The sequence below is a fragment of the Alternaria atra genome, assembly GCF_907166805.1.
Source record: "Alternaria atra isolate CS162 genome assembly, contig: 13, whole genome shotgun sequence".
Taxonomy (NCBI): Eukaryota; Fungi; Ascomycota; class Dothideomycetes; order Pleosporales; family Pleosporaceae; genus Alternaria; species Alternaria atra.
The window spans coordinates 1-60,537 of NW_025091310.1; the positions used below are offsets into that span (position 1 = coordinate 1).

The 60,537-nt window shown below is 50.6% G+C and overlaps 11 protein-coding genes across 11 annotated transcripts; 4 read left to right on the forward strand and 7 right to left on the reverse strand.

The window, feature by feature from the left end:
• Window positions 1–4,737: 4,737 nt before the first annotated feature.
• On the forward strand, window positions 4,738–5,830 carry ALTATR162_LOCUS34 (uncharacterized protein; the record flags this gene model as incomplete). Its single annotated transcript, XM_043307627.1, has 2 exons — window positions 4,738–5,221; window positions 5,286–5,830. 2 exons carry the CDS (start codon window positions 4,738–4,740, stop codon window positions 5,828–5,830), a joined length of 1,029 nt encoding a protein of 342 aa, XP_043163562.1.
• Window positions 5,831–6,009: 179 nt separating this feature from the next.
• ALTATR162_LOCUS35 (uncharacterized protein) lies at window positions 6,010–6,538 on the reverse strand (the record flags this gene model as incomplete). Its single annotated transcript, XM_043307628.1, has 2 exons — window positions 6,010–6,469; window positions 6,528–6,538. The coding sequence occupies 2 exons, from the start codon at window positions 6,536–6,538 to the stop codon at window positions 6,010–6,012; spliced, it is 471 nt and encodes a 156-aa protein (XP_043163563.1).
• Window positions 6,539–7,221: 683 nt separating this feature from the next.
• ALTATR162_LOCUS36 (uncharacterized protein) lies at window positions 7,222–10,749 on the reverse strand (the record flags this gene model as incomplete). Its single annotated transcript, XM_043307629.1, has 5 exons — window positions 7,222–7,238; window positions 7,295–7,577; window positions 7,636–7,643; window positions 9,193–10,012; window positions 10,069–10,749. The coding sequence occupies 5 exons, from the start codon at window positions 10,747–10,749 to the stop codon at window positions 7,222–7,224; spliced, it is 1,809 nt and encodes a 602-aa protein (XP_043163564.1).
• Window positions 10,750–14,712: 3,963 nt separating this feature from the next.
• ALTATR162_LOCUS37 (uncharacterized protein) lies at window positions 14,713–16,183 on the reverse strand (the record flags this gene model as incomplete). The annotated part of the gene is made up of 4 exons (XM_043307630.1): window positions 14,713–15,035; window positions 15,092–15,650; window positions 15,715–16,035; window positions 16,094–16,183. The coding sequence occupies 4 exons, from the start codon at window positions 16,181–16,183 to the stop codon at window positions 14,713–14,715; spliced, it is 1,293 nt and encodes a 430-aa protein (XP_043163565.1).
• A 970-nt stretch (window positions 16,184–17,153) lies between these two features.
• On the forward strand, window positions 17,154–18,895 carry ALTATR162_LOCUS38 (uncharacterized protein; the record flags this gene model as incomplete). The annotated part of the gene is made up of 4 exons (XM_043307631.1): window positions 17,154–17,491; window positions 17,547–17,890; window positions 17,937–18,447; window positions 18,499–18,895. 4 exons carry the CDS (start codon window positions 17,154–17,156, stop codon window positions 18,893–18,895), a joined length of 1,590 nt encoding a protein of 529 aa, XP_043163566.1.
• A 1,141-nt stretch (window positions 18,896–20,036) lies between these two features.
• ALTATR162_LOCUS39 (uncharacterized protein) lies at window positions 20,037–21,736 on the reverse strand (the record flags this gene model as incomplete). Its single annotated transcript, XM_043307632.1, has 2 exons — window positions 20,037–20,987; window positions 21,074–21,736. The coding sequence occupies 2 exons, from the start codon at window positions 21,734–21,736 to the stop codon at window positions 20,037–20,039; spliced, it is 1,614 nt and encodes a 537-aa protein (XP_043163567.1).
• A 4,607-nt stretch (window positions 21,737–26,343) lies between these two features.
• Window positions 26,344–27,358, forward strand: ALTATR162_LOCUS40 (uncharacterized protein; the record flags this gene model as incomplete). The annotated part of the gene is made up of 2 exons (XM_043307633.1): window positions 26,344–26,892; window positions 27,017–27,358. 2 exons carry the CDS (start codon window positions 26,344–26,346, stop codon window positions 27,356–27,358), a joined length of 891 nt encoding a protein of 296 aa, XP_043163568.1.
• Window positions 27,359–32,474: 5,116 nt separating this feature from the next.
• ALTATR162_LOCUS41 (uncharacterized protein) lies at window positions 32,475–33,221 on the reverse strand (the record flags this gene model as incomplete). The annotated part of the gene is made up of 1 exon (XM_043307634.1): window positions 32,475–33,221. One exon carries the CDS (start codon window positions 33,219–33,221, stop codon window positions 32,475–32,477), a length of 747 nt encoding a protein of 248 aa, XP_043163569.1.
• Window positions 33,222–37,785: 4,564 nt separating this feature from the next.
• ALTATR162_LOCUS42 (uncharacterized protein) lies at window positions 37,786–38,436 on the reverse strand (the record flags this gene model as incomplete). Its single annotated transcript, XM_043307635.1, has 1 exon — window positions 37,786–38,436. The coding sequence occupies one exon, from the start codon at window positions 38,434–38,436 to the stop codon at window positions 37,786–37,788; it is 651 nt and encodes a 216-aa protein (XP_043163570.1).
• An 18,347-nt stretch (window positions 38,437–56,783) lies between these two features.
• ALTATR162_LOCUS43 (uncharacterized protein) lies at window positions 56,784–57,782 on the reverse strand (the record flags this gene model as incomplete). Its single annotated transcript, XM_043307636.1, has 1 exon — window positions 56,784–57,782. The coding sequence occupies one exon, from the start codon at window positions 57,780–57,782 to the stop codon at window positions 56,784–56,786; it is 999 nt and encodes a 332-aa protein (XP_043163571.1).
• Window positions 57,783–59,059: 1,277 nt separating this feature from the next.
• ALTATR162_LOCUS44 (uncharacterized protein) lies at window positions 59,060–59,770 on the forward strand (the record flags this gene model as incomplete). Its single annotated transcript, XM_043307637.1, has 1 exon — window positions 59,060–59,770. The coding sequence occupies one exon, from the start codon at window positions 59,060–59,062 to the stop codon at window positions 59,768–59,770; it is 711 nt and encodes a 236-aa protein (XP_043163572.1).
• Window positions 59,771–60,537: the final 767 nt, after the last annotated feature.

Genomic DNA, 60,537 nt, shown 5'->3' on the forward strand with positions numbered 1-60,537 from the left:
AGCGTATACTCGACGAGTCTTTACGTGGCATACCGCCCTCGAAGGCACACGTACGAGATATGGCTGATAGACTGCTGCGAGAGCGTGGCGGGAAGCCTACAGGCAAGAACTGGGTGGACAGGTTTATCGCGCGTACACCTGAGCTGCGAACGCGATGGAGCCGTCCGTACGATCACCAGCGAGCTGTCTGCGAGGATCCAGCGGTTATCAGGCCCTGGTTCACGCTCGTTCAATCGATGAAGGCGAAGTATGGTATTGTAGATGAGGATACCTGGAACTTTGATGAGTCTGGCTTCATGATGGGCAAGATATCCTCTCAGCTTGTTGTCACAGGCTTAGAGAAACCTGGGAAACAGAAGAAACTACAGCCTGGCGATCGCGAGTGGGTTACTCTAGTACAAGGCGTCGCCGCAACAGGACGCGTTATCCCACCCTTCCTCATCTTTGCAGGCAAGGTCCTTATTACCTCCTGGTTCGCAGATCTACCTCGCGATTGGATTATTACTGTCTCTCCTACTGGCTGGATCAACAATCATAGTTGCTAACAAGCAAGTATACTTGCAAGTATTTGATAGCTTATTTGCAAATAAGCAAATCAATCAAATCAAATATGAAGCTGTAAAATAACCAAACAAATCAAATACGCAGTGTTATACTTGCTTGATTGATTGTATATATTTGGTCTGGGCGTCTCTCTGGCCATATCATATGTGACCTCAAAGGTGAGGATATTGTAATGGTAATCTCGTGATGGTTTCTTAAAGCCAAGATTTAGGTTAGCAAGCAAAATAAGCGTTTGTTTTGATCTATTAGGCTTATTGTCTAGAGTACCTACGCGTATTTCTTAATCACAACGCCCATTCACAGCTACCTACAGTATCTTTTTACGCGCTTATTGCTATGAGGAGACAGCTGAAAGGCACCAAACGCGCGGCCGCGTCTAGCAATAGCGACGCTGGTCCGTTAAAACGTTGCAGGCACACTGAGAGGGGCACAGAGAGCCAGCCCGTAGTTGTCGACGCGACACAGCCATCATCGACGCGTCAAGCCCTAGATGCTGCTAGCCAGGCCACCAATTTCGAGACACAACTGCGTAATTCGGTACTACAAAACGCGATTACCGTGCCCGTCGAGTCTTCTGAAGCCGCCACGGTGGCCCCAACAACAACAGCAGCATCTAGCGACGACGAGGATACTGGTCTCGATGAGGGATACGCGGATGATTTTGGGGGGATAGAGTGGGAGCGCCTGCCGAAGTACATGCGGCCGCCGCGTACATCGAAGCGCAAGAAAAGCTGGGTATATGGTCACGGCTATCGCGTCGCTTTGAGAAGTAACCCAAGCCGAATCTTCTGGATCTGTAGGCTCTGCCATACTCGCAAAGCGCACGACGTTGCCGGTAAGATTGGTGTAGAGACAACGTTCGCGACAAGCTCAGCAGCAGCTCATCTGCTTTCTCGCCACCGTATATCAAGACCTGGCGCGCCAGTACAGCTAGCTAGCCGTGGGCAGAAGACGATTACTATGATAGCTAACTCTGGTGTAAGAGTTAGCCAAAGCGTAGCGAACGAGCTTGGTAGTTTTGATATACAGGCGTTTCGAATAGCTGCTGTAAGCTGGATTATTGACAACAATATCGCGCTGTCTCAGTTTGAGAGCCCCGCGTTTCGATCGATGATACGATTCTTAAACCCCGAAGCCGAGAAAGCCTTGTGGGCAAACCATGAGAGCGTGTCGCGCTACGTAATGAAGCTGTATACGTTTATGCAGCCTCAGGTTGTCGCGAGGCTGCGCACTGCGGCGAGCAAGATCCATATAAGCTTTGACGGCTGGACGACTAGAGGCGGCAAGCGTGGCTTCTTTGGTATAGTCGCTCACTTTGTATCAGCCAGCGGCATCCTCGAGGACGTTGCTATCGACCTACCGCAGCTTGCAGGTGCTCACACAGGCGATAGGATAGCTGATTGCGTTGAAAAGACGCTGTTAGGGTTTGGGATAACAGCGCCGAAGCTGGGCTACTTTATGCTCGACAACGCGTACAACAACGACGCAGCTATCGCCAGGCTTGGTAGCAAGTACGGGTTTTTGCCAAGCCACCGACGGCTGCGTTGTAGCGCTCACACGATTAATCTCGTCGGCCAGGCTGTTATTTTTGGCGTAAACATGTAAGCATAGGGTGGTCGTAGTATAAGGTCACATGTATGTGTGTATTGTTGTGTGTATGTACAAGTATGTGATCTGAGCTCGAAAGTAGTCGGACGCATTAGTCATGCCTGCAGAGCAGTCATGTGATGTGGTCCTAGGCTTACAAAACAAAGACGCATTTAACAACGACGACTCTAATATACCAGTAGGTCTCGCTAGGCAGCTTAACACCGCAAGTAATACTAACTTCGCTGTTTAGGATGAGGAGCAACTCATGAGTGACTGGCGCAAGGATAGGCCGCTCGGTGCGCTTATCGACGCTATCAATTACATCAAAACGCCGCAGCAATACGAGACGTTCTCCAGCTTTCAAACAATCGCTAACCAGGACCTGCCATCTAGCGAGAAAGTCAAAATACTTGAGCCTGTAAAGCCTGTCGTTACACGCTGGAACTCCTTCTGCTCAGCCTTTGAGCGGGCTGTACAGCTACAAGGAGCGTTTAACTCGTATATTAATTACCATGTTGCTGATTAGCGTCGCCTCGACGATTATGCTAGGGCGCACAATAACAAGATGCCCACCGCGCCGCGATGGATGAGGTCGGGCGGGCTGTCGGCCCACGACTGGCAAGTAATCGCTGATTATGTTCAGGTCCTCCAGCCGCTAAAGATGGCCACAAAGCGACTAGAGGGGCGCGGGAAGGCTGGTCGCTTTGGGGCAATATATGAGGTTATACCTGTCTTTGAATACCTTCTTGAGAGCCTTGAGGAGCGGATTCGAGGCTTTGATTGCGTCGATTTCGAGCAACCTAACGCGCCGGAGGATCACTTCGTAATTAATACGAAGGCTGCCTGGGCAAAGCTTAGCAACTACTACCAGAAGCTCGACGAGTCGCCCGTGTACTACGCCGCGTGCTGCCTACACCCATATTACAAGCGCTATTGCGACAAGGCGTGGCGTGAGAAGCCTGAGTGGCTTACTGCTGCCCATCACGGTTTCCAGCAACTCTGGGGTGAGTACCAGACTCGAAGGAGCCCCGCCAGTTCGCCGGAAAGAGCCTATCACGAGCGCTATCGACGACGCTATCGCCGCTATTATGGATGACAACTCAGACGACGACAGCAATCTTGACGAGTACGAGAAATGGCGCCGAGACGAGCCAAAATGGGCGAAGCAGCAGTACGAGAGCGCGGACAGCAGCGCGATTAAATACTGGGTTGCGCTTCAACCCAAGTATCCTATCCTCGCGCGCTTTGCGCTCGATGTATTAAGTATACCGGCTAGCAGCTGCGAGTGTGAGCGCATGTTCAGCGAGCTTGGGGATCTCCTCGCACCTCGACGCCGTCGTATTGGGTCGCAACTACTCGCCGCGCTTCAATGTATACGAGCTTGAATGAACGCTGGCGTCTGTTTACCTAATCAGTCGGTTTGTGATACACTTAGCAACAGCGACATTGACAGGCTGTATAGCCTCGACGAGTGGCAAGCTTCGAGCGATGACGACGGTAATTAACGGGCAAGTATATCCCATTAGCTGTTGTATACTTAGCTTGTGAAATATAGCTAAAAGCTTTACACGGCGATAGTAGCAACACGGGCAACTACACGGGCAATCACGACAGCTAGGGACTACATGCTGCTCCTTCCTAAAACGGCAACTATATAACCAAATAACCAAATAATCAATCAATCAAATACGCTCGTATGGGCCTATCAAACAAGCAAATCAAATACGACACCTGGAGAGACCCAAATCAAGCAAATAGAGTGCCTTATATTTGCTTGATTTGCTTGTTAGCAACTATGGTGCTCGGGAAAAATCATGATATGACAAGGTGTAAGTTGACGGACTTTTAACGAGGTGCATTAGCTTTCAACGTACCTACTGCTAGCTAAAGCGAGGCAGATGTGTAACGTTTACACTTAATTCTTGTATCGCACGGTAAGTAGAACCTATTTCTAAAACATGTGAGGTGTTACGGCGCTGGCTGATGAGGAACGCCAAGAGCGGTACCAGGTTCTGATTGGTTGCATAGAATCCGGGTGCTCGCTAGCGCACCTGGATTCTGCAACACTGAAATTCCTTCGCATGCGCGTCCCGTCTGAAGCTCCTAGAGCTACCTCTTGTCTTCTTCTTGCCTGTTAAGATTCTTAGATAGAATAGACCTGTACCTATTTATCTACTGCCGAGACACCTAGACGGCCCTGCCTGTACCCCCCGTGACATGTAGTGGAGGCTTGAAGCCATCACTCCACAATCGAAAATCTCGCTCTGAATCGGAATTTCAACAATTGCAACTAAGACTGCCATATTTGTTGAGCTCGTGAGAGAGGACGAGTTGTAAAAGAGGGGTATGCGCTGCTCCTATGGTCGAATGTCTTGACGAGGGATATTTGTCAGGGATGCGATTGGTGTGTTCTACAATTACTGAGCTGGGGCTGAGAGTTGAAATCACGACCCCTCTTTAGAACATCGTCATAGTTCCAAGGGAATGAACTCTTTATACTATTTCTCGTTCTCCTTTCCTTCCCATGGTGTCCGATCTTGACAGCTGCTACAAGAGAAGTTTTAACTATCTCTCTCGATAAAAATGCTCCATCAAATCTTACTATCTTTGGTCCATGGCCGTCTGCTCTCCATCATCGTAGCCCTTCTCATTGTTAACGATACCATCGCCGGGCCTTTCAAAACGCAGGACTGCAGACGCGTTCAACCCCACCAGTCAATCCAGGAAGCAATCGATCAAGCCCAGCCTGGAGATCGTATTGAGGTCGAAGGTGGAACATACTATGAGCAAATCACTATTAAGAAAGCTGGAATTAAACTTGTTGGGAAGAAGGGTGCAACCTTGAAACCTCCCGCTCATTTCGACAAGAATCTTTGCTCTGGTCTTTCTCAGACTCTGGATCTGAAAGAGACTGAGGCGGGCATTTGTATCCATGGCAACGATATTGTTCTGGAAAGATATGTAAAGGAGCATCGTGAGATCAAGTCTGTTGGGGGATTCATCAAGGACGTCTCCGTCACTGGTTTCACAGTCATCGGCTTCAACGGAGTGAATATCGCCGCGGTTGGTGCCTACAACCTTCGAATCTATAAGAATACATTGATTAATGGCGGACAATACGGCTTTCTTAGCGTCGGATCTAAGGGCACTCGTGCAAAAAAATGTGGTCTCTACAACCGCCATCCACTACATTGGCTTGATGGCCGACGATTATTCTGACGCTATACTTTCCGAAAACCACATCACAGGCTACTTTACTGCACTCGTATCTCAGACTCCGGGTGGTATTATACAACGGAATAAAGCTACCAACGTCTGCGTTGGCGCCGCCGCTGACCCTGGCGTTAAGGGTACATCCATCATCGACAATCGATTCAGTCTGCGGAATCCTGGTTGCGACAAGGATTTTAAGATCTACGGCGCTGGTATAGTCGTCTATGGCGCAACCGAAACTATTGTCACGGGAAATGTCATCGAGAAGTTCAACAACGGAGGTGTAGGCGTGGGTATTTTCTTGCTCGAGGGACCTGGTGGCGAAATCGCTACAAAGAATGTGATCAGAAAGAATATATTGCTCTACAACGACGTCGCTATCTATGACAACTCTACTGGGATCAATGATTTGGGGGACAACACTTGCGACACATACTCTGTTCCTCCGACTGCTTGTACCTGAGATTTGCCACGTGCAAACAAGGACACAAATGAGGCGATTATTTAGAAAAATAAATGATGTTAGGATGTAACTAAACCAAACCAAACTTATGGCTGTGAACAATACATATTGATTCTGCGTGTAGTTCAGCGTACACCTAGATAGAACAAAAAACACATCCTCAATCCGCTCTTCTCCACCTATTTCAACAAATCCTCCCGCTTCAACATCCCCCTCTTCAACATCGTCCTCATAGCACCCGTCTGATCCGCAAAAATCTGCGTCCCCGCCAACCTAATCTCACCATCCTGCCTAACATACGTAGACTTGAAGCTCGCTGGGCCCGCGCCATCCCACTCCCTACCCTTGCGGTCCTTCACCTTCTGCCCATCTCCGCTAACAGCTAAATTCCAATACAGCGTCGCGGCGCCAAACATTTCCCAGCCTTCCTCGTTTTCCCAACATAGGAGGAGGAACGGGTCGTGCAGATGCGAGGCGAAGGGCGTGTAGAGCTCTTTGCCGAGCGTTGTCCAGGAGGCGGCGCCGCCGGAGATGGTTTCGCCCGTGGATTTGGTGAAAATGTGCGAGGATGAAACCCAGTTGGAGTAGGGCTCGTTGTCGAGCGCTTTGTGGGCGTCGACGGCGTTAATGTAGTCTTCCCTGTTTTGGTGAAGTTAGTGAGAGGAGGGAGAAAGGGAGCAAAGAGGGTAATGCGTACATCCATTTCATGGCGGGGTGGGAGCGGGTGGATTCATCCCAGGTGCCGTGGTGGATGAAGCTTGGTTTCGTTTAGAAAGACATGAGGGACTTGTTGGCAATGACAATAGTTGATTTGAAAAAATTGTTTTAGGGAGAAAGAATAGTGTTGTCTGACCTGGAGGCGCGAACTGTGGAATTATAGCATCATCTTATAATTTGACCCTATGCCACTCAAAGTCTAATTCCCCCATACTTTTAGTCAATCTTTGTCTCTGCTGAGAACACGAGATATGAGTCTAGTGTGCGCGTTTTGTAGCAACTGGAGAGTGGTTCTCTGATAAGAATATGGTCGAACCATCCTATTGGCAGACCATGGGCTGCTGAGTTCTGGTAGCGGTCGTTGTGTCGTAATTATCCCCAATAGCAAACCGGGAGGCTTGGAGCTGAGGGTCAGATGCGGGAAAAGGTCTCGGTGGCCCCTGTGAAAGGCTGGCCAGCAGGGTTGCAAACAGATAGATCAAATTCAAATCTAACGTTAATTGGCCTCGTACGTATTGGCTGGATTGCCACAGGCGATGTAGCCTGGTGGTATGTTACAAACGACGATTGACCCAGAACGAATAATGGCACCGTCACCAACTCGCACTCCGGCTCCTACGACGCAGCAATCACCGATATAGACGTTCTCGCCGATGTAGACATCTTTAGCGATTTCAAGGCCGTAGCCCGTCTTCGATGGTTTCATATCAGTCGGTGCTTTCAAAGTCGAAATGGTAACACACCTACCAATCTTGGTGTTTCTTCCAATGCTTATCCTGGCTGAATCAAGTAATTGGGAATCAGGCCCGATTATGACATTGTCGCCAATAGAGACGTTGTAGCCGTAGTCGCAGTGAAACGGTATAGCAACGTGTGTATTACTACCAAGCCGACCGCCGACCGGACGGTCTCCGCAACGAGGCTGAGTCCAAGCTGCCTCTATAGCCGCTCTGAAATAGCGCTCACGCACACGCTGCACGACCTCGGGTACGGCATCGACGGTGTTGAAGCGGTATAGTACAGCTGCGCACTGCCTTCGATCGTCAACTAACTGAGTGCTGTAGGGCATGAAAGGCTCTTCATCTTACATCTTCTGCTTCTCAGTTTTCGGGAGACTTGGTGCTTGTTTACGCCAAGATAGCGATGGCTTTGGCGGTGCAGCAGTTGGGATAGCTGACAATAAAACCCGCGGTGACTGTGCTCTCTGTTGGTGAGCCTCGGATGCTACTACAAAGGATTGGCAGTGCCACGATCCACACTTTGCGCTGTCTGATCATGTATGCGTGGGTTGTGATATAACGAAGGTAGGATTTGGATAGGATGCATCACTCGACAGTCTTTGTTAGATACGTCCCTCTCGTAAACAGGTACAGGCGCAAGCGGAGATTGAGGATGATGAGCAGGCGGATATGACTGCTCTCTTAGACACGATACGTGGGACAGATCATGCCTGCCCGTTCCCCCGCTTGATGCAGGGGATGGAAACCTGCGTTGTTCGACAGTAACGCCACCATCAACAGTGTCTGCACTTTGAACGGGAGCGTGGGTGTCTTCGTGGATGCTCTGGCTGCTACCGAGGCCGGGCTCGCCATTAAGTATATATGCAAGATCGTAGCGGCGTGGTCTGCTTTCAGACTGATGTGCATCCATGTGCATTCGCGTTGGATCTGATAATGAAGGTAGAGACGTTGAAATTTCATTCTTTCGTAACATCATCTTGTCCATGTAGCCTTGGCAGATGATGCCGATACGTGTACAGTTGTTGCATTCAGGCTTTGCTTCATCACACTTCTTCTCACGCCTTCTGCATGTTCCACACTCAGTCTTGGCCCGCTTCATGAGTGGTTTCTTTCGCCTCGGTTCGACCAAGACAGCACACTGCATTGGCTTTGTTGCAACTGCTCGCTCTGCGCTGCTCCAATCTGTCCTACGCATGGGGATGTGTAGCTCAGAAAATAGTGTTGTGTTACTGTGACTTGGGCTCATTGCGCAAGCATCGCGATGCTGTAATAACTGGATGTCACCCTGAGGTGATTCGTGGGACCGAGTAGTCCATCGCCCGCTATACCTGCGATAATCTACTGGGGGCTGTATGTGCTGCGGTGCAAGCTCCATGCTGTGCAACCTTTTCTGGTAGATGGGTGAACCACTGCAGCTCGCAGCTGCGGAAGGCTCTAGTAGAGGTCGTAGAGCCACAGCTAGTTCATCTGAAAACTGATCTGCTCTTTCAAGGGTCGATCGCGGTCCCCTACTAGGGCTTGTTGGAGATATGTCTACACCGTCGATTACAGGTGAGATAGGGTGGTTGACAGTGCGGCAGCTGTTCTTATATCGCCTGGACGCAGAATCCTGATCCGCTTCCCCACAATTTGGTGGCTTTGAAGTGGACGAATCACGGGTAATAGGAGCAGTCTGCTCTCCATCAATAGTGTGCATGCTGTTTGCAATACGAACTTGCACTTCCCGATCAGGTACAACCTCAAGATCTCTGACACTCCGATTCAAAGCCGGCGGGGCCGGAAGACCTCCAGTTTCAGTCTCCGGGAGGCTGTTTTGCTCCGAAGTATGGCGTGCACACACTGCTAGAGCCGCTGCAGGCAAAGGGCACGTTTTGGCATCTCTACCCCTAGCCGGAGCATTCACACCCTGCTTGGCAAACGCCTGCCCGGCTGTGATCTTAGTATCTAGCCTCAACCCTAGCTGTGAGGATAACGCCGAGGGTGCAACCAGTGTACGGTCTATTGCTAAAACAGGTAGAGTATCTGCGCGCGATTTGAGGTTCTGCAGGTTGGACTCGCTCTGTTCTGAAGATGATGATATTGACCGCTCGGACCGTGCTAAAAGCCTTGTGGGCTCATCGCTTACGTCGGGCTCGGCCGGTGCATGTTGTATCACAGCCTTCTCATGAGTCCAGCAATCTTTGGAAAGTCGTCCTGGTGATCGTTCTGAACTCACCAGTGCCTGGCTTTGCTCCTCGACCGTCCCGCCTAGCAGTAGAACAAGTGTGGCTTTTTCGAGAACGGGTTCCCTCCACGTCTTTGTATAAGACACCACTTCGGCTTCTGCTTGAAGCTCCGGCTCTTTGTGAACAACTTCATTGGCGGGTGCGGACGGCATGGCCCCCAGGATCTCCAGCTCGCCCTGCATTTCTTGCTGTTGTTGTGTCTCCAAGGGCTTCCTGGTTGTGAGCAATGCAGACGTAGGTAAACCTTTCTCTTCAAGCGTACAAGCATGGGCTCTTGGTAGCTCCCGCCTAGCCAGCTCCAATGGCTCTAGCCCTTCCTGACTTGGGTTCTCCGGGAGCTCACTTTCCTTGCATCCTGCGTCCTGGAGCTTCCCTACAGGATCAGGGTGCGACGATAGTTGCATAATGCCAACACTACCGACCTTCTCGATGCAAGCCGAAGACTGAGCATGTAGACCGTGTCGCAAACCCAGCGCGGCCGGATCCGTAGCGCTCAAATCCTGTGGACACATGGTCAGCAAGCCATGCTAGCGTTATGGGAGAAAGGTCAAATCACTTCATCTGTATGGCCAGAACCTCTCGCGATAGCTGGGTTCCGCTGGTTCGAGCCCGATGTTTCTTCCAGTGTAGTCGTAGTACTGAGTGTCAAATTGACGTTGTTCTGCCTAGCAAGTATAACACCGCACGTATACGAGTTCCTATCCTCTAACGCACACGCACTTTGCTGTGACTCTAGGGAGAGCGAACTGGAACTACGCTGTGACTGATGCATTTGCTGCGGAAAAGCTGTCGGGACGCTTTGACATTGAGGTACCCTCTTCGTCGGAGGTTGCCCAGACGTCACTAGTCCCGGCGATCCGCTCAAGGGCTGCATTCGATTATCGGCTTCTTCAAACGATTGGGCTTGACTGCGGGTATGTCCTGTAACGGTGCTTCGAGCAGCGATGATCTCCTCCCACTCTGCTTCTAGGGCTGGAGTGACAAAATCGTGCGGTTCCCACGTCGGCTCGTACGGACGTCCCGTCCCTGGGTCGATGCCCTCCCATTCGACCAGATAACACGATCCATTGTCCTTCAGGATCCTTCTCGCCGCCCAGAATATTTCGCTAGTAGGCCCATGATCTCGATGGGGTTCAGAGGCGTTGGTGTGGGCGAGCTGTGTTATTCGACGTCGCTTGTTTCGGACGGGAGTGTTCGAGGTCCGTTTTCGCTTGTTTGCTGCTCGCTTCGAAACCATTTCGTAATATGACAGTAGGTATTGATGTAAATTGGCCAGATTTCTTGCAACCGACTCTGCTGCTTGAAGACCGTACGATTTGTGTATATTTGTGCGTGTGTATGTGTGTTTGCTTCACATATTTCCCGATATCATTTCTGCTTCCGATGCGTACGTTCTTAGCATTTGGGTAGGCTTCAAAAGCGTAACGGGGCAGGGCGCAAGCACAAAGGGCTTCCTCCCGGTTGGTGTCAGGGAACAGTGTGCAAAACTGGAGAGCGATGTGACGTAGTGATGCTGCACAAAAGGGACCTGCAGCGAAGACATGGCAACATGTCGCGTGACGTTGTGAAGTCGAGGAACCGTCGTTGTCGTGCTCAGCAGCTGGTCGCTTGGACTCAGCAGCGGCGCGGTTGCCAAGACTACAGTGTCCGTGCACCCAACGCCCGGAGTCACTGAACGCCCGGCACGCAACATCTACACAGTATTTCAACGCGTAACAACTCAACAACCATGCCAGGCCTGCAAGATGCGCTTACAGAGATTCGTAATTTAGACCCAGGCAATAAACTTGTCTATACAAATATTGCTCAAAAACACGGTGTTTCGCGCACAACGTTGTCCCGCGCACCGCGGTGTGCAGGTCCCTCAGGCGTCGCTGACCCAAACCAACAAGCTCACCCTCACAACAACAAGCAGATCTTGTGCAGTATATAGAAACACTGTCAGCGCGTCACTTGCCACCTACGAGAGCTATGGTACAAAATTTCGCGTCTAAAGTAGCCCAGGATCCTTGCTCTGATAGCTGGGTTACACGCTTCCTGCACCGTCACCGCGACCGACTCACCTGCCACTGGGCGACGGGTATGGACTCCAATCGCCATAACGCTGAGTCTGGATATAAGTATAAGCTTTACTTTGACCTACTGCAGCAGAAGATCACTGAGTATGACGTTGAGCCAGAGAATACGTACAATATGGATGAGAAGGGCTTCGCAATTGGGGTACTTGGAAGGTCGAAGCGCATCTTCAGTAGGCGTCAATATGAGAAGAAGGAGGTTAGGCAGGCTCGTCAAGATGGCTCACGTGAGTGGGTGAGCTTGTTGGCTACAATCTGCGCACATGGTACTGCTCTGCCTCCTGGCATCATATTCGCATCAAAAAACTCCACAATCCAGAGCCATTGGGTGGCCGATATTGAGGCAGAAACACACCCAATTCACGTGGCTTCTTCGCCTACTGGCTGGACAAATAATGATATTGGATTGGCTTGGCTTGAACAGGTATTTAACCGCTATACAAAGCCAAAGGCGCGCAGAAGTTACAGGCTTTTGATAGTAGATGGCCACGGGAGTCACCTAACGCAGGACTTCATTGACTACTGCGATCAAAATCGAATTATACTCGCTGTGTTGCCACCTCATAGTACACAGACGCTGCAGCCGTTGGATGTAGTCTGCTTCAAGCCACTCTCCTCCGCCTACGCCTCCGAGCTCGATGACTACCTCCAGAAGTCTCAAGGCCTATCGCCATTGACGAAAGGTGACTTCTTCCACCTATTCTGGCCTGCCTAGGTGCACACATTTAAGGAAGAGCTTATACAAAACGCCTTCACTGCCACAGGGATAAGCCCGATGAACCCTGACGTTATACTGGATAGATTCCGCCACGCAACACCTAGCGACTCAGGCTCAGTTTCTTCTAGTTCTACAGCCTATTCTGCAGAGGATTAGCTTAGAGCTTGCACTACACTGCATGCAGAGGTGAAGGATCCTCGCAGTGCAGGTGCACGGAAGCTTAGCCAAACTATCCACCACCTATCGACACAGGTAGAGCTCCTTCACAACGAACTAGAAGGCTTGCGGCAGAAGCTATACCTAAAACAGAAGCGTCAGAAGCAACCTAGCAGGCAATTAGACTTGCAACAGCACCAGGAGTATCACGGCGGGGCGATAGTGTGGTCTCCTCGAGCTATTCAAGAGGCGCGCGTCCGCATGGCAGTTACTGAGCAAGAGAAGGAGGAAGAAGAGCTAAGAAAGGCAGAGATGAAGGAGTTAGCAGCTGCTAATAAGCTATACAAGGAGAAGATTGAGGAAGAGAAGCGTCAAAAGCGGGCGAGGGAGAAGGAAGAGCGTGCAAAGGTTAAGGCAGAGGAACGCCGAGCAATAGACGCGCGGAAGGCTGCCAGAGCCGCTGCTAAACAGGCTCGCGACTCTGCAAAAGGTATACAACAGTCCCAAAGAGGCAAATCTACAACCTCAAAAGCTTCTGTAGTCAAACCAAAGCCTGCGCGTCGTGCTGTAGGTGCTCGTAGTCGCCCGAAGCCTGCGACGCCTCCTCCGCCCGTGCGAACCCACACTACACGTAGCGGCCGCACCGCCACCTTATATAACTAATATATATAGAGGAACTTGATCGCATATGTCTATAGAGTACTCCACCAAAGACTTTCGTAGTAATAATTATTGTACGTGGCTCTGTAGCCTCATCTCTGTGATGGGCTTCAAGGCTCGGAGCGGGCGTCCGGTGACTCCGGGCGTTGGGTGCACGGACACTGTACCCGTGGCGAATCAACAATCATCGCTAGTCGGCCAAGGCGGTGGCCCTCAGCTCGTCATACGTACAACATTCCATTCTGTGAACAACTTGTATGTAGAGAGCCACGGATAAGGCGACTTTTCTCCGTCGCTGCTTCTTCATTCATGCGGCCTTTATTGCCGCCTCTAATTATTCTATTAGTAGCGGGTCTCTTTGGGATGCGCTTCCTCTGCGATTTATGCGCTTTTTCTGATAATGCCAAGCTACTTCTTCGATTGATGCGCTCATCAGATTCTGAAGCCGGGTTGGAACATCTCTGAGAGAAATCGCACTACACTTTCGGCTCAGATTGAAGATATCCGACTGGGACGCTCGAAGGTGCCCGGGCCTGGCGCCAACCTAGACAGAGCTATCCTTAGTTAGTCTGCGATATGCAGAGCTACACAGCCACAGAAATGCACAGCGACAAGAACCGGCTTTCCAACGCAAAATAAATTACATACCAATCGTAAGAAATGTGGGGTCTACTGTCGCACCATTCGGGTTAGAAAGCTGCTTCGATCTAAAGTACTAACCAGGGTAGCAACTATGCATAAGTATGTGCGCCACAATCACCACAAGGCTGATGGCAACATCTTACTCCCATGGTAACATGTAGAAGCCTAGATAAGTCACTCTATTACCCAAAGAGGTTACTAGGGGTTAAGCGCAGTGCTGCAAAGCGTAGGCTTAGATTCTTGCATAATAAATAGCTTCACCTTATCAGGCGCGCAGGCATCAACGCTACTGTAATCTTCGTGTCCACAAGGACGGGAGCAGTCTAGGGAAGGACTACAACTATATAAAAGAAGAGCGCACGAAAATCCAAAGCGCTTAACAAATAATAGTTGCTTGATCTCGAAGTGCCTACAGCTTGTCTCGCCACGGGGTGTGTCTCGCGACCCAGGGACGGACATTAGCACGTTATTCTTCGAGCTACAAAGCGCCACCACCTCAACCGTGACCTCGTCATGCCTCTGGCTCGATGACCTTGTCATTCGTCATCCTTCCAACGCTTTGTTGTTGCCTCGATCCGTCCACCATCGACCGTCTCATTCGTGGAGCAACGTACGCGGTAGACTTCTGCGCGTGTGCGGAGCGAGCGTGGTATAGGCCGGCTGGGAACATGCTCCAACTGGTCGCGGGCTGCGAAGATTTAGTCGATCTACGAGTGTAGTTGGAACGCTAACCGGCAAGGGTTTGGGGATAGAACATCCCAAACTTGCTTATCGATAACGATATCATCCTCCTGAGTGGGATCTCTCGGCTATGGCACCACTATATATACACCTCTCCGCATCGCAATTTGTAACCACCTTCTGGATCTGACTTAGAATGAGAAATAATCATAGGATGCTCTTTTTCATTGCATTTTGTGCTAGACTGGAGCACCTCTCTGTATTCAATTCAGGTACCAGGTGGGCGATCAACTAGCTCAACATCCGAATCCGATCGTTCTGTGTGGTAAATGTTCACATCAGTCGACTTAGAGATTACACCAAATGGAAGACTGCCAGACCTAGACCTTTGCTGCTGCTCGGAGTCATGACGCAAGTACGACCCTTTGCCTAGGCCGTCACGGCCGTAGTGACCCTTACTTGCGTAGCTGCCGATGTCGCGGAAGCGCCTCGATGCCTTATGCAGGATACTACGCATGGCTGGCATGCAGGCAACGATTGTAAAGAGGTTGGATTCGGTCGCGCACCAATAAAGACCGGAAGTATTGTCGTCTGCGAGACATAACATTAGCGGTTAAGATCATAGCGCTGCTGGGGTGGACACATACAGGTTGGGTTCTGAGTTTTAGCAAATTGCACAAAGGCCTGGAGTCGAAGGCAGCTGACAATCGTAATGATGAAACCGACACAGAACATGGACATGATCTGGAGCTTCTTTTTCCTTGATATGTTCAGTTTGGCCAGCATGGGCAGAGGTAGAATCAGAATAGCCAAGTCGAGAAGGATCTCGACGCCACCTCGAATGAAGCCAAACAACTGCACGTTGACGCCGCATCTACCGGATATCTCCCCCCTCCAGCCGTCCCAGAAGAAGGGAATGGGCATGCACTGGAAGATCATGGCAAATGTATTTCCAAGCCCGAAGCAGGTGACGAGTCCTATCAGAACCCAGACAGCTAGCCGCAACTTCGGGTCGACCATGATGCGGATGTAGAAGGCGAGGATCGAGAGCTGGCAAAGGGCTTCGGCGACCTGGTACATGAAGTAGGCGACATACAGCCACTTCAAGCTAGCGGTGATATTGTCAGGTGGAATGCTCCACATGTCCCTTCCAAAACCCAAAGTAGCAGCTACGATGACTGGCGCATTCATTCCGATGGACGAGACCTAAAGGTTGTTAATCGTCAGCATATTTGACAACACAAGCCAACGTAAGGATATTGTTGCATACTCCTGACAGACTAATCAACAAGTCGTCCCATCCTAGCTGCGCATGCGCGGAGATGGCTCGATCAGCCACCCGCAGAGCAGCCATCAACAAGGCCAGACTTCCGAAAGAAGCGACCATTCCCATCAACGTGGCAGACTGGTCGCGTACGAGAATGCCGCAGGCGGAATAAGTCTCGTTGGTGGACTGTAGCATCTCGATCACAGTACAGTTGGCCGCATTACAAGCGCCAGCAGCTGCCATGAAGTTTGCATCGGCACAGAGGCAGTCGACGTCGCTTGGTGAGCAGTTCGTCGTAGGCAAAGTAGCCTCAAGACATTCCAACTAGTATTCTGAATCAGTCGCGTCCCGTTACGAATGGAAAAGGCGGACGTAAGCATACAGCGCAGCCAGGTAGTCGGTCTAACAAGTTTTGCTGGGTGAAGGTGCCTGTCAAGAAAAAGGCGAATACTACGAGAACGCTGAGTCTCATCTTTGTCGTCTGCGAGCGATAATGTTAATGCAGTGGAGCGCGTTTCGCTGCCCGACGTCTGAGGAGTTGGCGTTAGGCCTAATATATGTGGAGCGTCTCGTACGGAGCACGTTTCAGAAAGAGGAAGAAAACATGCCCCTCGTCGAACTCTTGCTTTTTACGGAGGTCTGCCGATCGGCATGATGGGAAGATCTGCGGTGAAGCAATACGACCGAAGCGGCTTGGTGGCCGTTCCCCGCTTTAGCAAGCTTGTGCCCGCTAGTTTAATGCGAGCATACAGCCTGGCGTGCAACACAGCAGGGATTGTAGCCCAACGGCAAGGTAGTCTGTTGCCTTGCTTGTGACAGGCGTTTAGGCCGGCCTGGGCAGTCACTGACCTGTGCACTATGCCCCAAGCAATCACTGGTGTCATATTATGGTATCAGGCAAGAGTTTTGTACGTGGAGACGCTAGTCAAGTGGGGTTTCGGGCTGCTCCCCACCAGTCAAAATAATTTACATAATTATGTTTGTGCGAGGGCACGTGACTTAAGCCCCTGTTAAAATAGACCCCTACTAGTGGCCCGTATACAAAACTTTTGCCTGATACCATAGTAAGCGGTGTGGATACCCCTATCCTACGCTTCGTCGCGGCCTGCGGCTCCTGGCCCGAAGCCTCGCTCCAACCCGTGTCGCCACTAAAGATGTCACTCCCGTTTGCGATTGGAACAGGAAATGGCACTTATCAGCCAAGGCGGATTGAAGCTCCTCCACAACTTCCGCCATCGGTAGGAGACTTCCGTGCCGCAAGCGTTGACTTCATGCCGCCTTCCACCGTCCGAGGTCTACCGTCGGTAATAGGGGTCTCGAGTCTTCGTTCTCGACTGCCAAGAATAACCCCAACTTCCAGGGGCAATCGCGATTTAGCGCTGTATTCTTGACTTTCTTTTTGCATGTTCTCAAACCTTGTCTCTTGGAATGCTGCGTTCAGGATGGCTTTCGCGTCGTCTACTGGTCTTGTTGTCCTTCTCGGAATCATCGCTGCGTACCTGGTCAACCGCCTGGTGCGATCGAATAATCATTGCCGACCGCTACCTCCGGGTCCCAAAGGCATCCCGATTCTTGGTAATGTCAATGACCTGCCGAAGCCCGGAATGCTGGAGTGCCACCATTGGTTAAAGCATAAGGATCTTTATGGCCCAATAAGTTCTGTTACAGTATTGGGTCAGACCTTTGTGATCATCAATGATGCGCAAATTGCGCTTGAGCTCTTGAGAGACCGATCGGTTATACACTCCGCCCGCCCGCACATGGTGTTCAGTAGTGAGATGTATGCTTAGTCCCAAAGAGAACGCAGTTGCACAGAACATTGACAGAGCGCCCAGGATTGGATGGAAAAACACACTTGCTTTCAGCGGCTATACAGACACCTTTAAGCTTCATCGCAAGAACATTGCCAAGGTTGCCGGCAGCAGTGTGTCTCTCCAAGTGTTCGATCGCGTCCAGGAAGCAGAAGCCGCTCACTTCCTCCTCAATGTGTTGGACTCTCCGGAAAATTTGTTTGATCACATCAAAAGGGAAGCTGGCGCTGTTATACTCAAGATCACTTATGGCTACACAGCCAATGCGCATGGCGAGGACCCTTTTGTTGACATGGCCGGCAGGACTATGCAAGGATTCGCTGAAGCAACGGTGCCTGGCAAGTGGGCCGTGGATATCATGCCTTTCTGTAAGTACACACAAGCAGACGCACAAAAGGGATCTGACACCACAAGTGAGATATGTACCGGACTGGATGCCTGGAACAGGTTTCAAGGCCACAGCTCATCAAATGGCTGCTCAATTAAAGCAAACTACGGAGCAGCCATACGAGTTCGTCAAGCAGCAAATGCGTGAAAAGAAGCACAAAACTTCTTTCCTGTCTCAGGCAATCGAGAACATTGGCTCCGATCCGGAGATGGAGCGTATCCACAAGTGGTCGGCGTCTTCCATGTACTTGGGCGGCGCTGACACGACTGTCTCCTCCCTAATGACTTTCTTCCTGGCCATGACACTGTTCCCGGAAGTACAGAAAAAGGCTCAAGAGGAACTTGACCATGTCATCGGAGGGAGCCGTCTACCTGTCACCGCTGACCGCGAGAAGCTGCCATACATCGAAGCAGTCATGAAAGAAACACACCGCTGGCACCCTGTTGCCCCCATGGCTCTACCCCACTGCAGCACTAAGGAAGATGTCATCCAAGGTTACAGAATCCCGAAGGGCGCGCTCCTGCTCCCAAACAACTGGTAATGTTCACCTCATACTCAAGATCCACACGCCGACTGACAAAACCACAGGTGGTTCACGCACGACCCCTCCGTGTACCCCTCACCCATGACCTTCCTCCCAGAACGGTTCTTCGACACACCCACCCACAAAGCCGAGCCCGACCCGCGCAATTGGATATTCGGGTATGGTCGGCGCGTGTGCCCCGGCCGCTACGTAGCAGACAACGCGGTGTTCATGACTATCGCCCAGACGCTGGCAGTGTTCAAGATTGAGAAACTGGTCGAGAATGGCAAGACGGTGGAGCCGGAACTCAAATTCGAGCCTGGTGTTGTGTCGCACCCTGTCCCGTATCGCACGTCGATCAAGCCAAGGTCGGAGAAGCATAAGCAGTTGATTAGGGCAGCAGAGAAGGACTACCCGTGGGAGGAGAGCGATGCTAAGGTGTTGGAGACTGTAAAGTGGTAGACAGCGGCCGCTGGCAGTGTTGTATAAGCCTATGGCCTATCTTCAAAGAACCCGTTTTCTGCTACTAGAGTGTTCGCTTTCCGCCCTTCTGTTGCTCCTCTGATCTCACTCGCGTTCTATCCACTTATCTCCCGCTCATTAACACTATAACTACAGTACTCGGCCTCAGCGCCTTTAGATATTAGAGATTAGAAGCGACGTCTAACAGTAGTTCAGATAATTGGTACTTAACGTCGTCACCGCTAGTAACGAAGATAGCTAATCCGCACCAGCTATAGGGTTGTAAGCTCCTATATAAGAGTGTGCGAACGGCGGGAAGAGGGTGCTCGCCCAGCAACTCGGGCAGGGCTGGGCGGGGAACAAAGAACCTAAGCGAGCACATAGGCCGCTGTGCGCCACAGCTACAAAGACATCTACATACGCTACTGCAAGCTACTGTATGCCAAGCGAAGCTGAAGTATTATCCCTTGTTAGTCTGCTTCTAACTTAAATGCTTCTAGAAAGCTATCCAGCATGCGCCACATTTATTTCGAGCGCGATACGGCCTAGGTATAGCGGGCTGGTGAGATTTGTCCCCCCGTTTTTGAGATTTGTCCCCCCTTTGAGATTTGTCCCCCGCGCTAATCACATGTGTACTAGCGCGAGCGTAAATTATAGTAACTAATGCGTATCACTATTCAACCTTTTAAAAGAAGATTAAAGCTAAGTTGTTTATATTGTTAACTTATAAACTACTATTCTCGACGCTTCTTGCGCGGGCCAAGGCTCTTCCAGGCCTCAGGAGCCGCCACCGCTGCAGCACGTTTGGGCCGCGGTGTAGGCACCTCTTGAGGCTCATTGAGCGCATTCTGAGCATCGACCTGCGCGAATCTCTCAGCATAGAAGGCTTCCATATCCCCAAAATGATAGTTCTAAGCCATAGTTGGTGTACATGAACTGAGAAGTCCCTGCGAAGCTAGAGCCATATTTCGTGCTTCTACTAACTCTGCCGGGTCTCCTTCCTGACCCGTTTGCGCCAGAAAGTTGGTCGCCGAGATCATGTCATTACAATCATATAGAACAGGCTGGGACTTTCGGCGTTCAATGTCCGCTAGAAATTCTTCTAACGTCGGAGGTTGCCAGACAGGAGGCGGAGTCACAGTTACAGACCCAGCAACAGCGACAGGTGGAGACAAGCGAAGTGAAGTGGGGGAGGTAGAGGGGCAGGGGCAGGAATCGATACCGATATGCAGGTAGTGACTAGATTTATCCCTGGTTCAGGTGTAGGGACTGATATAGTGACAGAGGTGTTGGCTTCTTGCAAAGCTTCAGCAAGTGTCTGACCTTGCGGTTGATAGTGAGGTTGGAACCGAGGAACGGAAGGCGGCACACGCTGTTCGAAGGCTGATGGATTCCGACGAGTCGATGCGTCGTTCCTTCTTGGCCCGCCTCTTGTTTGAGCGATGAGTGGTTCCAGGACAGAAGAGTGTGGCCTTGAAGACAAATAAAATGACGGTCCCTGGTCGCGTTGATAGCGCCAATGATCGTCGTACAGATGACTCAGTCGTAGGGTCGATCCAGCCACTGCCACTTCTTGCAACGTATGGCGACATGGAAGACCGTTCGTTTTTTCGAACAGGCCTGAACAAGGGTGTCCGCCCTGATGTTGTCTCTGCTCCTTCTGGCGGAGAAGGTCCTGTTGCCTGATGCGCTCGATCGCTGGCGGCGTCAAGACGTTGTGGATGCCAGGAGGCAGGAATGGCATTGCTTCTAGTCTATGCTCAAACTTAACACTGTGTTTAGAAGAAGCAATGTCCTTGCTGTATTTGTTGTATTGGCTCCTGACCATTTGCTCAATTCTCCCAACGACACGCAGCAAATCGCCTCTTGAGGTCATAAGATAGTCCTTCAAGACCTTGTGCATCCCTTCGACAGGCGAGCTTGTAATAGTGTTATAGTGTCGGTGGTGCGAAATCCAAGCGGCTGCCCACTCTGTGCGTGTGAGATATTGGTTGTCTCGCAGGTACCTGCAAAGTTCTTGTTGGTGGCTGTAGTCCTTGAGTAATTCATCCCACTTAAGTTGGAACTCTAATGGTCTCTTTGCGTAGACAAGCTGCTCGAGTCAGTTCTGCGAAAAACTTGTAAGACGCTTCGAAGGAAAGCTTCCTTCGATGTATTGTAGAGTTAGGGTGGGCATACCTGCGTCCAGCGCTTCATGAACCCAGCCCTATATTCTGCGATCCTCTTCTTCTCCTCTCTCGTCACGCCATCGGCATCTCGCCAAGTCTGTTGCGCCTTCGTCTGAACGTTCTTGTTGATGTGCCACACGCACAAGAGTTGAGGAACTCCTGGGAGCAACGATCGAGCTGTCATCTTTAATGCTTCCTCTTGATAACTAATAAACACACGGGGCTTTTGTACACCTGTTTTGAGGAGAAAGTTCGCGATCGCCCAATGGTAATCAGCTTGGGTCTCATTGGTAAGGAAGCAGAAGCCTGCAGAATAGAAAGTCTGCAAGTTGGTGCAGCCGAGTATGTGCAGTAGTGGAAGTTTGTACTTGTTGGTCCGGTAGGTACAATCCATCAGCAGCACATCGGGATTGGCCCGCAGCATCTCAATCTGCTTCTGATGGGCGAAGAAGAGGTTTTGGACGTGGTTGTTGTCATCCTTCTTGACCGCGAAGACCCAGTCTGACGTAGATAGGTTGTCCAGCAACGCCTCGATTAGACTCCTTCCACTCAATTGTTTCTCTCGAACTGCTTTTCTCTCGCTCCGGATATCGGTAGCAGAGACTAGCGTGTCATGGTCCTCCTTTTGGATTGCAGCTAGGATCTGCATTGGCCGCGCGCCAGCATGCGTCATCGATTCGATCACTTCCTTTTGTGCAGACGTTCGCCTGCGATAGACGTTGTGCGCGCTTGGGTTAATGGATCGAGAGTGGTTATGATGCTTATCCTGAACCTCTAGCTTCCACCGGTCGCTGTGCTTCGTCTTAAAGATGACCAGCTTAAAGGGACATTCTGTTGAGCGCGTGCTTGTGCTCAGTATCTTCGCGGTTGACTGGTACTTCCGAAATCGGTCACAGTGGTAGTAATATCGTGTTTTAACATCGGAATTGTGAGGTTTACTCCGTTTTAGGACAAAGCCGTAACCGTGTTGCATGCCATGCGCCTTAAGAGCATTATACGCTTCTTCGTAGGAGTCATATAAAAGATCTGGAGGTGGCTGGATGTCTTCTATACTTAGGCGCTAGAGGAAGTGAAAACGATCCTAATACTAAAAGAGATGTGGACGATTTCATGTGCTGCAGAGACGCGCAGGTTTCGCGCAGGTCTCGCGTTCGTGGATTACGCGCTAAGCTAAGTTAGGCAGCTGATTTCCACTAGCACTAGCGCGGGGGACAAATCTCAAAAACGGGGGGACAAATCTCACCAGCCGGTATAGCGTTAGTTTTATTACAGTATAATACAGATGCACGTAGATGCGCTAGTAAAGCGTAGTACAGGCTAGGATGCACTAATCCATCCCGCGAGCTCGAACCCGCCTGCAGGGATCTCCTCCCCCGTCCTTCGGGGCGCCCGGCATGCACGCTCCTGCATCGAAGTAATCGAAAAAGCCCAGCAATGCTATCTTTCTTGATCTCGCTTTCTCCTAAGCTCTCCGATATTTAAAGAGGCTCTCTGAGTTCCGAGCAGACAGGAGGCATCACTAAAGGGTCATTTGACGGCGTTGGCGAAACGATCGACAGCATGACCACTACTGCATCGATCCGCGTCGGAGACTCGTGCCCTAAAAGAGAAATAGGCATAGATTTGCACCAAACCAACGACGACTTCACGAACTTGCCAGGGAGTGACGCCGGAGGTCCGAACTGCAAACCTGTCTCTTAACAGGGTGTGTCTCTGCACCCAGGGACGCACCTTAGAAGACAGGATTTGGGAGCACGCACGGGAGGAACACTTAGGCGGGTGGAAGCTGGGGAAGGGCGATGCACCTTCCTGGATCTGGGCGCACGCACGGGAGGCTTGCTTAGACGGGGGACTAGAAGACAGGATTTGGGGTCACGTACGGCAGAAGCGCTTAGGAATCTACGTCCCGGTACGCAACTCCCACTGTTGAATGTCTTCGATGAACACTCTGAGCAACGTGATTGACCTCTAATTCACCGACATAAGAGCTATATTTAGGTTTCAAAATGATCACTTGTATCCCCTATTTCTGTACAGCCTTGCCGCCGAGCTGGCCAATCGTGGATAAACCCGTAGCGCCATGCTTGAGGCACGGACCAGTGGGCAAGGCTTTCTGATTTACTGCTGTATGTTGTGGCCCCGATCGTAGCATGCCGGGTATGTTTGAGGCTCGATTCGCGAGGGAGGTGGTGTCGTTCGGCTCGAAGGCTTGTCGATGTGGGACGTCGCAAGCATTGTTGGTCGGCGATGGACTGGCCAGAAAGCCCCTCGGTGGCTGTTCTTTGTGTTGTAACTATTGTGCCAGAGAGTGTTTGGGCTCCGTCGTCGCATCTCCTATTGCTACATCACGACTAAATAGATGGCGTGCGGGCAGTTTGTTCGTCCGACCCTGCCGTGGCCATAACGGTGGCTATGCCGGTACCAAATCGATGGAGGGGAGCGTGACAGCCTGCAGAGACCCGCTGCGGCCGCTGGCAGGTGTGTTCTGATGCTGTTGTCTTGAGTCGTCCAAAAGTTGATTTCTGTGCGGTGCGGAACCGGCGTTCTGCTATGGACCGGCTGAATTTAGCTCAGAGCCGCAAGTGAGCCTTGGCTGGCTAAGTGATGTCATACTGGTACCAGCAGATGCCCGTGCGCTGTATCCGCCTCGCTTTTCCCGGCCCTTCTACATCTCAGATCTACACTACTGCCGCTCAAGTTACAGAAGTTATGATCTTCGTACGGTTCTATTACGAGTGGTGCCATCCCGAGTGGTCTCATCCCGAGTAGTAACGAAATGAGTCTAAGTTTGTAAGTAGATTGTGTGTATTCTGCGTATTCATCACCGAGAGGTCTGTGATCTAAGCTTATATACATAGAGTAGTGGGCTGATTGGCCGCTGAATAGTCCACGCGACCATGCAAGGTACCCTGGGCTTACAGAAGGACTGCAAGCCTAAGGTATTAACTCACCACGTTTTACCATAAGATATACTGAATTCCAGCGCGTTTTGCCGTCAATAACAAGGTCAATAGTGAATATCATATCGTCGCTCGCAAGCTCGTCTTGAAGATCTCGAAGGACCTGTCGCCGTTGATCTGACCGACGGATATAGGTGGCAAGATTGTGGAGTCTGCCGATAGCCCCTTTTCGGGCCCAGATTTCGAAGCAGATTTCGTCGCTGGCACCTCGAAGTTCGTCCTCGAATTTGCTTACGTTTTCACCGAAGATAACTGCTCGTACAACGAGATTGATGATATGGCCGATACAACGCAAGCGTCGTTTGTTGACGTCTATAGGAAACCATAGCGCAAGAGCCTCTAGGCATGTATCGTTGGTGCTGGCGTTGTCAAGGACGAAGTAGCCTAACTTCGAACCCAGCTCGTAGCAATTAATAACCTTTTTAATATAGGTCGCGATATTCTCGCCAGAATGCGGACCGATCACGCGTGGCAGACCGATAAGGACGTCACGTTTCAAGCCCTTGCCGTCGACGAAGTGGCTCACAATGCCAACATAGTTAAACCCATTAGAAGCAGTCCATAAATCAAAGCTTAAGCGCACCAAACTTTTCGCGTTTTTGATCAGGTCGAAGACGATCTTCCCGCGCCTCTGGAACGCATCATAAATCCAAATTGATACAGACGCGTGAGACTCGGGCAGTAACTGACTAGCGAGCTCGCCGCCGTTCCGTATTAGCCACTGAAGACGCTTGCTAGATGCCTGACGAAGAGTGACGTCTTCCAGAATAATCCAGTCGACGAACCGGGCTTTCCACATGGATTCATTAAAACGCGAAGGAAGCCCTAATCCAGCACTAGACTGACGCGATAGAGGCGCCCTGCATGTTACTGACGACGCCGCAAGTAAAAAGGGATTGGCAGGCAGATTTGGAAGCTCACCGGATGGAGAGATGCGGTGCTCACGGATCAAGTGCTTCGCTGCGTGAGAAGTGCCAGCGGCCGAATACAGAGCCGTTGAGTAACTCTTCTTCAGGTGGCAAAGCTTATAGAGCCAATACCGCGCTCCTTCGTGTTCCAGGCTAGCGCCATGTCGGAATATCCATGATTCTTTGGCCTTGGTGTTAACCACTCGCCTGTGGCGAGGCCTTAACTTGCGCCTTTAAGCCGCATCGAGCCGTGCCAGGTATTCGTCCAGTCAATATCAAACTCGCATCGAACCTCCTTGTCGATCGATACAGACTCAGAGGATGTCAGGGACGTCTCGGAAGCGTCATCGACGCGAGCAACCTGTGAGCCAGATGGAAGAGAAGATATGGCAGGGCTAGTGCCTCTGCTAGAGGTCATATCGAAGCGACAATATTTGGCTAAATAAAGAAGTTTATAGAAATGGGGCGTACGGAGATGGACGATGCGATATACAACTACAGCATGGACGAGCAAATTAAATTTGGAGGGTGTTTCTAGAAAGTTCGTTTGTTTACCTATACTAGGAAATGGCCCGAGAAGCCCCTCGTACCGATAATAGCCATACCAAATCCGCTATGTCAAACCGACCCAAACGCAGTCAAACCGACCGCGCTTATCGGTCGGTCGGTTTGATAACGAACCAGCCGTCGGTCGGTTTGATTACTAATCAAACCGATTGAATCGGTCGGTCAAACCGTCGGTTTGTTGACCACACTGCTGACCAGCGCCACATCACGACGTGTCTACATATGATTGGACGTTCAACTAGATGTATCCAGCATGTATCAAAAGGGTACTAGTGTGAAAGACTGCATGTAGTTTCAGCTCGACTATGCGTGTCACTCTATCCAGACTTACCCTCTAGACAGCTTGGTGGTCTGTAAGCCTCTGGCAGATAGCACTATAAATCATGGACCATCCGCACACCTTTACAGCTCTCTAGAACTTTTACATTGCTCATGCACCAAAGCACACATACTTTTCGAAATCTAGAAGATGCCTACATCTACATCTACTCCCGTTAACAAGTAGGCGATGTATTATTCTTTTTCTTGTTCAAACACTTACTCCCTCTGGAGTTTCTGCCACACCACCAGAAGATCAACTGGTTTCTCAATTGACTTCAGAGCAGCTAGAAAACGTGCTTAGTCATTGTGCATCCCCTGGGATTTCAATAACGCGAAGTCAACTCGAGGATATCACCACTGCCGGAACTTTGAACCCACCAGGTCATAAAGAGCCAAAGGATGGAGAGCCTCTCCCCTATGAATACTACGAGCATTGTTAGCTCGGTGACTCTTTACATCTTCAAGGTCACGATACTGGATCTACTATATGTGCCAAGACGAATCCGCTCAAACTCTACGACGGCATGGCGACTACTTATGGTATGATCAATGGCCTTGCAGCCGACTTTTTTAGTACTAAAGGACCTATATGTCTAGGGACAACGTTCGAAGAGCAGAAGACACGATTTCGACAGGCCTTTGCCGACCTAGCGAATCCGGCGAACAAAAAGGCTCTGACCCAGTTAGTAGACTTCTTGGCGGACGAGTCAAAGCAAATCCAAGCTGCATACGATAAAGGTGATTCTGAAGTGTCAAAGACTTATGACCGACTTAGTAGTATGTTCGACAACATGAAGCTACAGGTTATCACCGCCATAGGATTGACCGATGGTCTGACCTACATTAACCTTGCCAAGATCAACTTTGACCACTTTAGTCAAGATGCGCGGACTGCTTACAACGCCGGTTATGCTGTTGCGATCAATGAGGCATTGAACAAGAACCTTGAAAGAGCCTACGCGATGAACGCTTTCGCCGATCACTTTTTGGAAGATTCATTTTCGGCAGGACATCTCCGTACGCCAAGGCGATTTCTAACTGACCATTTGGGGGCTAAAGATGGATGTGCCAAGGTTAGTTCACAAGTCTCGAGAGTATCGATAGAAACTAACTTTATGCGATGCCAATATTCAGGCAATGCATGACGAGGATAATCTCTACAGGATTGATGTCAACAGCCCTTCTAACCAGACTTAGGAAGCTTACGGAGATAAGCGTTTGTTCGACGAAGTAAATCACAAGAACATGCTCCAAATTCGCGAAGCCTTACAAGCGTCAACTGATGAGATTTGGGCGGCCTACTACAACGGCGACAAACTAGAACTAGATACTTACAAAGCGTGGAGCTATGCACCTGTGCTTAGGAATGTCAAAGGTAAAAAGAATGCTATGTTCTACACTCAAGATAAGAAGCTCTATTACCGCAAAGATATCACAAACCCTAATGGGTTAGAATATGCGGAGACGGGAGTTCTCGCATGGGTTAAAATTCTTGCCGCTCTTAGGATTAAAGCAGCACGTAGGGGGAAGACTTCTTAATGAGAATGGAAGTGTGTGTGATAGGCTGGAGCCCAGTCAGTGAATTCTCGATGATATCTAAGATATAACGTGTTTTATAAGCGAGTCGTCCTTACAAGCGAGTCGTCCACCCCACTAACTTTGATCACCTTCAAAGCTACGCAACGCAACAACGTAATAAGGTAGAACAAAGCGATTAATATAGTAGATTAAATAGTATCTACAGCATCCTTTTTGCACGTTCGTGAGTTGTGCCCAGTCTCCCTGCACCTCCTGCAGCGCGCAATAGCCTGGCGGTTAAGGCCTGATCGCTCACCACCTTGACGCTGTTCACGCTCAATCTGCTGGTCAGCCTCCTTTTGAGCTAGTATATCCTCTCCCTCTCCCTTTGTTAAGGTCCCACGCTTCTGTATCCGTTTCTTTTTGCGCTGCCTACGCTTCGTTGCTGCCTCGTTGGCTCTCTCAAGGCAGGTAATCTGATCGCGCATAAGCTCGGCTGAGAGCATCATCACCTCAGCCCCTTTTTAAGCTGGTTAATCGCCTCAATAATCGAGGCTGGTGATGAGCTCTTATGCTGCCGCACGCGATCACGTATTAACGTTGATTGAGCCTCAAGCTCACGTACGTTGCTTGGTGTACGAGCCTCCCAGGGAGGCTCTGCGAGAGCAGCTGGTGGAGTAGGCGTACGCAGCTGCACGTTGAGCTTTGATAGAACAGCGTCTGGCTGGAGAGGGGCTAGGCCTGCGCCTCGAAAAGCTGAGCAGATATTGGCTAAGGTGAACGATCGATCAAAGGCTGCCTTAAAGGCTGGCAGGAATTCGAGCTTGGTGATATGGTTGATATTGTAGCGCATTAGAGCCTCAATCTCACGGCTGTACGCGCGCTTCATAGGCGAGAAGCAGCCTACGTCAGAGGCTGCAGTAGGTGAGATGAGTGAGCTGGCATGCAGAGCGTGTAGATATTGCTCTCCTTGCAGAGCTCTTGAAACTCAAGAGACTGGTGGCTCTCGTGGCCGTCAAGGATAAGCAGGCGGCGTGCTCCAACTACCTTGCCCTCAGTATGCTTAATAAAGTGCTTTAGCCACTCTACTCCTATCTCGTTGGTTGTCCAGCCGTTGTCGCTAACTGCGATAGCCCAGTCGCGTGGGATATCCTCCTCGTACCAGGCTGACAGGTGATACTTGCCAGCAAAGATGAGGAACGGTGGGATTGTCCAGCCAGCAGCGTTGATTGCAGCAATTACCGTCACCCACTCGCGGTTGCCAGGCTGGATAGTCTTTGGCCTGCCTCTCCTCTCTGACCCTGTGATAACTAGCTGAGTCTGGATCTTGCCCATCATAAAGCCAGCCTCGTCAAAGTTGTAGACGTCCTCATCACAGATGCCGTACTTGGCCTTTGTCTCCTCTACCAGCTTAAACCAGCGGCTGATTAGCACAGGATCCTCGCATAGAGCTCTCTGCCTATCGTACGATCGATTAAAACGCGTCATAAGACTGTCTGTACGCTTGACAAAGTTGCGCGGCCAGTGGACGCCAACGCGACCTGCGCCACGCGCAGCAAGCAGCTTATTAGCCATATCGCGCGCAGCTGTATACGTAGGCCCAAATCCTCGCTGATCAAGGTCGAGTATATGTCTAATAATTACCTCCTCCTCTAGCTGGGTAAGCTTCTTTGAGTTGGGCTGGCAATCGCGTCGTGCAAGCCTGCCAGCGCGTCGGTCGCGTAGCGTCATTCGAGGGACGTTAAACGCGCGAGCAGCAGCTCTCTCAGTCTTGATCTGGTGGCTATTAAGAGATGATATAGTAAGCTGCATATCAGCTTCAGATGAGCGCAATAGAGCTTGTTGGCGTTGAGGCATAACTGATTTGATCTTCAAAGGTGATCAAAGTTGGTGGGGTGGACGACTCGCTTGTAAGGACGACTCGCTTATAAAACACGTTATGACTTAATACAACGCTACAAGACTTCATTTGTCAGCCAATAAGCAGCGTCAAAGTACAAGACCCATGTCTAGCGCCTCGCCTCATCAAAATCCTCGGCTGCTCCCATCCTCATCAAGTCTCACCGAACAAACCTCAGCTTCTGCACATTCTATGCCAGGGCTAAAGGCCCGAAAGGTAAGAACCGACATGCCGCCCTCATTGCGTCTTACGTTAGCCAAAGTCGCGTCGCGTCGCGTGTTAAATGGTAGTCGCGTCTTGTGTTATAGTGTCTACTAACTTCTCTCACTTGCCTTTCCCTAAGATATCTTGTTGCGTCTTTGTTGCCCTGCGCTTTATAACTAAGCACTTATGCCTTGAATAATAATGGATCTCTTCATATTCTATGCCAAGCACCAAGTCCTTGTGTGCAAGCCGTGCGCCCACGCTGTTGCGCCTCTGCATCTTGTCAGCCATATCAGGAGCCTACACGCTCATGAGGCGTGTCGTGATGCAGGCCTTGACTTTGCCAAGTTTCGCGTACACAAAGCAGCCAAAACCATCGCCGAATGCCTGAAAGAGAAATACAGCCTGCTTGATCCAAGGACTCAGGCGATTCCACGACCGCTGCCCACAGACCTACCTCTTCCAGACCTAAAGCTCTACCGTGGTTACCAGTGCAGTCGCTGCGACTATGCGGTCTCTCGCTCTAAGTCTAGCCACAAATTGCTAGAGAAGCACTTTAATCGGCAGCACCGGATCCTACCCCGAAAGAAAGGTCGGCCAGCAAAGTCGATCACTATACCAGAAGAAGACAAGGGACCAATGTATAGAGAGGTCTACTGCCAGCGCTTTTTTGCTTCGTGTCATCAGAGCTCTTTTTTTACAGTCCACGTACCTACTCAAGTACAAGAGCTGGTGAAGAGTAGACCAAGAGGGCATGCCGACGTCTTCCGAGCCTTGATCGAGAAGCAGCTTACGGTAGGGACCTGCGAGCAAGATGCTAGAGCGAAGATCTATAACAGACAGGTCTCTAAGACTGAAGTATCGCCTTGGCTTGAAATGACTAGATGGCCGCGCTACTTTAATGGCTTGCACATGGCTGACATCGCCCCACTAGCATATGCAGCGAATCCGATCACCGAGCCTGCCCTTATCGTCGTTTCAGAGAGCTTCGACCGACTTATTGAGCGCGCTCACCAATCTATCTGCGAGGACAAAATCAGCGTTTTCGACCAGGCACAAATTAACTGCTTCATTGCTGGCCGTTCAGGCAAGCACGACCGTATGCTCATGGTCAAACTGCAGAAGAGCACGTTCCGTGCGTACAAGAGTATCTGGACGCGCCTTCTCTGCTTTGTATACCGAACGAGTCAGCCAAGCCACAACGTTCCCTTATTACACAGGTTCACAAATGCTCAGCTGTTCCACCTAGATCGGGTTATGCGCCTTGCGAAGGAGCTCTCGTCCCTCCAGCGCCTATCAGGATGTCCTAAGTCGCCCACAGAAAGAGTAGAAGAGGTAGTTTGCAACCTTGACAGAGCATGTCTGCAACTATGCATTGCTTTGCTCGACCACACACTTCAAGGCGACCACTTCGAGAGCGTAGTGTTAAGCTTCCTCGCAGTTTTAGGCATTGACAAGAACCCCGGTGGCGTCTTTCGCGGCCCGCTCAGCTATTCGCCTGATTTATCCAAGTTCATCAAGATGGCGCAGATGCTTGTCGTACAGCGATCGGTAGTCGCCGCGGAAGAGAGAGAAGTCGAACACCCGTCGGACATGCTGGACGAGATGAGAGAGCGTTTTATGGTGCGGGGATCTCGGACAGCCTTCGACTGGGCATGCAGACTGCGATCGTACGCGAAAAAGGTGGTGAGCAACACAACATCGCTTGGCTACATCGCCTGGTCAGACGATGGAAGCTCCGTCACATACAAGGACTCGGGCTTCAGCATGGATGCATTGCGAAAGTTTGTCGCAATACAAGTCAACAAGGCCCAACAAGAGCTTGAAGGATTATTCCTTCTGCATCCCGACGAGAGTCGCGACGATGTAGTGCCACTGGCCCATCTCCATCGACTTCACGATGATCCCAGCTGCGGGAAGAAAGGTTGGAATTTCCTCAAGGATTAGCGCAATGCAGACCAGCTTCGTGAGGGCGGCGACAGATGGCTGCTTGACAGAGTACTTGAGAACGACTGGCTGAGGGACGAGATGGTTGATATGAGCCCAGAATCCCAGCTTCGGGGGAAGAAGAAGGCAGTGCAAGCGTACTTTGAGAAGGTGGACCAGTTCCTCGAGCGGTTCCTCCTGCTCATCCACATGACGGGTGGGCAGCCACCACGCGGCACGGAGCTCATAGGGTTGCAGCATAGCAATACCGCTCAGGGACAGCACCGCGGGATCTTCATTGAAGAAGGCTTGATCAGTACAGTTACCTCATACCATAAGGGCTACAATATTACTGGATCAACGAAGATAATCCATCGATATCTGCCAAAAGAGGTGAGCGAGTTGCTGGTGTACTACCTTTGGCTCATCCTGCCATTCTGGCAGCAGCTTGATATCCTAGTGTACAAGCGGAAGGATCCGCCTTCTACTTTTCTTTGGCCAAAGGAAAACGAAGCCTGGGACTCAAGCCGGCTCACGCGAGTGATTTCACGAGAGGCGCGTCTGTACCTCGACACAGCACTCGGCATCCTGACATATCGGCATCTCGCAATTGCAATATCCCGCCAACACCTGTCGTGCGGCGGCTTTAAGCGAGACTACGGTGTTGATAAGAAACTCGCCGACGAACAAGCAACGCATGGTTCATGGATCGCTGGCACGGTATACGCGCGAGGTTTGCAGGACGCTCCGGGCCATGTCAAGGCACGGAGTTCAGAATATCGAGCAGTCAGTCGCGAATGGCACAGCTTCCTCGGGTTTTGGGTATACTTTGGGGCTCGAAAACACCCACTAGGCGAGTGTAGTGATAGCGAACTTTGCTTAAAAAAGCGCCTTAAAGATAGAAGTTAGAAGGTAATAATCCGTATGTACTACCGAGGTTAGGACCGAGCGGAACGCAGAGCCTAGCTACCATAATTAAGGCGAAGAGAGCGACATGTATAGCTGGCTTAACAGTACGTTTGAATTGCTCTTTAATTACTAAAACGCCATTATAGACGACAGTTGCACGCCAATATAGCTTGCTAAGACTAGTGCTAACATCTTCTGCTAACACCACTGAATAGATGCTCCTGATGTTCCAGCGAGCCACTCGATAAAATCAGCGTCGCCTACGCCCACCAACTCTCCACCATATGTTTTCCCAGCCGGACAAGGAAAGCCCTGGCCGAGAGCAGGGAACCCGGATACCCAAGTTGCTGCGCCACTGCGCTGCGCAGTCATACGACCGAGATGCTGGTTCCTTAGGTTGCCTGAGGGCCAGGAAGACGTGCTGCTAGCAGCAGGGGCAAGAGCGGTAAACACGTCAAACTGTCCAGTACCAGAGACCTTTGCTGACGCATCAGAAGCAAGGTCAAAGTGGAAGCTACACGTCTTGCCTGCAGACTCAGGAGGGAAGTCAAAGGTAAGGAGGGTGGTAATGTCGGTGGTTTTGCCATCCTTGAAGATCTTGCCTTTGGTCGTGTTGTGACGGACTGCGCCTGTCCAGACCTCGTACAGGGAGTTGACTCTAGGCTTGATAATGTTAGAGCCTGTAGGATTGCCGCATGGTGTGTTTACTGGTGGGGTTGGGCAGGAATTGTGGCAGTCGGGCGGAGGCGGGCAGGAAGTATTGCAGCTGGGCGGAGGCGGACACGAAAGCTTGCATGGCTGAGGAGTGGGAGTTGCACTGCTGCAATTTGTAGAAGAAGAGACTGAAGTTATGCAGCTAGTAGGAGTAGAGGGATACGTGTTGGTTGGTAGAGCAGAGGTGAGGCTGACGGCGGCGAGAGCGACGGCAGAGGTAGAGAAGCGCATAGTGAGAGCTAAGGCGAGGTTTGTGTTGGGAAGATTGTGTAAACAAAGCTGCGGGCGTAGGAAGCTGTGCGATGATAGATCTGCATAGCAGATTGTCTGTAGTATATGTAGTAGGATCTAGCTAGCTTGTTTCCCTTCTTAGTTCTGTAAATAGAAGAGGGTAAGGTCAACTAGGCCTAGGCGTAGCACAGCCACGAGGCTGAAGTGGCACAGTAGAAGATTGAAAGAGGAAAGGCGGCGAGGTAAGACGTCTTGTTTTGGTACTGTGACGTAGAGAGGCTTACGATTGGGGTATAGTCACGTGTGCGGCTGATAAGCCGTAGTCACATGTGCAGCTGAAGCGAGCAGGGTAAGAAAAAGGTCAGCCGCAGTTAGCTATGCCTATAGCGGCTCTCGGATAGTAGTAATTCCGTAGCTACGACGGGCCTATTAGAACAAGGTACTGACATTGTACGCTAACTTGCAAGCAAAAGAGAAGGCGAGCTACAGGTGTTAGACAGGTTAAAGACAGAAATAGAGGGTATACTGTTAGGGAAAGGGGATTATAGACAGAAGATGTCTAGTAGTTAGACAGGTTAAGAAAGGGTTAGATTGTGAACGAGCTAAGCAGATAACGTACTTTGTGTTGCTGTTCGGCTTACGAGCGAAAATACAGAAAAGTGCCGTTGTCACGGTAACCACCGTGGTTCCCTTGACACTGAACGCGCTACAGAATCCGAGTGCTCCGCCAAGCACCCGAATTCTGCTGATTGGCCGGCCGGGCCTAGCGCCATGCGCACGGCCCCCATCGATAACTTCTCACCGCCTGTACATGCTAATTCTGTTTCCTTACGCAACGTCTTGTATTACACCAGATATCGTACGTAGCCACAATTAACGCTTCTAGTAAGCTCTTAAACACGTGCTCGTAGCATCTCGTGACAGCCGTAGTAAACTAAGTTTGCAGCTTAATAAGGAGGAGTGTAGTTCTAAGTATAAGCCTACATAGCTTAATAGATAAGCTAATAGATAAAAGGAGCAGACTGTAAGGGGCTACGCTCAGGGAGCTATCGCACAGGTATACTGGAGTTGTATTCGATAGAGAAGAGAACTACAGGTAGCTAGGGTTCTGAAGGTCGTTCAGGGGGCGGCGGCTCGGGATAACCTTCTGCCGGGCTCGCTTGCGCAGAATCCGGGTGCTCAGGGGGGGCACCCGGAATCTGTGCACAGTGCGCCTCGCGCACGTGACCGAGATATCATCGAGGACTCACCAACTGGGCTCCAGCCCATCACACAGACACAGGGGTTTTAGGTATCGCTAGAGAGGGAAGGGAGTGAAGAGGGATCTTGTTTATGTGTGTTACGATTAGATATAGGGGACACCTAGGGATTAGTATAAGTACTCTAAAGGATCGTGCGGTAAAGTAGAAGGATTGCGGCACAGCAACTATGCCGCAATTACGTGTCTGCTGTTTAAGGAGCTATAGAGTTAAGAAAAGCTAGTAGACTAAGTGTGAGGATTACTTGGGCAGGCACTGAGATATTGGTATAGGCTTGTATTGAGACGAATCCTTGAGGAGCTATCAAGACTCCTAGAGGGATGAAATATACCTACGTCACGTGATCGTGGCTGGTGAGGGCCGACGGTGGCCCGAAGGGTCCCCGGTGGCTTGCCTGCCTGTGGCTGGAACCTGTGGTGTTGGAACATCGTGACACTAAATGGCGCTAAATTACCTGGGAGCTAAAGTAATTGAGTATAACTACCTTAAGTTAGTTCCGAGTAGGCGTCTAAGCTAAGTTTTATTACCACTAAGTAACGTACCTCACGGATTCGCGGTTCACCTTTGCCAAGACCCCACCAAAACTGCACTTACCTACGTGATGCCCCAACAACAACACCAGATAGGACCTTCTTACAAAGCTCAGATACAGCTTGCGCTCCAGACTCTTAAACAAGACGCGACACTCCCCTTGCGACGCGCTGCAGTGCTCTACAACGTCTCTCAAATAACACTACGCCATCGACGTGCTGGACGACCCTCACAAGCAGAATACACGCCCAAAATAAGGAAGCTAGACAAGATTGAGGAGGAGGTGATTGTTGAGCATATACTTGAGCTTGTTGGGCGAGGATTTCCCCCCGGCTCGCAGCTGTAGCTACTATGGCCAATTCCTTGCGAGCGGAGCGCAATTTTGGCCAGGTTGGCGTAAACTGGCCTAGTACGTTCGTCAAACGTCGCCTTAAGCTCCAAACGAAGTTTAATCGCAAGTATGACTACAAGAGAGCTCTTTGCGACGATCCTGAGACTATACGAGCCTGGTTCCTGCTAGTAGAGCGCATGAAAACCAAGTACGGTATCCAGGGCATCAACGCGAAGGGTGGGCTATCCCGCCCTTTATCATCTCCGCTAGCAAGCATCACCTCTCTGCCTGGTATAAGGAGCCGTCTATACCCCATGACTGGGTTGTTAATGTCTCTGAGAACGGCTGGACTAACAAAAAGCTTGGTCTGAAGTGGTTAAAGCACTTTGACGAACACACAGAGGAGCGCACTGCTGGCGGCTATCGGCTGTTCATTCTGGACGGCCATGAGAGCCACAACTGAATTAAATTTCACCAGTACTGCGCAACAAGATCACTCGCATCACTAATCTTGAGTTTTTGCTGTGCTTTAAAGCGGCTTTTAACGCTTCAATCACTAAGAGCAATATTCAGAGAGGATTCAGAGGTGTTGGTCTAGTCACATTTAACCCAGAGGCTGTAATATCAAAGTTTGAAGTGCGCCTGCGTACTCCACCACTACCTACTGTGGATGAGAGTACGTGGCACTCTCAACCCCAAGCAATACCCTGGAATTTGGGTCGCAATCAAAGCTGATTCGAGAGAGGATCCAGCGACACGGTGACAGCTCGCCAACCTCAATGGTTGATGCTATTGATCGGCTCACCAAAGGCGCAGAGATGATGGCGCATTCACTGGTTGTAGTGCGCAACCAGGTTGACAAGGTAGACCTCCTCACGATCTATACACAGATCCGGCCGACCGTACTCACACAGCAGAACATCCAGGCAGGCTTCCCGGCGACAGGGCTTATCCCTCCTTGTCCAGACACGGTACAACCTTGAAGTGTACCAAAGGCCTGGGACTGGCTAGAAATCAATATTGCACATCGCTGCTAATAATTAGACTAACCACGGGATGCAACATCTACATTTATCGCAACAATAAAAACACTTCTCCGGCCAAACCAACCGTTTAGATCCGCCACTGCAAAACTTCTCGCTAGAGTTCTTCTACGGGCAATTTGCCCGCGGTCTTCCGCCTTCTTCACGCTGTTTCTTGAATGTCCTCTCTGGCAAGTCCGGAAACTTGTTTTTGTTCGCTTCCACAAACGGTCTTAGTATCTCATCGAGTCTTCTGCGAGTATGATCAGGATTGTAAGAGACTTTGGTCATCGCACCTCCCAGCTTGCTTGGCAGTCCAGAGTGGCGATAAAGATCAAAGTTAGAAGGCTTGCCTTTGTAATCGTACAACTCTGTGACGAAGTCCTGAGTATATTAGCAGGTGTAAGCTGCCAAAATTGCAAGTGCACTTACACCTTGAGAGCGGTCCTTCCTCGCCCTTATATTAGAGATAATTGATGAGATAACTCTAGAAGCTGATCCAGGCTCAATAGGAATACAGTCATCAAGCAACAAATCTAAGATAGGGGTATCCGTGAATGCAGTGTCAAAATTTGACTTCGGATCGCTTCGCCTGTCGCGTACGCTCACGTGGTTTGGATCACTGGCAAGCGTGGCTTTCCTTGTCTCCTCCATAGTACTCATGGGAATGACCTTTATAGGCATGCCGCCACTTTTTGGGCAGCTCGCGACATAGTCTTGCAATTGGTGGCGGAATTTGCAACGATCTCTCCTTTCACAGAAGCCGCGGGAGAACCAAAAGAAACAGGTCAAGCAGTCCGGGGTCGACTGAGTTGGATCCTGCATGGAGTCAGTCATATATCGCAGTAATAACAATACGTCTATGGGAGCCGTCCCAAAGACTGAGACGATGCCTATATACCTTGTCATGTATGTTTCCAGACGATATGCGTTTAGATAGCGGACGGTCCGGTAAGCGCCGTTTTGATTGCGTGTGGCCACTTATCACGAGCTTGTATCCGGCATTTCCAGTAGAAGCTGTGCCATACGCTAAGTTGAGGCCAGCTTGATCGGAGGAGACGCGATCAGAACCCGAATACGTATTTTCCGTTTTGACTCGTGGCTCTCGCTTTAGAGCCTCATTGTACTCCATATCGGTAGACGGCATTCTTGCTTCCCCGATAGGAGGTGCGCCATTAATAGACGGGACCGCCTTAAGGTACTTTGAAGTGTTGCTTGGAGTTAGCAAGTCCTTCGCTCCATCTGCAGGTTGCTTGTTTAAGGACTCGGAGGGAAGTGCCTTAGACGAGGAAACTTCGGTATCTAGTGCGTTGCTGTTCTCCTGCCGCAGCCAATCAGTAGCAGAAGCCGCTACAGGGCCGCCGAGACCAGCTTCCAGTAATGCCAGGATATCGGCCTTTGACTGTAAGTCAAAATTTCCACTATCTTGCTGTTTTCCCAGTAGGAGCAGTCGAGGGTCGAGCTTTAGCAGCGTTTGCTTCGTCCGAAATAAGCTGATCAATAGTGTCCAGATCAGCACTAGTGGCTTCTCTCGCCACACTCCCCCTCTTGTCTTCATTTGACGCTCGACTTTGGGGGCCATCAATGTGGCTCGCAGAAGAGTCGTCGTTATAGCTTAAATAGTTTGGAACAAGCTTCGGAGCCTCACTAGACTGTTTCTGACCCTTGTTAATGGAGCTAGAAGCTCCTTGGCTGCCTTCGAGATGGGTTGGTGTTGCTGACTCGCGAACAGCTTTCTCAACCCGTATTTCGTCGTCTTTGCCAGCTAAGCACTCAGCTATGGCAGCATTGAGACGGCGTTGTAATTGCGCTGTAACTTGGGATGAGGAACATTCCTTGGCCCCTTCAATTAGGAGGTAGAGCCCTTTTTGCAGGATATCGACTGTACCCAGCATTGCTCCAACCTCTTTTGCCTTGCATAAATTGCTACTATTTTCCCATATCGCCCTCGCTATTTCCACTTTCTTCTCGTCTGCGCCCTCATCCCTTAATGCCACTGTGAGTGTACTAACTAGATATGGTGTCGCTTGGGACTCGAGTGCGCAAGATTTGGCGATCGTCAGAGCTGTCATTGTAAAGAAGGGCAGGTTTTCTGGGATATTCGCGAGTACTTTCAGTTGATACTGACAGGTCTCAGGAAGTACAAGCGGGCTTGGAAGCGGAAAGCTGTCCTCAGATCGGGGTCGGACATTGCGCGCTGAGTTCGAGGTAGAGTTGCTATCTTCAGCCTGCTCGGCTCCGTTGTTAGCTGGAGTGCTACAACATTAATATCTAGTTCATCTAACCTTGCGCTTGCTCATTCTAAAGGGCTATTGTCCAACGACTGACACCTGACTGGCGGGTCTTTTTGCGTTCGTGGGTTGATGTAGTTACCAGTTGCAATAACTTATTTCTCCACGCAGGGACTTTTCTGCGGCACCCAAAGGAGTTAGACCACGTCAGCCACAGCTGAGAAATCATAGACTTGGCAGGGAAGTAGCGCGGATCACCTCAGTTAAATTACATGGTAACTACGAAGGCTGGTGGACACGTCCACCTAATGCAGCGGCAGCCATCTAGCCGCGACACAGCAACACAAGACGTGGCGACGGAGCCCAGACACGTCTTGAGTACAACAGTCACAACACACACAGACACACACACACACACACACACACACACACACACACAACAGTCACTGATGGGCTTTCTGGCCAGCCCATCACCATCCGACAATGCCTGCAACGTCCCTCATCGACGAGCCCTCGGGCTGAACAACACCACCTCTCGCGCGAACCAACTCACAGACATCTGGCGTGCTACCATCGGTGCCTACAATACATACAGACCTTCAGACAGCCTCGTCTACAGCCGTCTCCACTGTGTAGAAGGAGTGGTGCCCCTTTGACACACCCGACAAGGTGTAAGGGGTTTCGCGCGGAGGCCCTCATGCTCAGTTGAGTCGGTGGCGCGCACGAGCGGAGCATCGGTCTCGTGAAGCTGCGTCACGACAAAATGCTGCTGCCGCTGCGCTCGGCGGCAGGTCATACCACACACCACAGCCGCATAGGAATCTAGTGGACGGCATCATAACACTCAAAGAACATCGGAGAGCGGGTAACATATCTTAAGCCCTGGGGGGCACGGGGGCAAGCTAGCACACGACAGCTAAACGCTAGGGGGAGACTGAAGGTATTGCAGTCGCAACACACGAGGCAACGCGCTTCTACGAGCCTTGAAACAATGTTACACACACAACGCTTCGTGTACTGCACACACACAGGAAGACAATTCGAGGAAACATACAGACAGGCAAACACGTCACTTCTTGAGGTGAAATGCACATAGTCGTAGATAGAAGCCAGACCACGCATGGGCGAGGGGACAGCTGGCTATACCATCGGTATGGTGTAGTGGGGCGGTGCTGATGTATTCAGCAACGCGTCGGCTGTCCACCAACCCTTTGCATCTAGGCATAGCTGCAGACTTCGCGGCTGAAACCGAGTAGGAATTAACCAACCAGCCAACCAACAGACGAAGACTTTGGTCTCCCGTAATTCCGCCATGGTGCTCACGATGTAAAGAACCACGTTCCCATTCAAGTATGATTTAGTCTCCTTCGTTTCATTACGTGAGTTTAGCCTTGTCAAGTCTTCTTAAGACCGACACAGTGGTCATACAATACCCGAGGCATAGCCAAGTACGAGCGAGGTGCAGATGCAGTTTGTCGGTTCCTTCAATGCTTGACCTGTAGCGCTCCGATCGTGCAATGACAGGCAGCACGAGGGTGATGACGCTTACCTAGGCAGACTACATGGTCAGTGTGTATTCACTATGGCACGACCCGCACCTGGTGCTGGCGGTCATCACATGTGGCGCATCATGGCATATTACGCTGGTGTTGCGATTACATTACCCGTTGATAGCATGTCGATTATGATCCTCTCAACACTACGTTGATGACCGCCAGCATTTTATCTACATGGCTAACCTGTCAACGCAGGAAACGTTAGGCGTGATCGGTAATGACTGGTGGATTCCAAGCTCCCTAATGCATTTCGTGGCTGGTACACGATTTGTCCCGTGGCCCGCAGACTCTCCTGCTAAGCCTGTTAACCTGCGTGACTGACATTGAACGATGGGAAGAGCGTCGAGGCCGTCCTTCGCGACCCTGGCAGTTCTCGTTCACATGTGGCGCTGTGATGTTGCTGCTCATTGTCATTGTTAGAGTTGTCATTCGGAACGTAGACACCCAGAGTCGCACGAACCGTTCGGCTTGCTGTGGGGCCAGCGAGGCGAATCTCGGCATATCAAGATACGTGATCAGCAGAGACTACTTGGAGGGAACAGCGCTGCCACAACCATGGTTTCGATAACAATTGCTTACCTCCATAAATACGGTCAGCAGTATTACTGTCGTGCCTATCTCTGACCTCCTTACGCTACCATGTCAGCGATGGTAGACGTGTCGAGGTCAGCTTCAATCGTCGTTATGCTAGCAGCTGACATTCCTATGCTATTCTCCTGCTTATCACCGAGGACATACATAATACTTTTGAACTTGATCACTTGAGAAGGCTGAATTCTCGACACGGCGGACAGTAAGTACTGTGATGTAGGCTGTCACTGTAGTGCAGATTGTTGGTACTTGCTTTACAGATGGCCTTCTATCAGCATAAGCGTAACGTGGGTCAGTGACTATAAAGGTGCCGGTGCGACATGTTCAGAAACCCCGTCTGTGGTCATACATCGCTACACTCAAGGCTCACTTCTCGCGGGGATCTGCGATGCAACAGGCGACCCACCTCAGCTGCACCCCTTGAGGACTACGACTGCTGTCCCTATCCTCCCATTTGAAGCCAGGTGTAACGGATAGTAACCGGAGAAACAATGTTCTTGTGCTGAACGGCTGAGCTGCAACGTATTGGTGACGCCAGTTGGCCACTATGTCTTTTGTTGAGACACTAGAGAGAAGGCATGTACTGCGCTAGCTGGCATTAGGGAAAGCCTCGCTTGTTCAGTTCCGCGTCCGGTTCCGCATTTCCGGTAGTTCCGCGCTTAACTCCGCGTCTACATCCTGCTTTGTCCACACAGTGAGTATCCTGTGGCCTTCATTTTGCATGGAACTAACATGCCACTACGGTCAGCGCTGCTTGGCGCCGAATCGTGCTCTTGAGGGCTAGGTCTGCAGTGTTTCTCAGGCTGCTTTACGGGGCGTGAGAGCTTCATGGAGGCCTTTTGGGAGCCGAAGCCTAGCTTCTAGAAACCCATCTTCCTCCACAGCTATCTCGTATATTTCGTGCGTCTGAAAATTGTGGTGTGCACACTGTCGCGTCGGCTGCGAGCGCGGATCATCACGGCCAAGCCAGGAGGTATCGTCCTACTGGCTTGTACAATCTCTAGTAACTGCTGTTACCTATACCTCAACGATCTTCGCTGACCTCTCTCTCAGGGCAACTTGATACGCATATACGAATTATGGAATCGAGTTTCAGTAAACTGCCCGGTTTTCCTGACCAGCATCCACACTTCCTGTGCAACAACTGTGTAGCTGACTCACACGCCGAAACTGCTTGCCCGTTCTTGAACTGCTTGTTGCAATCGACGCTAACCAGTCACACAGTTTTAGTGGTGCATCTGAACAAAGATTTCCTCAAGAAATCACTGACAAATATCGAGAAGACTACTCGAGTCGCGCGAGTCGTTGGTAACTTGTCCGCACCTTTGCGATATTCTCTATGATCGTATAAATTACTCTACGCAAGTCCCGACCCCAAAGAGCGAGCGACTCGTTCGCCTTTATCAGCTCTATACCTATGCTTCAGCGCCCATTGCTGAGGAAAAGACTGCGCTTGAAAAGAAAACTGTCCTTCAGGTCAGCTCAAATGGTGGTATGAAAGAGATCTATGACCGAATGCTAGGCGGGCTTCACAGTATCCATGTTCTACGACTGACTACTGGAATAGGTCAACGTCATGGTCTCTGGTCTTACCAATGCGCTGCTTACACTTGTTCTCTGCTCTCAGCTTTTCTACATGGCCGCCACCCTACGAGGTAAGAGTAAGCACCTTTGTCACCACTATTTGTACCAAACACTGAACAGGTCTCAGTTAGCCCCGTCGTGTCTAGAGCCTTAACAGAATACCAGTCATGACGGCTCCGTCATGTGTCGCTGTGTCGTACTTCGGACGACGATCTTGCTTCCGTTGTTGGGATACAGGTGACCATACTGATAGTAGTGCAGCGTACCCGAAACATAGATCAAGAGCGCTTATTGCTGTCTACCCAGGTGAGCGATCCATAAGGCTGTATATCTCTTTGCGGGGCTGTGCTCAAGCAGAGCGTGGAGGCGCTGACCACGTTTTTGCAACTGGATTTCTGCTAATCCAAGCTTTACAGGCATCCGTTCTATTGTGCTTCAAACATAGACCCGACGAAACTTCCACAACTATTAACAGTCAAGTAAGCGATCATTCCATTTATTGCGTGTATGTATAGCGACGTTAAAGGTCGATCGCGCCGTGGATTCCCCTCGGAGCTTGCCAGAGTAGCCGCTTGCTGTTACGCTGACATCTTCCGATCTTGAGCAATCGCCGCCTAAACATATGCCATTCATTCATACTTCTCGCAGCGTCGATAAACGACGACATGACCAGCATGACCAGGGACTGTCCTTCGGTACCTTCAAGGCTTGAGTAGCAGGGAAGTCAGTCCAGACATCAAAGGTAATCAACGTCTTCGATCCTGTCGAATGGCAACCTTCGCCCTACAATCCTATCTCCGTCGAGCTGAATCAAGATCCTCGAGGTCCGCAAGAGACAGTAAGTCCTATTTGGACCCTCGATGATCATTCAAGATGCATCAAGGCTGTGAGAATAAGCTTGAAGGCTGACCGACAAACCCCTAGACCTCGTTCGGATGACGCTGAGGCGCGTATCTACAATCCGTCGTGTCCCATGGAAGTGTGTCTGTGGATCTCGCTAACGCGAATCAGCCTTTGTGCCTTCAAATCTTTGCAGCGTGCGATCAAGACCTTATAGAGACACGTCGCCGATCGATCCGGATTTAGGTGGCTATAGATCACCTGTGCGTCGAAGGAGCCCTCAAAACACGACCTAGCGCACATCGCTGCATACACATTATGCTGCAACCAAAAAAAGGCGACAACAGCAGCTCCTCCAATACGATTCCATCAGCCCACAAAGCCACAGCTGCACAGCTTACAGCGATCAACGATATGTCTTCGTGCCATCCTCCTGCATACGATAGTTTCACTTCGTATACGCGATACCTAGTCTCCACATGGTCTACCAGTTCGATGTGGAAGCACATCAGAACGAGGGTATGTCATACATGCCCCAGGGGATACCTAGGCGACAGAGTCATCCGATATGAGCTCGGATATCGGATTGCGTTGACATGAGCAATGAGCCTACTGGTTCCTAGTGCGAAGCCATCCCTGAGCTAGCAAGAAGAGGCAGCATCTTCTTTGTCAATGCGTACAGGCTAACTTGGCAGGTGCATTTGCAAAGTCGCTAACGCTACAGTCTTATCACACGGCTGTCCCTGTCGAACTATAACTACCCAGATGGTATGGAGCCATCCCTCCTACACAAAAACGAATCATTAGATCTATGCGATGGGAGACAAGAATGCCAAGGAGGGATGGTCATGACAAGAATCGGGACGTACAAGGACCATTGTATTCTTTCCATACTAGGCGTTGCATCGAACAAGCTCGGTAGCGAAGGATATCTTAAGAAGTACAACGGTCGTATTTGCGTGCGCTGCGACCTTTGGGCTACCGCTGAAGACACTGACTCCGCTGCGCGGACATCGTACGTGTGCTTAGCGCTCGTTGCAATTACTGCATCTTCGACTTGGAAATCCCGAAACAGCACGCAGTCAATGCCTCTATGAATGCGTAGCTCACGGCACCTGTCTGTGGCACGCATGGAAAGGCTGCTTCGACTAGAATCTTTCTGTGGAAGCTAAATCGAGCACTAGACTCACTTGGGCAACCTCCACTAATCTGATACAGAGTCGTCGCCGAAACCCTAGATTCGGACTTTACCTGGTTAGCGATGCGATTTGCTGATGAAAAGGCAATGAGCTTTCCGTGTCTTGGTACGTCGCGAAGCAGCTTGTTCTTGACCTGTAGCGCTTCTACTCTCTCCAGCAGCTCTTTGGTGCGTTCTTTGGCACCGTCCTCGACTAAAGCTTCCCATAAACTCACCAGTTGCTTCGGTATATCGCTGCCGCTACTGTCTCTAAGTTCTGAGTCGTGATCTTGTCGCGAAGTGCGGTTGTTGAAGCGCTTTATCGCAGAGCTCCACGCCGCCTAGAAGTTTGTAAAGAAAGCTCGCTTCGCGCCTATCATGTGTCCTTGCGATTGGTGGAGCTTGCGGTTGAGCTCTGTGGTGTAGTACCTCGCGAGCGGCGAGAACAGCACCACGTCGAGCGGCTGAAGGCTGTGAGTTGAGTGCGGGGGAAAGATAGCAAGCAGGATTCGATTGATGTCGCAAAAGTCTATAAAATCGGCGGTAACGTGGCTACCGTGGCCGTCGAGGATTAGAAGTCGCCATCCGCGTCGCGCTTTAGCTGTAGTATGGCGGTTGAACACCTGTTCGTGCCAGGCAAACCCGAGATCATTGTTCGACCAGCCTGTGGGCGAGTTAGAGAAGAAAACCTGATGTTTTCCAACCTCTACGTCGTTAACCCACCTCGATTGGATCCCAGAGGATCCCTGGTAGATAAGGGCGGTCGGCAGTGCGTCTCCAGAAGCGCATACGCAAGCAATAAGCGTTACCCATTCTCTGTTGCCATCTTTGATCGCTTCAGTACGCTCTTTTGACGCGCAAACTGCCTTACTGAAGACTCGTTTCGAGCGTGAGGCGATGCCGACGAAGAAGCCCTTCTCATCCATATTGTACGTGTTGCGCTCGTCAAGCTCGTACTCGCGCATCTTAGAGTAAAGTAGATTGAAGTATGCCTCGTATCTTTCTCTACTGTCAGCTTCATGGCGCTCACGATCGATACCAGCGCTCCATTTGGTGGTAAGCTGGTCAGCGTGGCGGTTTAGAAACGGAGTAACCCAGCTTTCAGAAACCTCCCACTTCGCAATCGCGCTAGCGAAATTTGCTACTAACTCGCGTCGGTGGCAAACCTTGCCTTGTGCGTCTTTCTATGTATTGCACTAATTTTAGCTCCTCTTGTGGGTTAAGTAACTGCTGCGCTTCTCCTTAGCTTGCATTTAGGCGCTGTTTCCCTCGGTGCCTCCGCGACAGCGTCGTTCGATCAACACCAAATTTTCTTGCAACTTCGCGGTACGAGACATCTGCGCCGTCTTCACGCGATTCGACATCTTCAATCGCTTTCTGAATCGGATTCATGGTGGTGGAGTTATGACGCGTTCAAGTTGGGACGATTGCAATGTTATGATGTTCGGGTGGCTCATCGGCTGCACGGGCACGGTACAGTGTCCGTGCACCCAACGCCCGGAGTCACCGGACGCCCGCTCCGAGCCTTGAAGCCCATCACAGAGATGAGGCTACAGAGCCACGTACAATAGTTATTACTACGAAAGTCTTTGGTGGAGTACTCTATAGACATATGCGATCAAGTTCCTCTATATATATTATTTATATAAGGTGGCGGTGCGGCCGCTACGTGTAGTGTGGGTTCGCACGGGCGGAGGAGGCGTCGCAGGCTTCGGGCGACTACGAGCACCTACAGCACGACGCGCAGGCTTTGGTTTGACTACAGAAGCTTTTGAGGTTGTAGATTTGCCTCTTTGGGACTGTTGTATACCTTTTGCAGAGTCGCGAGCCTGTTTAGCAGCGGCTCTGGCAGCCTTCCGCGCGTCTATTGCTCGGCGTTCCTCTGCCTTAACCTTTGCACGCTCTTCCTTCTCCCTCGCCCGCTTTTGACGCTTCTCTTCCTCAATCTTCTCCTTGTATAGCTTATTAGCAGCTGCTACTCCTTCATCTCTGCCTTTCTTAGCTCTTCTTCCTCCTTCTCTTGCTCAGTAACTGCCATGCGGACGCGCGCCTCTTGAATAGCTCGAGGAGACCACACTATCGCCCCGCCGTGATACTCCTGGTGCTGTTGCAAGTCTAATTGCCTGCTAGGTTGCTTCTGACGCTTCTGTTTTAGGTATAGCTTCTGCCGCAAGCCTTCTAGTTCGTTGTGAAGGAGCTCTACCTGTGTCGATAGGTGGTGGATAGTTTGGCTAAGCTTCCGTGCACCTGCACTGCGAGGATCCTTCACCTCTGCATGCAGTGTAGTGCAAGCTCTAAGCTAATCCTCTGCAGAATAGGCTGTAGAACTAGAAGAAACTGAGCCTGAGTCGCTAGGTGTTGCGTGGCGGAATCTATCCAGTATAACGTCAGGGTTCATCGGGCTTATCCCTGTGGCAGTGAAGGCGTTTTGTATAAGCTCTTCCTTAAATGTGTGCACCTAGGCAGGCCAGAATAGGTGGAAGAAGTCACCTTTCGTCAATGGCGATAGGCCTTGAGACTTCTGGAGGTAGTCATCGAGCTCGGAGGCGTAGGCGGAGGAGAGTGGCTTGAAGCAGACTACATCCAACGGCTGCAGCGTCTGTGTACTATGAGGTGGCAACACAGCGAGTATAATTCGATTTTGATCGCAGTAGTCAATGAAGTCCTGCGTTAGGTGACTCCCGTGGCCATCTACTATCAAAAGCCTGTAACTTCTGCGCGCCTTTGGCTTTGTATAGCGGTTAAATACCTGTTCAAGCCAAGCCAATCCAATATCATTATTTGTCCAGCCAGTAGGCGAAGAAGCCACGTGAATTGGGTGTGTTTCTGCCTCAATATCAGCCACCCAATGGCTCTGGATTGTGGAGTTTTTTGATGCGAATATGATGCCAGGAGGCAGAGCAGTACCATGTGCGCAGATTGTAGCCAACAAGCTCACCCACTCACGTGAGCCATCTTGACGAGCCTGCCTAACCTCCTTCTTCTCATATTGACGCCTACTGAAGATGCGCTTCGACCTTCCAAGTACCCCAATTGCGAAGCCCTTCTCATCCATATTGTACGTATTCTCTGGCTCAACGTCATACTCAGTGATCTTCTGCTGCAGTAGGTCAAAGTAAAGCTTATACTTATATCCAGACTCAGCGTTATGGCGATTGGAGTCCATACCCGTCGCCCAGTGGCAGGTGAGTCGGTCGCGGTGACGGTGCAGGAAGCGTGTAACCCAGCTATCAGAGCAAGGATCCTGGGCTACTTTAGACGCGAAATTTTGTACCATAGCTCTCGTAGGTGGCAAGTGACGCGCTGACAGTGTTTCTATATACTGCACAAGATCTGCTTGTTGTTGTGGGGTGAGCTTTCGTTGGTTTGGGTCAGCGACGCCCTGAGGGACCTGCACACCGCGGTGCGCGCGGGACAACGTTGTGCGCGAAACACCGTGTTTTTGAGCAATATTTGTATAGACAAGTTTATTGCCTGGGTCTAAATTACGAATCTCTGTAAGCGCATCTTGCAGGCCTGGCATGGTTGTTGAGTTGTTACGCGTTGAAATACTGTGTAGATGTTGCGTGCCGGGCGTTCAGTGACTCCGGGCGTTGGGTGCACGGACACTGTATATATCCCGACCGATGTACTTCCTGAGACAAGCACCTAGCTTGTGCGACTAACTAGCAAAGTCGCCTCGGGCAATGCTTCAACATGCGATAATGATATTTAAATTCTTCCGTCAATACTACAACACAGCTGTAGCGGCTTGGTGCATCCGATTACGCTCTAATGAAACAGGCTAGTGGGAGAGTTTAATTTGTTGGCTTCAGTGATTTGAAGTGTACTTCCAACACAGAAGATTTTTTCCAGTCCTCCTCTACGTTTGATCTCCTTGTTCGCTACTATGGACAGCCAAAGAGCGCCCAAAGTGCCTATTCCTAGACTCTTAGACAGTGTCCTCGAACCAAAGCGGTTAAAACAGCGAATCGAAAAAAAATGTTCGGTTGCGTGCAGCAACTGTCGCAGGCGCAAGATTCGATGCAACGGTGTAAGACCACAATGCGAAAATTGTACAGTGAATAACATCGCTTGTGTATATGCGCAGGTGAGGAGGGATAGGTTGAAAGAGTATGTGCTTTCCGGGAACCTCTGTCGACATTCTATGAGACTGCCTCAAAGCTGGGGTAAATTGACTGCAGTGACCATCATATACCAGAGTAAACAGACAGCTGATAGTCACTAGGATAACGGAGAGAAACGAGCCACTTGTTGCATTTCTTAAATATCTTTCTGCCAGCTCTGTAACGCAGCAAGAGGATGTAATCAAAGAATTCTTAGACTCAGTATGAATACCCGTGCCATGCACATAGTCAACTAAACTAACACTACGAAGCTTAACTATCACGACACCGAAGTAGAGAGGGAGGAGAGGCATAGTGCAAGCATTGCGTCAGTTAATGTTTCAGAGTAGTAGTTGCGTGACAACAGATTTGTGGCCTGCTACTAACATGTCTTATAGGACGCCGTCTCTTCTTCCCATTGCGAGATTAGTGACTTCGTCGTTGCCATGTAGATCGTCGACGAAAGAGCCCGAGCTCGAGATCGTTCAAAAGTACGTTGATAATACGATTCTAGACTAACGTGGTTTACAAGCGAGTGACGCACCCAAGCGAGTGACGCACTTTTGCCAAGACCTCACCAAAACCACGACTACACACGACTGTACAGCACCGTTAACAATAGTAATTAGAAATCGTAATACACTATTCTACTCAGAATCTACTTCTGCATCCTGCTTACATGTGCGCGAGTTGTGTCCTACCTCGCCGCAGCGTCCACAGCGTCTTTGAGACGATTCGCCTACTTCAACGCTCGCCTTCTTCTTTGCCTTCTTCCCATCGCTGCGCGCGCCAAACTCCTTTAGAGTCGTTAGTCGAAGACCTTCCTCTACTACAAGGGTCCCCTCCTTCTGTACTCGCTTTCTTTTATACGATTTACGTCGCGTGGCGGCCTCGTTAGCTGCTTCAAGCTCAGCGATACGCTTTTGCGACAACACTAAAGCATGCGCTACACTAAAAGTGCGCGTGACGAGCCAGGTCGCGTAACGAGCCACCCCACCAAGATCGGACGATCAAAAAGATGAGGTTATTGAGCCACACACAAAAGCTATTATCGTGAGATTTTTTGGTGTATTGATATATAGACGCTACTAAAGCGTTTGCACTACTTGTATCTCGCTGGCGTCTTAATTTGGCGGGTGTGCAGGCCAAATTTGGGTGGGGGAGACGCCTCAGGCGGACCAGCAACCACACCACTTGATAGAGCAACAACACGACGACGCTTTGTCGATTTTTTCGCTAGTTTAGGTGAGGCTTTTCGCTTACGCTTATTTGCTGTATCGCGACTTTTTTGAGCGGTTGCAGCTTGTTGTTGCTGCTTTTTGAGCTCCCGCGCGGCGGCTTTCTCCTCACGCTGCCGTAAATCCTCCGCGTCCTTCTCTATTTTGGCTTGCCGACGAGCCAACTTTGCAGCTTCTTGAGAGCGCTTTTTCTCAGCTGCTTCTGCCGCTTTGATCTCTCTATCGCGAGCTTTTTGGAGTTGTAGTTCCGCGGCTTCGTCCAGTTCTGCGGCCTTGCGCGCGCTCGCTGGCAAGCTTCCTGGGACTGTAGAATACAGCTCCGCCGTGCCACTCATCACCTTCTCGTGTAGTCAGTGTTGTAGACTTGATCGGGCGCTTTCGAATGAGGTTGAGTTCAGCGCGTAGCTCCTCGTTTTCGGCGTGGAGAATCGCGTTGTTGACCTGCAGCGAGTGCAGGCCTTGGGATAGCCGTTTGGCTTCAATTTTGGCCTTGTCAGCCACCGCAGCGTCAAAATTTTGCGCAGCTGAGGCCAGCTATCGCCGTCGCCTTGCTCCCCAATTCCTGGGTCGTCATCTTGTTGTTGTGGGTTGTTGTTGAAGCGTTGAAGTACCCGGCTTGCGTCCATCGGCCATACGCCTGTAGCTTCAAAACTCTTTAATATGAGATCGTGAGTCATTGTAGAGCTCCACGCCGGCCAAAAGTGACGATAGAAGTCCTGTTTGGTGATCTTTGAGAGGCCTTGGGTTCGCTGGAGGTGTTGAGTTAGCTCCTCAGTGTAGTGCTTCGAAAGCGGCCCAAAAAGTACCACATCCAATGGCTGTAAGCTGTGGGTTGAATGGGGAGGATACACCATAACTATAATACGTTTGGCTTCACAAAACTCCAAAAATTCGGGCGTAACGTGGCTGCCATGCCCGTCAAGGATGAGAAGGCGCCATTGACGGCGAGCTTTGGCTGCTGTATGACGTTCAAACACCTGTTGAAGCCAGGCAAGACCCAAGTCGTTGTTGGACCCTCCCGAAGCTGAGTGGGATATAAATATTTGGTGTTGTTGGGTCTCCAAAGGTCGTGAACCCAGCTTGATTGAACCCCAGAGGTGCCCTGGTAGATGAGAGCGGGCGGCAATGCATCTCCAGAAGCACATACGCAAGCTATCAGCGTAATCCATTCTCTATTACCATCTCTCATCGCCTGGGTACGCTCTCCCGCCTCCCAAACTGCCTTGGAGAAGATCCTCTTCCTGCGGTTGGCGATACCGACAAAGAAGCCCTTCTCATCCATATTGTACGTATTGCGCTCGTCAATCCTGTATTCCACCATCTTGGAGTGCAGCAAGTTGAAGTACAACTCGTACTTATACTTGCTGTCAGCCACGTGACGCTCACGATCGATACCGGTGTCCCATTTGGTGATGAGCTTGTCGGGATGACGACGGCGAAACCGCTTAACCCAGCTATCGGAGACCTCTTGCTGCGCAACAGCGCTTCCGAAATTCTTCAAAATACCACCTGTAGGCGGTAGACCATCTCTTGTAGCTCTCTCTATGTGACTGACAACCTCCTCCTCTTGTTGTGGGTTGAGTCGTTGTTGATTTGCTATTTTGGCTTCACGGGTGCCCTGCGAACCCTTGTGCCGCCGCGACAGCGTTGTTCGATCAACTCCGAATATTTTTGAAACTTGGCGGTACGAGAAACTATCTCCAGCCTCACGCGATTCGATATATTCAATCGCTTCTTGAATCGGGTCCATGGTTGTGGAGTTATGACGCGTTGAAGATGGGACGACGCGCAATGTTGGGATGGTGGGGTGGCTCGTTACGCGACCTGGCTCGTCACGCGCACTTTTAGTGTATCATCTCTGCGCCTTTAGAGAGGCTTTTCACCGCCTCAACCATCGAAGTAGGCGAGCTATCTACATGCCTCTGAAACCTCTCGAGAACTAGCTTCGTTTAAGACCCTAGTTCTACGGTATTGCTTGGGGTTTGCGACTGCCAGGGACCGTCCTCGACCGTGGGTAACGGTGGAGTACGCAGGCGGACGTCGAGCATCGATATAACAGCCTCTAGATCGAATGGAACTAAGCCAGCGCCTCGAAAGCCTCCTAGGATATTGCTCCTTGTAATAGAGGCCTTGTAGGCGGCAATAAAGCACGGTAAGAACTCTGTTTTCGTGATGTGGGTGATCTTGTTGCGCATCAGCTTCTCGGCTTGGCACCCATACGCCTTCTTTAGCGGCGCAAAACAGCCAACGTCAAGCGGCTGCAGTAGGTGCGACGAGTGTGGAGGCATGCAGAGGGTGATAATCTTCTTCTCCTCGCAGAGCTGGTGGAAATCGATCGAGCTGTGGCTCTTGTGACCGTCGAGAACTAGCAGGCGGTGGCTGCCAACAACCCTCCCCTTTGTATGCCTGTCAAAGTGCTCTAGCCACTCGATACCAAGCTTGTTTGTCGTCCAGCCGTTCTCAGAGACTGCAATTACCCAGTCTCGAGGCAGGCTCTCCTCCTTGTACCAGGCGGAGAGGTGGTGCTTGCCTTAGAAGATGATGAAGGGTGGAATCGCCCACCCCGTCGCGTTCATGCCCTAGATAGCTGTAACCCACTCCCAGTTGCCCTGCTGCACTGTCTTTGGCCGTCCTCGACGGTTTGCTGCTGTGACTACCGAGCCAGTCGATATCACGCCCATCATGAAGCCAGTCTCATCAAAGTTGTACGTGTCTTCGTCCTAGATGCCGTACTTAGCCTTCGTATTCTGTACTAGGCGGAACCAGCCTTGTATAACCTCAGGATCCTCGCAGAGGGCTCTACTATAGTCGTACTTTCGATTAAACTTGACTTTAAGCTCAGGGCGACGCTTTACGAAGTTTGCAGCCCACTTCTTGCCAACTAGCTTCTGATTGCGGATCTCAAGCAAAGAATTGGCCATCTCTTCAACGTCAGCGAGCCTAGGCGGATATCCTTGCTCTACTAGCTTGAGAACATGCCTAACAATCGCTACCTCTTCAGATCCTCGAAGAGCTATTGAGTTAGGCGCGCGATCGCGTCGTTGAGGCGTCCCAGCGAGTCGCCTTCGTAGTGTTGCTTCAGAGACGCTATAGATAGCTCCAGCGCGTCGCGTCGTTAGTGTCGCGTCTATTTGGATAGCCTGTATCGCAAGCTGTATATCTGCTTCGTTTGAGATCATTTTCACGCTGTTGCGTTGAGGCATTACGACTTGATTGAAGTTTGGTGAGGTCTTGGCAAAAGTGCGTCACTCGCTTGGGTGCGTCACTCGCTTGTAAACCACGTTACAGCTAATTGTGTTTGGAAGGTTACCTCTGTCACATCCTCCGTCTACCTGTAAGGAAATATCGGGTACGGAGGTATTGCATCTTCATCAACCAAGTCGGTAGTTGCATTAAGCTATCCATTTCCTCCGTACCTCTAAAGCCGTATAGATACGTGTAGATGTGTGGTAGGCGTATGTGCAAGAGAGATTGTAAGCATGGGATGGCAGTATGAAGAGTGTATGTTGTGTGTATTGTCGAAGAGTGACGATGCAGCTCAGATGTAGTGGAGGAATGTAGTAAGCACTGCCGTAGCGCCGGCTTACACACCCCCCTCAGCTCTGATCGTAGATCAGAGTTGGAACTATTGTACATGCAGACGGTGAATCTGGCACCATAGCATGGGTATGAATGTGCGCTAGACGAGGAAAATGCCTCTAGAAAGCGAATGAAATGGCCGTGGACGACCCCAGTCAGCTTAGCTTGAGCGTGAAGGGTGGGAGACACCATGAGTGTTGAGGACGATACCATCAACATAAAGCTGCGGACAATACCATTGAGCCGAGGGCGATACCTCTAGCACAGCGCTCATGACGGCTCGTCACCCGCATCAATCTCAATATAATCAGAATCTGGGTCGGGTAGATCGCGAGGAGCTTCGAAGTGGAACTGATCCTCGTGATTTCGATACTGCCTTTTCTTTCCGCGCTGCCGAAATCTTCTCGCTTTCAGTCGAATCTCAGTGACGAGTTTCTTTCTTTCCGGATCTTTGCAGAAGGCTCTGATGTTCTCTTGTTTCCTCGCATCAGGCGTAAAGTCTTGCGGTCTCATATCCTCGACAAGCTCTGGACAGCTTCCCCATACGTGGAAATCACCATAGGGACACCGCGACTGCCTTTTCTTCTTATATGGGGATTCTTGGCCTTGTATTGTAGCTGCATATGTGCCTTGAAGTATGTCAGGTCTCTTGATGTGGGTTCGCATACATGGGCATTGTAGAGCGCTCTACACCCACTCTACAGCACTCTACACGATAGAATAGAATAGTGGTTATTCTACTCTACTCTATTCTACAAGTTTCTATTCTGTAGAAGAGTAGAGCACTCTACGACTAGGCTGGCGAAAAACCCCTGTTTAGGGTCTGACGTAAGCAGGACACCAAAATCTTTGTAGCCGCGCATGAAAGCAAGTAGTTGAGATATCTAGCTAGAAATCCTTCTAGAGATAAATGTTAGCTATAGGTATAGTATATTAAATTTTTAAAAGATTTAATCAAGAGCTCGCTTTAATGCGTAGCTACAAATGTTTTAGTGTTCTGCTTACGTCAGATCCAAAACAGGGGTTTTTCGCCAGCCTAGTCGTACCCAGTCATTTAACAGGCTACAGCTATCCGCAAAGGAAAAACACGACAAACAGCGAGAAATCAATTTTTGGAATTAGCTATCACAACAGCCTCAACAACGTCTGCCAGCGGCCGCAATAGTCTCTACAGGTCATCACGCGTCCCCCCGCGTCGGTTTGGCACCTGTAGAGTCGCTATTGCGGCCCTGGCAGACACAGACGAGCAAAATCTGCGAGCAAGCTACTTAACATGACACGTCCACCAAACGCAGCGGCAGCCATCTAGCCACGACACAGCAATGCAAGACGCGACGACGGAGCCCAGACACTTTTTGAGCGCAACAGCAACAACACAGCAGTCACTGATGGGCTTCCTGGTCAGCCTATCACCAACCGACAATGTCTGTAACGTCCCGCATCGACGAGCCCTCGGGCTGAACAGCATCACCTTTCACGCGAATCAACTCACAGACATCCGGCACGCTACCATCGGTGCCACAATACACTTACAGATCATCAGACAGCCTCGTCCACTGTCGCCCTACGTGTTGAGGGAGTGGTGCCCCTTCGACACACTCGACTAGGTCTGAGGAGATTCGCGTGGGAGCTCTCATGTTCAGTAGGCTCGACGGCACGCACGAGCGGAGCATTGCCCTTGTGGAGCCGCGTTATGACGAAATGCTGCTGCCACCGCGCCCGATGGCAGGTCACACCACAACACACAGCCGCATAGGAACCTAGTGGACGGCATCATAACACTTGGAGAACATCGGAGATTGGGGAACATATTCCAGGCCCTGGGGGTATCGGGGCAAGCTAGCATACACGACAGCTGAACGCTAGGGGGAGACTGAAGGTATTGCGGTCGCAAAGCATGAGGCAACCGTGCCTCTACGAGCCTTGAAACAACGTTACACACATGAGGCTTCGAGTACGGCATACACACAGGAAGACAGTTTGAGGAACACAAACACAGGCAAACACGTCACTTCTAGAGACGAAATGTACATAGTCGTAGATAGAAGCCAGATACGGCAGGCCTCTGGGGACAGATGGCTCTTTCGAGAGTGAAGTGGGGCGGTGCGGATCAAGGTCTGCACCGCGTCGGCTGTCTGCCACACCTGTCAACCGGGCATAGCTGCGGGCTTCGCGGCTGAAACCGTGTAGGAATCAACCAACCAACCAACCAACCAACCAGCTATCCGCAAAGAACCTTAAGAGATTAGAATGTACGGGCAACTAGCTAAGGAATAAGCTTGTCAGTATTCAGGACATTTTCACAGTGCCTACAGCAATAAACAAAGAGATAGAGACGGACACGGATACAGAGGAGGATAAGGATAAGTATAAGGATGAATCGGGTTTAGAGGACACAGATAGGAGATAAAGAACATCAACAAGGGACACGGAGGAGGGATACCAATTAGAGACACAGATAAGACCCTGTATGTATTAAGAATGTCGTGTTTTCAATAGTAGAGCGATCACAATGTGTCGCAGGCCAAGCGCTGTCGGGAACATGAACCTTATTACTAATAACGCCGTGCGATGACCTCCATATAAGCTGAGCTATGATGCTAGAACAATACAACACATACACTCTCTCTCCTAATTATTCTGTCCACAATACCCGCACCCAACCGTGCGACACGATGTTATTCTCTCCCCCTCCCCCTCACTAGAACTAGTGCGATTACTAATCAGATAGAGCGTTCTACACACTCTACAGGGTAGAATAGAATCAGTGTCTATTCTACAGTGCAGAGTAGAATTAGGGTCTATTCTACTCTACTCTATAATGCCCATGTATGCTGCAGTGCGCTCGGCGTGGTGAATTGGAGATGGGACAGAAAAAGCCAGATCAACTTATTATAGATTTTGTGCGCCTCAATGAGTCTGAAACGTCTGTAGTTGAGCAGAGACTTGCATCTGCCAGCCCATCACAGTAATTATCAACTTAGAGGCGGTTCTCGGTCGGATGCTGAAGTTCAGTCCACTAGTGAATGACATGGATGGAATGGAGTTCCATCCGCCAAGATCCATTTACTCCATGGATATCCATGGAGTAATTGGAGCTGGATGGAGCTGGATGGAGCACTTGGAGAAAGTATCCATGTCATTCACTGCAGTCCACTATCTATGCCGATTGCGAGCTCACTCTAGGTTTTGATGGGCTGCCTACCAGCAACGACACCTACAGAATCTCATCCCATTAGAATTTCGTCGACCTTGTTGGTTCAGCCGAGCGTACATCCCATTCAGAAGTGTAAGTAATAGAGTAAGGTGAGTAGCCTCCGATTCAAAGAAAATAGTTGGGAGAAACGAAAGTGTGGTTTTGCATTAGCAATGCTGTTTGCTATGGAAACGCTGAACTACTTGATTTCTGTCTTCCTGCTGGTGCAGCGGCTACTATTGCCATCAAACTGAATCCTATCGCAATTCATGCTCACCCTGGGGTGAGATAACGGTCAGCGCAAGGGCGAGAACGCAAAAGCTATGTAGACGATCGTCTAGGATGCAAGGCTGTGACAGCCTGGTCGACAGCAGGAGGTTGACCGCTGGTCCCAGTGGGTCGCCCAAAGCCCGCCTGTGAAGACAATGCTAGCGGGTCGACCGTCAGCGCAGTGCGAGACTCGAAGTTTGACACGGCTGTGGTCATAGGATCTTGGTCGTGGAGCACGGTGCCACTTTGGCCCAGCGGCAAGTCAGGGACAACGTCCACATCGATGCACGATGTGTAGTACTCGTCCTGCCCATTGGAAAGACTTGGATCTGGCTGAGGTGCTGTGGGCCATTGCCACACCCAATAGAGGGTGTAGGGCTGCCCGACGGTGACATCATCCGGCAGTCTCACGTTCGTCTCGCAGAGCAATTCGTGGTCTGAGCCGGGCTGTTCAGGGCGTGGATTTGGTGTCTGCAACCGACGGGCTTCGCCCAACGCTGTACGGTCAGCCCTAAGCTGGTAGCACCTGTCATCGTCAAAGTTCTGGGCGGTCAGTAGTCTGCCACGTCGATCACCTCCCTTGCCATCACGCGTCCAATGCAATACATTCTGAAGAGTCTCATCAGGACGTGGCTGCTTTGTGCCAAATACAAACACCGTACCGCCCTTCTCTGGCTTCCCCACGAGACCGATTCCACCGCCCGGTACGGTGACGTGACCATTCTCAGCATAACGTATCGCAATCACGGTGCCCGGACTGGACTGCAGACGAGAAAAACTGCCTGCCTGGTTGGGGACTCGTTGAGACGGGTGGCAAAGAAGGTCTGCTTCGTTTATGAAGGGCGGGGTGCGTGCCGGCGGTAGGAGCCATTCGTTGGCCTCCTGGTCGAAGCTACCGTCGGCAGTCTTGTCCACAAACCCTCGCGGATAGCCAAAGCTAGCCACATACGAGCCATTAGGGGCAATGTTGACGAGTTGTTCGACCCATGAGTGGGCATTGGCCCAGTTGGCTGTCAGCACAAAGAGTGTAGCAAGTGCTTGATACCGCATTTTCGAGGGAAAATGCTGGAAGCCAAGGTCGAGTCCCAGTCAGGGACCCTCATGTATGATATATGTCCAGCCTTCTTGCTTATGATATTCGCATGTCGCGCTCAGTCAGCGCGATTACTCAAATGCGTGACGATGCTTGGATTATGCTGACATGTCCATCGCGGGGTGGCCAGAAGCAGATTAGGAGACAATATGCCGCTGCTTCCATCTGCACCCTCCGGTACTCGCACTTTCTAGTTCGTGGAGGCATCCACTTCCGCACACACGTCAAAAGACTCTCGCTCAAGGGTAATGACAGAGTCTAGGACATTCCGGGTAGTCGCGACGGGGAAGCATATAGATCTTGTGGTGAAGACTGTGGCATGTGAGAAGTGCCAACTTTCACTGCTTACAAGGGTATAGCACAGGGTCTCGAGGAAAACGCGGTGTCACCGGTGCGTCTTTAAACTTGTGTCATTGTTCTCTACGGTAAGCCCTGCGCTACAGATTCTCGTTGGTGCTTCTTTTCTTCGCATTGATTAGCTTGTCACCGAACGAGGTGTTGGTCTTTTCTATCAGCGTTATATCGTAGACCGTCCAAGTTTGCACCTCCTCATGCTGACGCACGCACTCGAAGGGCAACATTACGACACTCAAGCTCAGATAAGCAAAACGCACAGCTAGTATGAGGCGACTTGGGTTGCAGTATACTGTATGGGTGGAGCCTGCCAAACGGAGATCGAAGGTGTAGGTGGAGGGGCCAAACTTTCGACCTTGTGAAGTGATGTCGCTATGGGCTATAGCGGTGAGGAGTGGAATAAACCCTTTTCGGCCGTTACTTTGAACAGATCAAAGGACAGGAGTAGCTTGTGCATCAGTTCCATCGCATAGTACACACTCGGAATTCAGACACGTGATAGAGTTACGGATACATCGTAGCATGGGGCTAAGCATAATTACGTGGTTCAGCGCTGCGTCAGACCATTCTCAGCTTGTGTCGTATCGTGCACTCGATGTGCCTACCACACAATTATGAAGGCGAGTCTAGTCCACCAGCTGCCATGTTAGTGCGACAGCCGTAACCTGCACCTAGTTGTGACACGCCGCTGTGGCTACATGGAGTAAGCATATTCTAGACTGAATATGTCTGACCTACAGATGTTGCTTATGAGAGCAATGCTGATGGTGCAAATTGCAAAGACATCCTCGAGTTTCGCGTCATTATAAGAGCTTCGACGCAGCTCGTATAGGCAAAACAAGCCCTCTCTTCAATATCCCTTGTCTCATTAAAATCTATCATGCCTAGAGTGAACGTAAAAACCAACAGGGGGTCGAGTGCCGCTGCAGAAACTTCGACCGAACGAGGCTCTACCCATCCACGTATACTCGCTAGAACGCATGGATGGAGGCTAGTAAAAGACCAGGACAAATATAGGGTCGTATCGAAGAAGACGTGCACGCCTGAGGAAATCCGCATTTCCAAAGGAGTTCCCAGCTTCACTCCTCCTGAATACACGATTCACCTGAAAAATGCTGGCTATGGTGACATACTACATGGTACGGTCTTGACTTATAGTCGAAGTAAATCGCTCTTCGTCTATCGTTTCAGAGATGAAGAATCATTCGAGTGGTTGACGGAGGAGGAGTTCAAAAGTGTGCTCGGTGAAAAAGATGCTGAGCGATTCAAGACGGCTGTTGGGTCATCAGCTGATGGCAAGCCAGTTCCCATAGCGCAAGAAGAGATGGAAGACCAAGTAACTCACCCAACAGGAGCTCGCCAATCAGACTACGAGATGTCGTTGCAACATCATGCGGAATTCCTCGAAAATCTCTTCGATCTGAGTTCCAAATACCTAGAAATAGTACCACCACACCTCACGCCTGCCATCGCGGAATCGTTGCAACAATGTTTTAAGAATCTGCGTCAGACTGTTGATATTGGAGAGCTCGCATGGAAGGCCCAGGTGGATAGCGCAGCCAGTTCCGGCAATTCCGCGCCGACAACATAGAATCGATTTAGTAAGGCGCTTGATCGAATATGGTGGGAAAAGATATTCGTCACGGGAATATTCCTGAGGATCTACTGCTGGATTCAATAGGCGCGAGACTTATCCTGCATCCATCGTCTCACACGACACCCTACTCGAGCGTCCAGTATGCTACTGGTGTGATACTAAGTCATACTCTCACATATCCTTCTCTAGAATTGTAACACGTTCGCGTTCATCATATCTCATGCAATGTATGCCGCCGTGATGTGCTTGTCCGCGCAGAGAAGACCTCTATGTAAGAGAAAGCCCTCACTACGGTCTAGGTCTGTACAGTTTCGCTATGCTTAGAAACTTCACAGGATCCTGAGCTGCATCTAAGAACCCTTGTCTTCATCAGATCTTTCGGCGTTTGGGAAAACATACCTGCTCGAGTTAACACTATGTTTCCACAGGGAAAAGGATGATCAGCTTCGCCTCGGACGGGTTTAGAGATTCAGACAGGAAGTAAGGTGGTGAGCTCTGGCGAGATCATGGTCGCCCAAGCGGATTACGCTAGGTGGAGGTGTAACGCGTGTGCAATCCCGGCGGACTACGGCGGTAACATGCCGCATAACTAGGAGTCAAATTAAAGGAAGAAGTTCGGGGAATTGGCCTCTAGTAGGTCTGCGTCTGATCGTTATCGACTCTGTTCTGGTTAAGGAACTACGTCATTACTTACAAACTGCACAAGGGCAGGTCGCGTGCTGATAGCAGATTGCAGCTATGGTACCGATGAATAGTTTTAT